Source organism: Durio zibethinus, chromosome 4, assembly GCF_047325235.1.
Source record: "Durio zibethinus cultivar Kanyao isolate XHJ-2024 chromosome 4, ASM4732523v1, whole genome shotgun sequence".
Classification (NCBI taxonomy): Eukaryota; Viridiplantae; Streptophyta; class Magnoliopsida; order Malvales; family Malvaceae; genus Durio; species Durio zibethinus.
The window spans coordinates 9,476,031-9,548,119 of record NC_143165.1 but is presented as its reverse complement, the minus strand read 5'-3'; the positions used below and the strand labels follow the sequence as shown (position 1 = coordinate 9,548,119).

Sequence of the window (72,089 nt, the reverse complement as noted above, 5' to 3'; positions counted from 1 at the left end):
GCATGTCCAATCAAATTATGTGCATGTATTATTCAAGCAATGATGCCTCCATGATGCACGTAATGCAGACGTTTATGTCACAAAATTCTAAATAATTGTGGTAATATGGCTCTCAAAACTCCACCATTTCGCATGTCTTTCTTGTTCAGTTTCTCAATACTTCGGAACAAGTTTCATCAATCGATCATCACTTGACCACCATTCATGGACTTCTCAGCACTAAAAAATTTCAGAACAAGTTTCATCCACCATCACTAGGTCTTTACTCATATGCGTCTCAGCATTAACCATTCTGAACTAGGTCACACTCATAGGTTTCTCAACCCTAACCATTCCAAAACAAACTTTGTCCACTGATTATTTTCATCATTCAATCATAACTTGCAAATCATGTCGACCAATTCATCCTTGTACTCATCACTTGATCATCATTCATAAGCTTTTCAGCATCAGTTTCGTCTATTGCTCCATATCATTTTCATCACTTAACCATAACTCATAGGTTATATCAACCAATACATCCACATATTCATCACTTGATTATACCACTTTTCAAGATTTACCCCATCTTCATTTTATTGTCCACTCCATCATCATATTCTTCCATTGGTCACATCAATGTCCTTTCAAATAATCTTTTTTAGGTTTCTACCATTTCTTCATTTTGTTACCAGCATTATCTTAGATTTCTTTTCAAATGAATGCAAGACTCTTTTAAGCACATATTCATTCATTCATTATCATTTTAATTCTTGACAAATACAATGCAATCAAGCATTTTCTCAATTCATTCTAGGGGTGTAACAATAAGAGAACACAAGGTGAATTATGGTAAAGATAATCAATGAAGATCTATTTTGATAGAAAAAAATGGGAAAGGAAATAAATTGGATACATGTCATTAGGATGAATGGTATGTCCAAATGATGAATATTCAGACAATTCTCAACATTAATCTAGGATTCTTTTTCAAAAACTCATTCCATTTACTGTTGAAGTCATTTTGAGCTTGGCGAACTTTGCCCCGTCTTTGAGGGATCTTTAGATATCTTTGATCTTTCATCTATGTGAACCATTTGACCTGGATCTGTTTCTACCAAAATCACCCTTTCAGGTTTTCAATTTGAATCTTTTTTTTTATTTTCTCATTCTTTCTTCTTTTTTTTTTTTTTCTCTATTTTTTCTTTCATCATCTTTTTTCTTTTTTCTCATTTTTCATCCATTGTTGATATCTTTCACACATCCAACTTTAGAGTAATGTAGCATGATTCCATTGTTTCATCATATGCATGTCTTTGTCCAATATATGATCATTCAATTTGAGCATTCACACTTGATCCAAATGGACTTTTCAAGGTTGTAATGTAGGTCAAGGTGAGGGATCATAAAAGAAATGGATAAAATAGGCTCAAAACATGTATTAAAAAGGTTTAAAACCAAAAGATCATTTGATGCAACTTGGCATTTTGCCCCTCATATCATTTCACTATTTTTTCTTTTATTGCACAAAAGATTCTCATTACTTTACCCCAAATCATGTGTGGCATTTATTTTTTTCTTTTTCTTTTCTTTCTCTTTCCATCTTTGAGACCTTTTGTGATATATTTTTTTTCAAAAATTACCCTTTGGTGTAGAGGATGATCCTTGGTTGGGATTTTTTAGAAAAAGAAATCATAATAGGCTCAAAGGGGTAACAATAAATGGTTTTTTGAATGGTAAAAGAAAGATGGCCACTTTTCATCTCAATTGAGAATACCTTTCTTGAACATCATCTATTGAACAAAGCTCATGAACCTATATAAAAGATTGCACATCTTTAAGACATATCTATTTCACCTCTGGTAATAGTTTACTTTTTTGCTCAAATCATCTCTTCATATTAATGTGGATGAGTTCTCAAAATTAAATCTCAAAATTATTGTTATCATTGTCTAAATATTCATCATATGAAATTTGAGAATGGGAATGTAAAGTTATGAAAGGTAACAGAGCTTGGAATAATGTCGAGTGAAAGAGAAAATGTAATGAAATACATTAACTTGCCTTTATTAAAATGATAACAAGTGAAATCATATTGCAAAAAGAAATCTAACATTATGCGAAAATAAATCTTAAAATGACAAAAAAACCTTCAACCAGCCTTATCTCCATTCTTCAAAATTGTCCCCCTATGCGATCAGGTGAAGAATCTCTATTGACATCTTGCCCCTCAATTCATTATGACTCTCTGGACCCTTTCTGACCAATGTGTTCTTGATTGTCACTCAGAGCACTAACATTAGGTGTTGTTGCTTTTCCTTGATCAAAACTTACCATTCCATCGTTGATCAACTGTTGCACCTTATGCTTTAAAGCATTGCAATTTTTAGTAGAATGACTAGTAATTCCATAGTGGTAGTCGCAGTGGGCTATAGGATCATACCACTTAGGATAGGGTGGCTTAAGTGGATCCACATGGCTAGGGGCAATCAAATGGCTATTATAGAGTTCTCAATATAACTCCGTATAAGTCATGGGGATTGGATCAAATACAAGTTTTTCTCGAGTAATCCGTTGTTCTCGTGAACCACTTGCTGGGTTAGTAGGGTGAATTTGGGTTCTTGCAGGAGCTTGAATGTTAAGGCTATATGTAAGATCTTGAGGGCTAAAAATTGATCGATGTGTGGATAAATAAGGTGGTTGTGGAACTAGCTGGTATGGGTAGGATGATGCATTATTCACAGCAAGATAGTATGTAAAGTAACCTTAGGGTGGATAGGGTTGATAACCCCTGAATTGTTATCTACCAAAGCTCATAACTTGAGTTTCAGTTTCTTTCTTTTCTGATGCCTTCTTGGTTTCTCCTCCTTTCAACTTGTCATTTTTTATGGCACTTTCAATAATTTCTCCAGATATCACCATGTCAGTAAAATTCTTTGTTGCATTCCCTATCATCTTTTCATAATAAGGAGATCTCAAAGTGTTGACAAATAACACCGTAGTTTTTTTCTCAGTTAGAGGAGGCTGTACTTGAGAAGCAATATCCCTCCACCTCTGGGCATACTCTTTAAAAGACTCATTTGCCTTTTTCTTCAGGTTCTGTAAAGACAAATGATCAGGGGCCAAATCGATAATATGTCGATAATGACTGATGAAGTCATGAGCCATATCGCTTCAAGAGCGAATGCGAGTTTTGTCTAGTTGAACATACCACCTGGCCGCTGAGCCTGTAAGGCTATCATGAAAGACATGCATCAAGAGTTTTTCATCATGATCATGAGCTGCCATTTTTCGACAATACATGGTGATGTGGGTTTCGGGACACTTCGTACCATCATATTTTTTAAATTTTGGTACTTTAAACTTATGAGGAATGACCACATCAAGGACTAAGCAAAGCTCAGCAGCACTAATTGAACCATAAAAACTAAATCCTTCCACAGCCCGCAGCCTTTGTTCTAACATACTAATCTTGGAGCTTTTCTGAGTTTTCACTCTTATCTTTTCTTTCTCCTTCTCTTTCAAATCATCTAGATCAGAAATTGGTTCTACTGCCTTTTCAATAAAGACAGGATTTATATAGCTATTATAATGCCCTGGGTTAGAAGCTGACGGTATTCCAGGATATGTTGGATATGTGAAGTGTTGCGGTGGAACCTCTTGAGCAAACTGGGCTTGAGGTGGGCCAAAACCTGGAGGATATAGGGGGTCAGTCACTTCGTACGATACAGGACCTTGTTGGCTTGTGTTCTCTTCTACTCCTTTCCCTTTATTTAATTTGTTGAGAGCATCCAAAATTTTATTAACTCATTCTCAAATTTTTCCTGTGCTTTTTCTAGCTTTTCAAATCTGTGAGAGTTTTTCTGCTCCATTTGTCTGGCTCTGACTCTTGTGTTGTATTGATGGACAGGGTTCTCACTAGATAAAGCTATCTTTGAACCTTTAGCACCACAATTATGATTAGAAATGTTATGCTATGCTTTATGTATGATGCTTTGATGCACGAATGAAATGTACATTTTTCTGAATGAAATTTAATATGAAATGGATGCAAATGATTGTGTTAAAACATGATCATGAAAATAATGTAGATGCATAAAATCAGACAAACAACATAGTTAGTTTCATGGATGAAATGAAAGTGATGCTGATGCATAATGTTACATATGATAATGAAAATGATGCACAAAGTTAGACAATCAAAATGATTTGATAAACACCCTTTTTGTGCCCTAGTTTCAGGGTATATCTATCGTTGGGTAGAAATGGCTCTATCTTAGGTTTAGGCACTTCTAAGGTTCACTATATGTAGTTCAAGGTTAAAGTCTAAAGGTTTCCAAATTGCTCCTTATATCATCATCCATCACAGACTAGTAAGGCACCCTAATCCTCACCTATTACAGACTACAAGTGAAAAAGGTTCAATTTGAATAGGAGTATTTCGCTAGCCACTGCGGAGATTAAACCTCACGAAAGTAATATGTACTTTACTCCCTCCTAGAAGGACGGAGCTCGGGTATAGAGTTCATGTTATGTATATGCATATGAATGACATAATTAATAAAGTAAATAAACATGAATGAATAAAAAATCTATACAAAAAGGCTCAATTTTATTAGGCTTTTAGATAACACAAATTTATTTGCTGGCCTGACTCTCAGAGATCCCTAGTGGAGTCGCTAAGCTATCATAACGTCTAGATCCAGGGATCTATCGTTAGACATTGACTTAAGGGAGTCGTCACCAATCTTTTTTTATCTAGGTGCGATTGGCCACCCAAAAAATCTATCCTGTCAGGGAACACCTAAGTTGAAGGGCCCCTAAAAGAATAGGTTTAGGTTTACTAACCAGAACAGGGTTCGGGAGTTTGGTTACGTGTGAGAAAGGTTATAGCACCCTCACAATGCCCATCGAAAGATGGTACCAGCCTAATTTTGTGTTATCTAATAAGCCTTAAAAATTTATCAAGTAATTAATTATTAGAAATTATTCTCAATTGACTCTAATACTTTTAGCAAAAAATTGAGAAAATTCCCTCACCTCAAGAGTATGCAAGAAAACTACTGTTTCACTTGCAGAGACTCCGTCGTCGGATTTTTAACATTAAAAAAATTCAAGAAAATAAAAAGGAAGAAAAAAATGATTGCTTTTGTACAGGAAAAATTGATACTTTCAACTTTTTCCCAAAATATTTTTTAGAAACTTTAATTTCAAGGAAAATTGATACTTTCAACTTTTCCTCAAAAACCCATTTTTGAAAATTTATTTTTAAGGAAAATTGCTACTTTCAATTTTTCCCTAAAAATATGTTTTGGAAACTTTAATTTTCCCCAAAAATATTTTTTGAAAACTTTAATTTCGAGAAAAATTGATACTTTCAACTTTTCCTCAAAAAAAAACCTTTTTTGAAAATTTATTTTTAAGGAAAATTGATACTTTTAACTTTTTCCCAAAAATATTTTTTTTTGGAAACTTTAATTTCAAGGAAAATTGATACTTTCAATTTTTTCCCAAAAATATTTTTTGGAAACTTTAATTTCGAGGAAAATTGATACTTTCAACTTTTCCTCAAAAATATTTCTTTTTTAGAAAGCTTATCTAAAAAAAATAAAATAATAAAATAAAATACAATAAAAATGAAAATAAAAATAAAAAATAAATAAAAATAAAAATATTAAACAATTCTAATATAATAATAATAATAATAATAATAATGATAAAAAATAAATAACGAAAAAAAAATTTGAGAACAGCTCGGCTTGAGGGCTCGGCTCGAAAACACGGGTCGGTTTCTGGAAATCCTTGCAAGAAACTGGGCAGCTGGCTGGAAAGTTCAAACTTGGTTGGAAAAGTCGCCAGAAAATTCAACCTTCGTCGAAAAATTCAACCGGAATCTGAAAATTTTTCAAAAAAAAAATTGTAAAAAATTCTTCAAAAATTCCCCACCGATTCCTAGAGCTATTCTAACCCACAAAAACCCTTTTTTTAGCTTCCCTTTCTTCTCTTTGTCTACCTTTTTTCTGTGTGTTTTCTTCTGTTTTTTCAGCACCTATTTATAGGGATTGATTAGAAGAGTTTCTAATCAATCCCAACTCTTTTTGGGATTTGGATTTAATCTTTGAATCCAATCCCAACTCTGCCAATTCTCAAATCACTGCCAAATTCATTCCAAATTTTTTATCCTAATCTTAACCAAAAATTAATCAAAATAAAAAGATAAATATATTAATAGATAACCAAAAAAAATAATTAGATAAATAAAACTATTAATAGATCAATAATAATAATAATAGATAAATAATAATATGTATATCAACAGATAAATAATAAAAATGAAAATAAAATATATATTAATAGATAGTAATAATAAATAATAAGTAACTAAGATACAAAAAATAAAAATACCAGAATAAAAAAATAAAATAGGCTTACCCATTTGGATCGGGCCCAATTGATCCGAGCCTGGACCAAATTGGGTGTGTACAATGGTACAAAGTGTCCAAATGCCCACATTACCATAAACTATTGGAAGATGGCAACCCATGCCCATAATGAAAAGCTGCTAATGCATACATTTCAAGATAGCCTTATTGGTTTTGTTGCTAGGTGGTATGTCCAGTTGGACAGGACCTGCATTCAGTCTTAGAGTAATATGGCCCGTGACTTTATTAGTCAGTATCGACATATCATAAATTTAGCTTTCGACCATTTTTCTTTGTAGAATATGAAAAATAAGGTGATTGAATCATTCAAGGAGTATGCCTAGAGGTGGAGAAACATAGCTATTCAGGTGTAGCCTAGTCTGACTAAGAAAGAGACTACAGTGTTGTTTGTCAGCACTTTAAAATCTCTCTATTATGAAAAGATGATAAAGAATGCAACAAAGAATTTTGTCGACATGGTGATCTCAGATGAAACCATTGAAAATGCCATTAAAAATGGCAAGTTGAAAGGAGAAAAAACCAAGAAGGTGCCAAAGAATAAAGAGACTGAAGCTCAAGTCGTGAGTTTTGACAGACAGTTTAGGGTATATCAACCCTATCCACCACAAGGTTATTCCTCATACTATCCTACTATGAACAATACCTCACCCTACCTATATCAGCCTTCTTTACAACCATCTTAGCATATTCCCATATATAGCTTGCTCCCATATATAGCCTAAATACTCAACTTCTTGTAAGACCCCAGATTTATTCTACTAACCTAACAAGTGGTTCATGAGAGCTACGAAGTACCCGAGAAAAATTCATATTTGACCCAATCTCTATGACTTATACAAAGTTATAGCAAGAGCTCTATAACAACCATTTGATTGCCTCTAGCCATCTAAAATTGCTCAAGCTACCCTATCTTAAGTGGTATGATCCTATAGCTCACTATGACTACCATTTTGGAATTGCTAGTTATTCCACTGAAAATTACATTGCTCTAAAGCATAAGGTGCAATATTTGATCAAGGATGAAATGATAAACTTTGATATAGGAGGGATAATAATACCTAATGTTAGTGGCAATCCATTATCCAATCACAATGTCAATACCTTGAGTGAGGATCAAGAACGAGTTTGATCCAAAAAGGCTTGGTGAGCTTTAACAAATCAAAAGGGCTAGATATTAATAAAAATCCTTCACTTGAATACATGGGGCATAATTTTAAAAAGGAAAAGGATGTTAAGGCTGGTTAGATGTTACTTATCATTCTGGGTTTTCTTTCAAAGTAATGTTAGAAATTTTTTTATGCAATAAGATTTCATTTTTTATCATTTCAATAAAAAGGTAAGGATGATGCATTTCATTACATTTTCTCCTTCATCCCAACTATTATTCCATGCTTAATTTTTTTTGCATGTCTTTTTATTTTCATTCTCAATAATGAATGTTTAGATAATGATAACAATAATTCTAGGATTTAATTTTGAGAACTCATACACATTAATCTGAGGAGACTATTAAGAAAAAGAAATAAGCTGCTAGCATATATGAAATAGATATGTCTTGAAGACATGCAGTCCTTTATAAAGATCCATGAGCTTGTTTTTGTTCAATAAATGATCTTCAAAGAAAGTTTTTATGTTTGAGATGAAAAATGGCTGTCTTTCTTTTACCATTCATGAAATCATCCATTGCTATCCCTTTTAAGCCTATTGTGATTTTTTTTTTAAAGAACCCCAACCAAGGATCACTTTCCATACTGGGGGTAATTTTTGAAAAAAAAGAGGTAAAATATTGCAAAAGATCTCAAAGATAGAAAGCAACAAAAAAAAAATAAAAGAAAGAGAAACAAAACATAGCAAAAAAAAGAGAAAAGAAAAGTGAATGCCATAAATGAGTTGGGGTAAAGTAATGAGAATCATTTTATGAGGAATGAGGTAAATGGAAAAAGGAAAAAGTAGTGAAATGATGTGGAATGGGGAAAAATGCCAAAATGTATCATATGATGAGAAATGGTTTTTTGGTTTGAGCCCTTTAAATATATATTTTTAGCCTATTTTATCCATTTCTTTCATGATCCCTCACCATAGCCTACCTTACAACCTTTAAAAATCTATTTTGATCAAATGTGAATGCTCAAATTAAATGATCACATGTTGTGCTAAGGCATGCTTATGGTGGAACTATGGAATCATGCTATGTGTTTTAGAGATAGATGTGTGGGAGAAAAAATGGGAAAAGGAAAAATGAAAAATGAAGAAAAAATGAAAAATGAGAAATGAAAAAGGAAAAATGAAAAATGAAAAATGAAAAAAATACAAAATGAGAGAAAAGGAAAACTCAAATTGAAAACCCAAAAGGTTAATTTGAGTAGAAAAACCTTTAAGCTGAAAGTTGGATAGATAGTTCGAATTTATGAAAGACCAAAGATATCAGAAGATCTCTCAAAGCTAGGGTAAAGTTCAATGAGCTCAAAACAATTTTAGAAGTCAATGGAATGAGTTTTTGAAAAAGAATTCTGGATTAATGTTAAGAATTGTTTAAATATTCATTATTTGGACATTGGTACCATTCAATACCATTCATCTTAATGATATGCTTTGAACTTGTTCCTTTGCCCATTTATTTTTATACTAGACTTATTGATTACCTTTTTTTTAGTTCACCTTGTACCTTTTAATTTTTTTGCATCCCCAAAATAAATCCAGAAAATATCTGATTGCATTATTTATCAAGAATTGAAATGATGATGAATGAATGGTAATATTCATAAAAGATTCTTACATTCCTTTGAAAAGAAATCTAGGATGATGGGGGTGAAAAAAATGGAAAAAGCCTAAGAAGATGATTTAAAAAGGCATCTAGGATGACCAAGTGATGGATTCGTTGACATAACCTAGGAGTTGTGATTAAGTAATGAAAATAATGTGGATCAATGGATGAAATTTATTTTGAAATTGCTAGTGCTGAGAAGTCAATGAGTTGTAATCAAGTGATGAAAATAACATGGATCATTATATAGAATATGTTCTAAAATTGTTAATGCTGAGAAGCTAAAAAGGAAAAAATGAGAGATGGTGGAGCCTTGAGAACCATATTACCACAATTAATTAGAATTTCATCTGCATTACATGTATGTAATTTGGTTTGGCCATGCATTTTTAGCATGTAATAAACACTTAAATCAGGATCTAGACTGTTGCATTTGCATCATGATCATGACATTATTTACAAAATTTTGACTTTGATGAAAGATTGGGAATTTTCATAAGGTTGAGAATCCTCGAATAAAAAAATGTTTTATGAGGAAAGCATTTAAAATTCTAAAGTTGTAGAGAGCATTTTAAAAATAGTAAAAATCTTTGAATTTTGAATGAGAATCTTTAAGAAGTTTTAAATAATAATCTTTTAATGAGAATCTTTGAATGAGAATCTTTGTCTTTGAGTTTTAAATGGGAGTCTTGGGAATTTGTGTGAATCTCCAAAGTTTTTGAATTTGAATCTTTAAAGAATTGGATATGAATCACCAAAAGTTTTCGAATGACAAGCTTTGAAATTGTGGATGTGAACCTTTAAAATTTTCAAATCAGAACTTTTGAATTTAGATTTTATCATATGTGAATGTGAATCTTTTGAAAATCGAGTCAATTTGTTTGAAGATTAAAGAGCTCAAAATTCAAGGAAAAGGCTTAAGAAATTTGAGTGTCACAATTGAAATTAATTGACATTTGCATTGCATGCATTGCATTTTTGAATGTTTAGTGCATAATAGGCATTGCATTTAAGAATGTCTAATGCATGAGTTTTGGAAGCAGGATTATTTTAGGATCCCACATGAAAAAAATAGATACGAAGACTTTCCAATAAAGGAATTTCAAATTCTTGTTTGGAAAGAAACCTATAAGGTAAGATTCTAATCCTTGAAAAAGAATGTTAGGAACGATTTGTAGGACCTTTAAGCATAATCTCCTAAAATTTCTCCAAACATGATTTATGACTCCTCTGGACAAGATTGTCAAAGAACATTATTTATTTTTTAAAGTTGTTGAGCCTCTGATTAGAGGAGCTTTATTTATTTTTTAAAGTTATTGAGCCTTTGATTAGAAGAGCTTTATTTATTTTTTAAAGTTGTTGAACCTCTTATTAGAGAAGCTTTATTTATTTTCTAAAGTTGTTGAGCTTCTAATTAGAGGAGCCTTATTTATGTTCCAAAAGTGGGGAGCCTCTGCTTAGACAAGTTCTTATATTATTCAATAAGTCTGAGTGTCTGATTTGTAAAAAAAAAAGTGTCGAGCTGATTATCTGGATATGAGAGGTGTTTACGTTTTTGTATAATTCCTATTGTATAGGAAATGCACAAAGAAGGACAACTATAGGTGCCCCAATTAGTTCAAGCATAAGCCCATTGGGCTTGGTTCAATAGGGTCCAGATTTTCAAGCCTAATCATTCATTATTTTATTTATTTATTTATTATTTATCTATTTACTTCTTTATTTATTTTTGGGTTTTTTTTTTTATTATTATTTGCTTTTTTGTTTATCTCTGAGTTTTCATTGGTTTTTTATGTGATTTATCTTCAATTTTTCTGGTGTTAAGATAATAGGATAATAGTAAAAAATAAAAATAAAAAAAATAATTCTACTGTGAATTAGGGTTGGCATAGTTATAGATGGATTTAATCTAGGATAAATCTGATTATTTGTGATAATACAAAAACTTTATCAAAGGTGAAGGCACGGTTGATAAGAAACTCTTTTGATTTCTCTCTATAAATACACACATTGATCAAGTAGAAGAGGATATAGGGGAAAAATAGAGAGATCATAGAAACACAAATACAAAAAAGTAGAAAGGAAAACACCCACAAAAAGTAGTCAGAAGTATGTATGGATTTTTTGGTTTGAAAAACAAAGAAAATTTTGGCAATTTTTTTCTAAAAATTTTTTGAAAAATTTTTAGAATCCAACAAAATTTTTGACAATGGTTGAATATTCCAACGAGTTTCCGGCCTGATTCCTAAGTTCTAGTGAAGTTCCCAATTTTCGACTTCACATTTCCAAAAAATCAGCCACCATTCGATGAACTTGTAATGGACAAACCCAAATTCCAACAAGATTTTTCAAAATCCGATGAATGTTCAATAAGTGTTATTGAAGAATCTAGAAAGAGAGGGAAAAGAAAAGGGAAAAAAGAGAGAGGGGGAAAGAGAAATTTAAAAAAGAAAGATTGGATTCAGTCTTTTATACTAGCCTTAAAACTACACCATTTTCACCTTAATAAACCCCTAGGATCCACGCGTTTTGCTAGTGGGTGACCCGACCCAAGTGCCAATCCGCTTTTGTCGACCTGCGTTCCAGTTGACTACTTTAGCTGAGCCGAGCTGCGTCGAGTCCCCGAGCTACTGTCTATGTCTCCAGTCAAGCTATTTTAGCCGCCAAGCCTAGCCTAGCCATTTTTTTGTATTTATTTATTTAGTTATTATATTTTATTTTATAAATGTTTTTTTTTTGCACGATTAAACTTTAAGAAAAATAAAAAAAAAGTATATAAAATATAAAATAAAATTTTTGAGAATAAATATTAATTATTCAATAATGAAATTTTTAAAAATTTAAAATGGTAAATTTTTATAAAATTCCTAGGTGAAAAAAATTCTAAATTTGCCCCAAATAGTGGAATAATTTAGATAAAGTTTCAGTATCAATAATTAATATTTATTTTCAATTCAAAAAAAAAAGAAAAATTTTTAATAAAAATTTTGGAATTAAATATTAATAATCCAAGGTTGAGATTTTTAGAAATTTCAAATGGTAAATTCTATAAGAAATCTCTATGTGAGAAATTTCTCTAAATTTATCCCAAATGGTGGAATAATTGAGATGAAATTTCAATAAAAGTAATTACATTCCTCAACAAAAAAAAAGAAGAAAAATTTCTAAATTGTCCTAAAGGGTGGAAAATTTAGGAATTTAAAAAATTCTAAATTGACCCAAATGGTGGAAATTTTAGAAAAAAAATAAAAATAAAAATAAGAAATAAAAATAAACTCTAATGATAAAATTCTTAGTAATAGCAAATGGTTGATTATTTAAGAAATTTTTAGGTGAGAGAATATCTCTAATTTTGGCCCAATGATGGGTGGATTAGATATATTTTCAACAAGAACAAAACTAAATAAAATAAAAAATCTTTTGGATGACAAAGCCTCTTCAAGAAAACAAATGAAATTCTTGAATATTCTTGAGGTAAGAAAATATTTTTAAGAATTCTGTTAGATTGATGGAGAATCTTGAAAGTTATTTCCAATATTTAATATATAAAAATTTAAGACCATTAGAATCAAAATCTTATGATAATTTAAAATAAAATGATACTGCCCTTTGGATGGGCATATGGGGGTGCTATAACCTTCCTTATATGTAACTAAACTTTCAAACTCTATTTTGATTAGTAAACTAGAACTTATTCTTTTAGGGACTCGTAGTCAAACTTAAAAGCTCTTTAAAAGGGTAAATTCCTTAGGTGGCCAATCACATCTAATTAAAAAAGATTGGTGGTGACTCCTTAAGTTAAGTCTAGCTATAGATTTATGGATCTATAAGTTATGACATCAGCAAAAAATTCAATCGAAAACTAAGAATTTTTCAAAAAATTTCTAAAAAAAAGTTTTCAAAATTTTTAACTGCTTTCTAGCATCTCTTGTGTGATTTCTTTTTTGCTTTTTTCTGTCTATGTTTCTTTGATCTCTATGTTTCTGTGTGTTTCTTCTACTTGATTCAAGGCTGTATTTATAGGAAATAATCTAAAGAGTTTTTGATGAACTATGAATCTACATTTGACAGGATCTCTATATTATCACAAAGCATATACTTTATCCTATACTAATTAAAACCCTTTATAATTCTGCCAACCCTATTCACGGCCAAATGTTTATTATTTTGATTTTTTTACTATTTTTTATTATCACTATTATCTTGTTGTTATCCTAACATCTTAGTTTGATAATATAGAAAAGATAAATCAAATAAGAAATAAAAAATCAAACTGCCATAACATATAGATCTGAAAATCTATAGCTAAACTTAACAAATGAAATCGTCACTAATCGTTTTTTAACTAGGTGTGATTGGCCACCTAATGAATCTACTTTTCTAAAGAGCTCCTAAGCTTGACTAAGGGTTCCTAAAAGAATAGGTTTTGGTCTACTAATCAAACAGGGTTCGAGAGTTCAGTTAATTATAGGGAAGATTATAGCACTCTCACATGCCTATCCAAAGGATGGTACCATTTTATTTTAAATTATCCTAAAGTTTTGATTCTAATGGTTTCAATTTTAATATTGAATATTGAAAATAACTTCTAAGATTTCTCTATCAATTTGGTAGAACTCTTAAAAATACTTTATCACCTCAAGAGTATTCAAAAATCTCATTTGTTTTCTTTAAGAGGCTCCGTCATCAGGAAAAAAATTAATTATTTTTTATTTTTTATTAAAAATATACTAACTATTTCACCGTTTGAGCCAAATTAGAAATATCTTTTAATTTCTAAATTTTTCACTATTTGGGCTTATTTAGAATTTTTCTTTTTGATTACTAAATTTTTCACCATTTGGGCTAATTTAGAAACATTTTTTTGTTTTTTTTATCTTTGGAAAGAAAATAATATGAAATTAGTATTTTTTAAAGTTTCATTTAAATTCTTCCACAATTTGGGACAAATTTAAAGAAATTTCTCAGCTAGAGATTTTTTAGAAAATTTATCATTTGAAATTTCTAAGATTCTCATCTTTGGATAATTGTCAAATATTTTTAACCAAAATTTTTTATTTGGAAAAGAGTACAATTATTTTTATTGAAATTTTATCTAAATTATTCCACCATTTAAGATATATTTAGAGAAATTTCTTACCTAGAGATTTCTTAGGAAATTTACCATTTGAAATTTCTAAGAATCTCATCATTGGGTATTAGTATTTAATTTCAAAATTTTTATTAAAATTTCTTATTATTTATTTATTTTTTAAGTTGAAAATTAAAATTGATTATTGTTATTAAAACTTTATCTAAATTTTTTCACCATTTGGGACAAATTTAGAAAAAATTTCTCACCTAGGAATTTCTTAAAATTTTACCATTTGACATTTCTAAAAATTTCATCATTGGATAATTATTATTTATTCTCAAAAAATATTTTATTTTGTTTTATATTTTTATTTTTTTCTAAAATTTAATCATGCAAAAAAAGAACTTATAAAATAATGAAATAAAATAAAATAAAAAATACCAAACAAGATCGGCTTCGCTCAACGACTGTCGGTGGCTCATCTTCAAGGAGGAATAGTGGCTATAATGACGCGTCTCGGCTCAGCTCGGCTAGAGCCAAGGATGGGTTCACTGATCGAAAGCAGGTTCAGCACTCAGGTCAGGTCGGCTTGAACAAAAAACATGCAGATCCTGAGGCCATTTAACTTAAAAATAACATCATTTTGGGGATAGTATAAAAGATCACATTCTATTTTTTCCCTCAAATTTTCCTTCCCTTCTCTCTCTCTCTCCTCTTTTTTTTCCTCTTCCTCTCTCACTAGAATTGATGAACTCTGATTAAATTTTTCACCGAATTCTAAAAATCTCGCTAAAATTTGGGTTGAGTCGCCTGATGTTCACCAAGTTCACTAGTTTCTGGAAAACTGATGTCGAAAAACTAGGAAATTCACCAAAATCTGGAAACTTGCCAAAAAGTTACCAAAAAATTCAAATATCGCTAGAAAATTCAACTGAAAACTAAAAAATTTCTAGAAAATTTTCAACAAAAATCTACCTTTTAACCCAAAAATTTTCTAAAATTTTCTGACTGTTTTCTGACTTCCCTTGCATGATTTCCTTTTTGCTTTTCTGTGTCTGTGTTTCTCTGATTTTTGTGTTTTTATTTGTTTCTCCTACTTGATTCAGGGTTGTATTTATAGGAAATAATCAGAAGAATTTTTTATTAACTATGAATCCATGTTTGACAAGATCTCTATATTATAAGAAAGCATAAACTTTATCCTATACTAATTAAAGCCCTCTACAATTTTGCCAACACCATTCACAGCCAAATGTTTATTATTTTGATTTTTTTTTATTTTTTTTATTATCACTATTATCTTGTTATTATCCTAACATCTTAATTTGATAATACAGAAAAGATATATCAAACAAAAAACAAAAAATCAAAGATAAACAAAAAAAAAGTGAATGATCAATCAAAGATAAAACCAAAAAAATAAAATAATAAATAAAATATAAAATATAAAACAAAATAATGAATAATTGGGCTTAATAGTTGGATTCTATTGAGTCAAGCCCAATTGATTCGGGCTTAGACCAGACAGGGTGTCTACAAGCAACACATGTTTATCTGGTTTAGCAATACGATAAAGTTGATGGATTGAAAATTATAACCCTAGCTATCCGCATACTAATTAAATAGAACAAAATAATAAAAAAATAATGTCAGTGATGCATAAAGGAATTAAAAAAATCAAAACATGCCAATCCATCTCTTTCATCTAATATTTGCATGATGTTTTGAATCACACTCAGGCTATTTTTTATGTCAGATACATCCAAAAACTCAAACGTTTCACTGGTCAAAACACAGCAATTATTTAGCTTACAGGTTTTTATTTTCTTTTGATTACTTGAGCAGTTCTTGGCACACCTTTAGTGTACATTGTTGTACTATTGAGGCAAGGAATGGAAAAAATAAATAAATAAATAAATAAATAAAGAGAGAAGAAAGTAGAGAAGAAAATTGCAGAAAACTACTTGCTGCTATATTTATTATCTGCTGAAATTATACAAAAAGCATTAGGTGTTGTAGTTAAGACATATATAGACCTAACAATTCATGTATTTGTGTTTGTCTAAATCTTTAATGATACAACCAAGAGGCACAATTCAAAATGATATTTTCTTATTACCTTGAGTACTGTTCACCGTCTGTACTCAATCCTGATACAATTTTTTCTTTTTGTCTCAATGCAACTCAGTTGTTAAGAGAAGAATAAGGGGTTACAACCAAGAAGAGATCATTTTTCCTTCTAACTACAGCTCCAGAAACCTCATCCATGTCAAAACCTGCAAGCTGTTTTCCACCTTGAAGTTTCCAGTTAAAATGATACAGCAGCTGTGCGAGAAGTAACTCAACATTGGCAATACCATACACCATGCCAGGACACATCCTTCTTCCAGCACCAAATGGGATGAATTCAAAATCAGCCCCCTTGTAGTCAATTGAACTATTAACAAATCTCTATGGATAGAATCTCTCAGCTTCGCTCCAATAGTCAGAATGCCTGCTAATTGCCTATGCATTGATGATGACTCTAGACTTGGCTGGTATATCATATCCGTTGATTTTGCATCTCTGTGAGCATTGTCTTGGAAGTAGCAGAGGAAGAGGAGGGTGCAATCTCAAATTTTCTTTGATGACAAGTTTCAAGTACTTTAATTCATGTAACCCTTCACCATCAACATTCCCTTTTCTATTGAAAACCTGCCTCAACTCTGCCTGTGCCTTCAGCATAACTCTTGGGTTTTTCACCATTTCGGACATTGCCTATTCTAATGTTGTGAATGATGTATCACTCCCAGCAATAAAAGCATCCTGTAGTGGTATTAATTATTAAAAAATAGGAGGATTAAAGTCTGTGAATTTTGCTTCATGACTATTGAAAGACAAATAGTAACTTTTTTTTCTTTCTTTTTTATTTTTTTTGCAACAAGGTTTAGGGTGAGGAGAGTCACTCCTGTTCCAGGGTCAGACAGATCCCTCACTTCATAGAGTATTTACATTAGATTTACAAATTGTCCAGGGGATCTGATGGCAACAAAATTCAAATCTAAGCATTACAAGGGAAATATTCGAACCTTATCAACTAAATCAATCCGTTAGATTAGATAATGATAACAAGTAAATTCATAATATCACTAATCAATCAAGAAAATTTTACAATGCAAAATGTGAAAGTATATTAGAAATAAACTTACAAACCAAGATTACTGCTTTGATGTTGTCAGTTGTCAAAAGAACATCCAGAAGATCATCCAATTCCCTCTCACTACTCTTTGGCCTTTCGTTGTAGCTTTATGTTCATTGATGACAATATCAAGAATCTTATCTACTTTTTGGTGCAGCCTCTCAAGTTTAGGCCTCAATCCACTGAGGAACAGAAGCAATTTGACTGAAGGGAACAAGTCTACAACAGTGAAACCTGAACTCAACCGTATCATTTCCCTGAAAAGTAATGTGAATTCATCTTTCAGATCTTTGCATTTCCCACCAAAAGAGTCCCTGAAACAATTTCATATGTGAGAGAATATAGCATCTTACTAATGTTGACTGGTGATCCTGCTTTTGAAGACATTGCCCTAACCATCTTTGATACCTCTTTTTCCCTAATTGGACTGAAAGATTGCACACGTTTTGAACTTAGCATCTCCAACACGCAAATTTTTCTCAGCTGCCTCCAATAGTCTCCATATGGTGAAAATGCAATGTCTGTTGAATTATAAGATAAAATATTTACAGAAACTAGATGAGGCCTATTCGCGAAATTGATGTCATGTGTTCTCATCCCTTCTGCAGCAGTTTGTGGAGAAGAAACAACGATGTTTGAAATTTCTCCAACCTGAAGGTGCATCAAGGGGCCAAATCTCTTGGGCCAAATCTCTTAATGAATGATGGGGTAGAGAGCCAGCAAGGAGGTGCATATTCCGGTAACTTCCATGGCCCTGGTGGTAGATTTTGAATCAAGTTGTTGGTCTTGAATCTCTTCACTAGTTTCAGCTATATGAACAAGAAGATAACAAAATTGAACAGCATTGGAAAGGAGAAGAACAGGTGCCCCATGGATGTAGAATATTAGACAGTCTTATGGCTTGCATTCCATCCATTCTATGTCGGTGATTTATGCTGCATGGACTTCAGTTTGTCTTCTAGTTCAGTGGAATCTTAACATTAACAAAGTTTTATGCCTCTCTTAAACTAATATTTATATCTTCCAAGACAGTGTTTCTGAAACATGTTTGGTCTGTCAGTTTAAACCATGCCAAGGTAGTGGTGAAAAAAGCCCTGGAATAAAAAAATTCAATGATCAGGCTGTTTTCTAAGACTTTTACGATCTCTTTTCTTTACGGCCAATAGTTATATTACTTAATGTGATCTTCTCAGCTGCATGTCCATTTTTTTTTACTATAGATGCTGCAGTCTAGTTATAAAAAAATTTGCAAGTGGTGAAATTCGAATTTTATTTATGTTGAATGTCATTTTAGAAAAACAATTGTATTAATCAATTGAGTTGTACTGTAAATCTATATTGTACTTCTTGCTCAAGAGAATCCATAAAAAAATGTTTACAGCCAACAGATGATTGGTTAAAGTGGCAAAAAGATTGTACTCATTTCTTTATTGTTTGGTTTTGAATTTACTAAAAGATTGAAAAAAGGTAATTTTTCTTTAGATAAATGTCAATTTATTGGATTTCAATACTTAATTCAGTTTTTGCAGCCATTATTTTCAATTCTCTTGACATTTTAAAAACTTGTTAGAAAAGAAAAAAGAGTTTTCCTTTAAAAATATAAGCAAATATTCGTTTTCATCTGATCTGTCAAATGTTGGATGTTGATTATTTTGGAAGATATGGCTTCATTATCAATTTTATACTAGTTTCAAATGTTCTGTCCAACTTCTAAGTAAATATTTGATTATTATGTTCAATGTACTAATTGGTCAATTAGAATTTTTAATCTAAAAGTTGTACTTTTGGATGGAATTACTAATTCATAGAATTAGTATAATTTGAATATAGATAATTTTTTTACTTTTTGGTTCTCATGAAATTTATTTATTTTTGTTTTCTTTTTTCTATTGTTAAAAAAGTAAAAAAAATTTGAAAAATCAATTTGAAATATAGAAAAAATAAGAGTATTAAGTATTTAAAAATGAAAAAAAAATTATTTTAGGATATTAAAAAATTGGACACAAAAAACGACAAGATGGGAGCAAGGATAGAGTTAGGATTTAGGGTTAGTGGGGCAAATATTTTAAGTTAATTTAAAATTTTATTGAAATACAAATTAATTTTAAAAATTACAAATAAAATTAGCATGTATAATATTTTTTGTATATGAGAAAAATATTTTTTACAATAGAAATAATATTTGCATAATTAATTATATGATTTTTTTTTTTATAAATATAGCCTAAATACTATTTAGATAAATCATGTTTCATAATAGACATGCAAATATATATATATATTAATTTAATTTAATAAAATTTTACTTACAAAATTCTTAAAGAACAGATATAATATGTGATAGAATGAAATAAAAATTAACATATCTAATTTTATTATTTACTTGTAATATATTAGTTTTATCATTTTCTTTTAATAAACAAATATATTTGATTTTTTATTCAATACAATTTGGAGAATAAAAATGATACGTTTCTTACATATAATAAAAAAATGAAGATATAAATTTATATTAGTTAAAGATGATTATTTATTTTTATTTTGATTATTTTATATTTTATATGTTATTTTTGGTGTTAGAAAGTAATTAAACCATTTAAGTAGTGCAAGCTCCTAGTCTCATTACCATTATAATATCATCTTGTATCAATATAATCAAATTATTAGAAAAAAATTAAAAGTTTAACAATTTCAAACTCTCTAAAAGTAATTTACATCATTTTTTACAAACTTGAAAATATATAAATATATATTATAATAAATTTGCTTAGCACTTAAAATGTCAATGTTCAACTACTAGATAAAGAACAAAAATTTTCTCATATTAACCTTAATTTAGTTGGGACAAATATGATCACAAAAATTTATAATGAGAGCAAAATTTTAAATTTTTTATAATAAATCCAAAAGAAATTTAAGAACTTAGTGAAGGCAATTACCCTACATGCTTTTACATAAATCCGTCCCTAGATAGGAATAGAATTTAGTGACAACATTGATATGATATGTTAATATCCGTCCCTAGATAGGAGTAGCATTTAATGACGATATTGATTTGATATGTTAATAAATATTGAATTTTTAATCCTACCGGTTTGATTCAATTCATGACAGTCTAAAAGTGGTGGAGACATTATTTTGAAAAAATGTTCAATTTATTAGATTTTTAATTCTAATAATCAGATTCAATTCACAATAATCTAAAAGTGATGAGTACTTAATTTAAAAAAAAGTTCAACCTCAAGATTTTTTTAAAGTTAAATATTTCAATGTTCAAACTCAATAATTAAGATTAAATAAAGTTTTTTTTTCAAATTTAACATTGAAGATGTTACTATCCACTTCCATTCAATTATGCAAATATATTATAAACAAATGACCTTATACGGTTCACATTATTTCTCCCCTTTGCTATTTTCTATATATTGACTAATAGTTTTTCACAATAAAATTTTGAATACAGCCAAACAAAGTATCTGTCAAAAAGATGGGTTAAGATTTTACAAAAATTCCCATGTCAGATTTTTTTTTTTAATTGGTTTTATCTTTTTTACAAAAAAGATCAAGACGTGAAGATAAGATAAGATATTACAAATATTAGAATTTGAAATTCAAATTTACTGCATGTCATCTCTTAAAATAAAAAAAATTATATGAATTAACTATTTTGAATTCATTCATTATTCTTATTTTTAAAATAAAGATAACTATATGAATTAACTGTTGTGAGATCATTCATTATTCTTATTTTTTTACACATTTGTCGATCCTTATTTACATCACTAACTTAAAGTCAAAGCAAAGAGTAACACATGTTTATTTGGATTGAAAATTAAAAGCCTACCTATCCACATGCTAACTAAATTGAACAAAAAAATAGAAAAAAATGTCAATGATGTATAAAGGAATAAAAAAAATCAAAAGATGCCAGATCATCTTTTTCTTCAAATATTTGCATGATATTTTGAATCACATTCAAGCTATTTTTTGTGATATCTCTTTGCTAAAATACATCCAAAAACTAACATGTTTCATAGGGCAAAGCTTAGCAATTATTTAGCATATAGGTTCAGGTTTTTATTTTCTTTTAATTACTTGAGCAGTTCCAAATGTTTTAGAATCATATATTATATTATATTATATTATAATACACATAAAAATATGATAGAATTTACTTACGTAGATGCTTAGATGGATAGTTTCTTTAGATATTTCTTTTTACAATGATTTATAGGATCAATAAGAATTAAGAATGGATCTTTTCAAAAAAAAAAAAGAAGTATTTTTTTGTTTCCTAAGGTATGTGATTTTATTTTTTAAAAAGGTTTGTATTTCTTTATTTTCATGTAATTTTTGGTTAATACATATCAGTTCTATTGCTCATACTCTAAACTCTATTCTATTATGATGGTAAAAATTTTAAATTAGAGTTTTCTAATCATTCTATTTTTTTTTTTTTTTTTGCTAATGAATAAAACTTTTTGATCATAGGTATATGTATGCATAGACAAGACCAATTTTTAGGAGATCAAGGAATAGTTTAGGATTTGATGAACTTTTCTTGATTCGATTCCTAAATTATATTTTTTTCATCAATTTCAAATTCATCTATTCTTTTGATTAGTTTTATTATTAAATTTCAATTGCACTTTATCCTAAGTTTTTCTTATAATTTCCTAAAATCTATACATACTTATTACATTTGGATTTTATGTAAATATTTTTTTATATAACAAATTTCCCTTTTTTACCAATTAAGCAATCAAATTTATGAAATGAATTTAATTAAAATTTTCAATGTGTTAAATGTTTACTAATATACTTTACTATATTAAGATAGAGGTCAAAAAGTTATTTGAAAATTTTGTTGATAAATTATATTTTGAAATTTTGAAATTTTTATACTTTCAACTTATGAAATTAAAAATTAAATCAAAGATTGTAATATTCAATAAATACATTTAATAAAAATAAAATTTAAAAAGATACAAATATATAACGATAAAAACAATATTTTGAATCTATAAAAATTTTACATAGATTTTTAATGAATTAAATTAAATATTATTATAAATATAAAAAATTCCGTGCATTTGCAAGGGTAAAAAGCTAGTTTTTATATATTTCGCACATATCAAAGTCAAGGCACACCTTTAGTATACATTGTTGTAGTGTTGAGGCAAGGAATGAAAAAAAAAAAAAAAAAAAAAAAAAAAAAAAAAAAAAAAACTAAACTAAACTAAACTAAACTAAACTAAAGAGAAAAGAAAGTAGAGAAGAAAATTGCATAATAAAACTACTTATGCTATATTTATTATCTGCTAAACTTATACAAAAAGCATTAGGTGTAGCAGTTAACATGCATATAGACCTAATAATTGATATATCGGTGTTTGTTCAACATCTTTAATAATACAACCAAGAGGCACAATTCAAATGATACTTTCTTATTACCTTGAGTACTGTTCACTGTCACTACTCAATTCTGATACAATTTTATCTTTTTGTCTCAAACCAACTCAGTTGTTAGGAGAAGAATAAGGGGTTGCAACCAAGCACAGATCATTTTTTCTTCTAACTACAGCTCCAAAAACCTCATCCATGTCAAGATCTTCAAGCTTTTTTCCACCTTGAAGTTTCCAGTCAAAATGATACAGCAGCTGTGCAAGAGGTAACTCAACATTGGCAATACCATACACCATGCCAGGACACATCCTTCTTCCAGCACCAAATGGGATGAATTCAAAATCAGCTCCCTTGTAGTCAATTGAACTATCAACAAATCTCTCTGGATAGAATCTGTCAGCTTCGCTCCAATAGTCAGAATTCCTGCCAATTGCCCATGCATTGATGATAACTCTGGACTTGACTGGTATATCATATCCATTGATTTTGCATCTCTTTGAGCATTCTCTTGGAACTAGCAGAGGAACAGGAGGGTGCAATCTTAAAGCTTCTTTGATGACAAGTTTCAAGTACTTTAATTCACGTAACCCTTCAACATCAACATTCCCTTTTCCATTGAAAACCTGCCTCAACTCTGCCTGTGCCCTCTGCATAACTCTTGGGTTTTTCAGCAATTCTGACATTGCCCATTCTAATGTTGTGAATGATGTATCACTCCCAGCAACAAAAACATCCTGAAGTGGTATTAATTATTAAAAAAGTAGGATTAAATTTTGTGAATTTTGCTTCATGAGTACAGAAAGACAAATAGTAACTTTCTTTTTTTTTTTTTTGTGCAAGAAAGTTTAGGGTGAGGAGGAGAGGCGTTAGCACTCTAGGGTCAGGACAGATCGCAGACTTCAGAGAGTTTTTACATTAGATTTACAGATTGTCTAGAGGATCTGATGGCAATAGGATTTGAATCTAAACATTACAAGTGAAATATTCGAATCTTATCAACTCAACCAATCCCGTTAGATTAGATAATGATAACAAGTAAATTCAGAAGATCATTAATCAATCAAGCAAATTTTACAACGCAAAATAAAAGGTATACTAGAAATAGACTTACTAACCAAGATTACTGCTTTGATGTTGTTAGTTGTTAAAGGAAATTCAAGGTCACCATTCTCCTGAAGGGTCAAAAGAACATCCAGAAGATCATCCAATTCCCTTTCACTACTCTTTGGCGTTTCCTTGCTAGCTTTATGTTCATTGATGACATTATCAAGAATCTTATCTACTTTTCGATGCAGCTTCTCAAGTTTAGGTCTCAATCCACTGAGGAACTGAAGAAATTTGACTGAAGGGAACAAGTCTACAAGAGTGAAACCTGAAGCAAACCATAAAATTTCCCTGAAAAGTAATGCGAATTCGTCTTTCAGATCATTGCATTTCCCACCAAAAGCAGTCCTTGAAACAATTTCGTATGTGAGAGAATACAGCATGTTACTAAGGTTGACTGGTGAGCCTGCTTTTGAAGAAATTACTCTAACCATCTTTGATACCTCTTCTTTCCTAATTGGACTGAAAGATTGCACACGTTTTGAACTTAGCATCTCCAACACGCAAATTTTTCTCAGATGCCTCCAATAGTCTCCATAAGGTGAAAATACAATGTCTGTTGAATTATATAGTAAAATATTTGCAAAATCTGGATGAGGCCTATTCGCGAAAATGATGTCATGGGTTCTCATCACTTCTGCAGCAGTTTGTGGAGAAGAAACAACGATGTTTGAAATTTCTCCAAGCTGAAGGTGCATCAAGGGGCCAAATTTCTTGGCCAAATCTCTTAATGAATGATGGGGTAGAGAGCCAGCAAGGAGGTGCATATTCCCGATGACAGGCAACTTCCATGGCCCTGGTGGTAGATTTTGACTGAAGTTGATGGTCTTGAACCTCTTCCCTAGTTTCAGCAACATGAACAAGAAGATAACAAAAGTGAACAGTATTGGAAAGGAGAAGAACAGGTGCTCCATGGATGTAGAATGTTAGATAGTCTTATGGCTTGCATTCCATCCACTTCTATCTAGGTGATTTATGTAATGGTTCTGCATTGACTACAGTTTGTCCTCTAGTTCAGTGGAATCTTAACATCAACAAAGACTATAAAAAGATAATTTTTCTTTCAACTTGTTGGATTTCAATACTTTTACGTCAGTTTTTGTGGCCACTTATTTTGAATTCTCGACATTCTAAATACTTGTTAGAAAAGAAAAATGATTTTCCTTTAAAAATCAAAGCAAATATTTGTTTTCAATTGATTTGTCAAATGTTGGATGCGGATTATTTTGGAAGATATAGCTTTGAAACAATTCGGTTTAGCAAAAAATAAATAAAATACGAAGCCCACACCTCCTAATAAAAATTGTGCGGCTAAAATGACAACTTCATTTGGGAAGAACAAGGAGCTTCAAACGAGTAGTAGTTAGTGTTCTGAAAACAAAAACAAAAATAAAAAATAAAAAAATTTCGTCCCATTTTCCCCTGCGTCCCATCTTATCTTGAACATGATCATTTTCTACAACCTTTTCTTTTTATAACGTGCGCCAGAGTTGCTATAGTTGGCTCGAATGCAAACAAAAAAAAAAAAAAAGGTCGAATCAAGCTAATCTGATTTGATAATAAAACGGACAACCAAAATCTGAAATGACTGAACTCTAAGCAACTGAAAGATTATTTCAAAATGGTCTAATTCCAACGATTCAATCTCAAATAACAGAGTATCAAATCTAAATTACTTTAAATCGAAATAATTCAATTTTTTTGTCCAATTTCCACCTCTACCTTACACCATTACTCCAAAACCATACAAAGTGAAGTTCACACTCGGAACCGATGGCTTTTGTATTTAAGCACGGTTATGGTTCAACTAGAGAGCACCACATCTTCAGGCAAAAGAATTAATGAAATGAAAAACAAACGCCAACCATTAAATTTTTTTTTTCCTTGCGAGAACTAAAACAGATGGAATCATGGAAAACCTCTTCGAATTTTCATCGAAGAAAACTCCTCCATAAAGTAAATTATTCGCTGGATATTTGGACAAATTGCAAAATGCCTTCTTTTTCGAAAATTATAATGGCAAAATGATATTTTTACAAAATATAAAATTTAACTCAATTGATTTATATAATTATTTTTAAAAAATCTAATTCAGATTGTTATTATTTCAATTCTTGTAAACCCTTTCTCTGTTCTCAAATCGAGAGTCCTTGTAAAAATGAAAAAGTTTCTAAAACCGGCAACAATTATTTTCTCCTTAAAACAACATAAAACCGCGGAAGTAAAAAAGCCATCCACAACGAACATCAAACCAAACCAACTACAGCCTACAGTCATGAATCATGAAATGAAAACCTGTCCATCTGGGGATTCGAAGGTAACATGCATGAGAGGACAGCTACCCATTTCTGTCCCAATTAAGGACCTTCATCCATCCTTATATGCGGAAATCCACCACAGAAATCACCAACCCACTTTTTCCAATCCGTATAATTCCAAAAGATAAGGTATGCCCCGTATAACCAGACATTAAATTTGAAATATATATAAGGACACACATATATAAATATATAATTTAATAAAATATATTAAATTAATTTAATATATTTTACTTACATGTATAAATATATTAATTTAATAAAATTTTACTTACAAAATTCTTAAAAATAGATATAATATGTGAAAGAATGAAATAAAAATTAACATATCTAATTTTATTATTTACTTTTATTATTTTCTTTTAATACACAAATATATTTGAGTTTTTATTCATTTTAATTTGGAGAATAAAAAATGATACTTTTCTTACATACAATGAAAAGAAGAATGAAGCCATAAAATATATTAGTTAAAGATGATTGTTTATTTTTATTATGTTATATTTTATATGTTATTTTGTGGTGTTAGAAAGTGATAAAACCATTTGAGTAGTTTAACAAATTATTATCTTGCAATAAACTAAACAAATTATTAGAAAAAAATTAAAAGTTTAACAATTTCAAACTCCCTAAAAGTAATTTACTTCATATTTTACAAACTTGAAAATATATAAATATATATTATAATAAAATTGCTTAGCATTTAAAGTGTGGATGTTCAATTACTAGATAAACAATTAAAATATTCTTGTATTAACTTTAATTTAGTCGGGACAAAAATGATCACAAAAATTTTAAAATTTTCAAACCTTTAAAATTTTTTATAATAAATCCATAAGAAATTGAAGAATTCAATGAAGGCAATTGCCCCCATATACTTTTATGTAGACCTGTCTCTAGGGAGTAGAATTTAATAGTCAAATTCAATTCATAATAGTCTAAAAGTGACAGTGCATTATTTAGAAAAAAATATTCAACCTCTTAGACTTTTAATTCTAAGGACTAAATTCAATTCATGAGAAAGTGACATATCCTTTATTTAGAAAAAATGTTTAACCTCTAGATTTTGTTGAAGTTAAATATTTTAATGTTCAAACTCAATAGTATAAGATTAAATACAGTCTTTTCAAATTTAACATTGAAGATGATATATTTTTCTTTATATCTTATGTATTTATTATTTATTTATTATTACTATTTATTAATATTTTTTTATTTTTTATTTTTTTATGTTAATATATATTTTATTTATCTAGTTGTATATTTATTATTATTTATCTATTGTAATTTATCTAGTATTATTTTTATCTGTTAATATTTTGATTTATCTGATTTTGTTCTCTAATTATCTATTAATATATTTTTTTATTTGATTTTTTATTTTCTTTTTCTTTTGTTTTTCGATTGAAGATTGGAACAATTTTGAAGAATCCTACCGTGAATGGGAATTCAATCAGAGTCCATTTGGATTCAATGATTGAATCCCAATCCAAGGAAGAGTTGGGATTGATCAGAAACTCTTCTGATCAATCCTTATAAAAGGACATACGAATTAAAGGAAAAAACAAAAAAAAGAGTTACTGGTTGAGAGAAAAGGCAGACACAGAGAAGATTTAAAAGCTAAAAAGGTTTTGGTGCGATTAGAACAGCTCTAGGAATTGGTAGGAATTTTTGGAAAATTTTTGTGAATTTTTTTCTGAAAATTTTTGGAAAATTTCTAGATTTCGGTTGAATTTTCTGACGAACGTTGAATTTTTCGACAACTATTTCAGCCAAGTTTGAAGTTTTCGGCCAACTTCCCAGTTTCCGACGACCATTTCTAGAAACCGATCAGTTTTTTGATGAACTTCCGACGAAAAACCCAGAATCTGACGAAAATTTTTAGAATCTGACCGATATTCAACTGAAGTTTTTTGGGTTTTTAGAGAGAAGAGAGAGAAAAGGAAGGAAGAGAAAGAGAGAGAAAGAGGATTCTGCTGAAAAAACGAAGGAATCAGCCTTATATACCCTCCCAAAACGATTTCGTTTCTGCGTTTAGTAACCTAGAGAATCCGCGCATTTTGCCAAGATCCGACCCAACCTGAGCGTCAACCCGTGCCTCCGAGCCGTTAGTCGAGTCAAGCCGACACCCTTGAGCCGCGTCTCCGAGTCGTTTTTCTTCCTTAAGCCGAGCCGAGCCAAGCCGTTAGCCTAGCCGTTCCAGGTTTTTTTTTTCTTTTTTTATATATATTTATTTTATTATTATTATTATTATTATTATTATTAGTAGATTAGATTTGTTTAATATTCTTTTATTTTTATCTTTATTTTATTTTTATTCTTATTTTTATTTTACTTTTCTTTATTTTATTTTCACTTTTATTTTATTTTATTACTTTATTTTCTTTAAATAAAATCCAAAAAAAATCTTTTTGGAGAAAAGTTGAAAGTATCAGTTTTCCTTGAAAATAAGCTTTCCAAAAAATATTTTTAGGGAAAAGTTGAAAGTATCAATTTTTCTTAAAAATAAATTTTCAAAAAAAAGTTTTGAGGAAAAGTTAAAAGTATCAATTTTCCTCGAAATTAAAGTTTCCAAAAAAATATTTTTGAGGAAAAGTTGAAAGTATCAATTTTCCTCGAAATTAAAGTTTCCAAAAATATTTTGGAGAAAAGTTGAAAGTATCAATTTTTCCTGCACAAAAGCAATATTTTTTTTCTTTTTCCTTTTTATTTTTTTAAATAATCCGACGATGGAGCCTCTGCAAGTGAAACAGTAGTTTCCTTACATACTCTTGAGGTGAGGGGATTTTTTCAATTTTTTGCTAAAAATATTAGAGTCAATTGACAATAATTTCCAACAACTAATTACTTAGTAAATTTTAAAGGCTTATTAGATAACACAAAATTAAGCTGGTACCATCTTTCGATGGGCGTTGTGAGGGTGCTATAACCTTCCTCATACTAACCAAACTCCCGAACCCTGTTCTGATTAGTAGACTCGAACTTATTCTTGTAGGGACCCTTAAAATTAGGTGTTCTCTGAAAAGATAGATTCCTTAAATGGCCAATCGCATCTATATAAAAAAGATTGGTGGCGACTCCTTTAAGTTAATGCCTACCGATAGATCCCCAGATCTAGATGTTATGACATATAATATTAGATTTTTAATTTCAATGGTCAAATTCGATTAATGATAGTATAAAAGTGACAAGTATATTTGTTAAAAAAAATGTTCAATCTGTTGGATTTTTTTTTTTGAATTTTTAATTTTACTAGTCAAATTCAATTCATAATAGTCTAAAAGTGACAGTGCATTATTTAGAAAAAAATATTCAATCTCTTAGACTTTTAATTCTAATGACTAAATTCAATTCATGATAAAGTGACATATCCTTTATTTAGAAATAAATGTTCAACCTCTAGATTTTGTTGAAGTTACATATTTCGATGTTCAAACTCAATAGTATAAGATTAAATACAGTCTTTTCAAATTTAACACTGAAGATGATATTTTCCACTTCCATTCAGTTATGCAAATATATTATAAACAAATGACCTTATTTTGTTCATATTATTTCTCTCCTTTGCTATTTTCTATATATTAGGTTTTTTTTACCCATTCGCAAGACTTATTTTTTTCTTTAAAAATATTTAAATAATATATATGCATAAATATATATGTGTACACATGCACACACACAAATAAGTTTTCTAAATTCTAAAAGTTTCTCTTTATTAAGATAAAAAAAAAAAAACAAACTAAATTAAAAAAAAAACTGAAAAATTAAAATAACAATCATATTAAAGAAAAAAACATTATTACGAAGGACCAATGAAACCATGAAACCTATAAAAGAAACAAAAGTGAAAAATCAATAAATTTTATTTATATTCTTTATTTTTAAATGATTTAAATTTAAATCGTTAATTCATGGAATGTGTATAGATTAAAATTAATATAATAATGATTTGTGACATTTTGTCTCTCTATTATCAATTAAATTTAAATAATTAGTAACATATGAACAATTTTTTAAATAAGGTTGATTTATATATTTTTTTTCTTTTCAAAGATTTATTTTCAAATCATTAAATAATGAAATATGAAAACCCAAAATGAATAGGGATTTACTTAGACATGTGTAAAACTAAATTAGTTTTACACCATCTCATATCTTTTTATATGATTTATATTTGATATTCTAACCATTAAATTTATGCACTACTCAAATAAAAAATGCATGCTAAATTTTAAGTAAACGTAAAATATAAATCTATTTGTACTTGTGATAATAATAAAATGTTAATCATTGGTGTATATTGAAACGATGATATTCTCAATCAAAATGATAAAAGTATTGAATTGACTTGAAACATTATGTGAATAATAGGTACAAATAGATTGTTAAATTTAATGGTTGATTTATAAAAAAAATTATCATATATGAAGTTATAAAATGGCGTAAAACAAATTAATTTTTATACTTATGTAATTTGATCCCTTAGTATAATATTTTTTTATGACTTTTCATATCTTTGTCATTTTTCCTAAATTCAATTGTTAATAGAATATGGAAAGTTTTTAAAAATTAATTGATTATGAAAAGATTGAAATTAATATGATAATATTTTATAAATTTTCTTTTTTCTATCATTTTAATTTGTATTGGTGGTAGAAAATTATGAAACTTTGAAAAGTTGATTTATATATTTTTTTTCTTTTTTTAAATGTTTATTTTTAAATAATTAATTACTAAAATGTAAAAATATAAAAAATTAATATTATAACCTCTCATATTTTATTTTTTTCTACAAATAAATATTAAATTAACAACTTAATATAATATAATATAATATACACACACACACACGTCATTAATGAGCATATTTATTATTTGGAATCTAATTACATATATAGATAAATATGATAACTCTTTGTATTCTATTTTTTTATATTAACTTATTAAAAAAAAAAGTAATACTTGCAAATATTGAAATTAATATGATGACTTTTCATATTATGATTTTTTATTTAAACTAATTTATACTAAAAAAGATAAAAACATTTAATATTTGTATTTATTTGTGGTAACCTATCATTACATAAAAATAAATCGAGAATAAATTATATTTAATATTTTAAATCAAATAAACAAAAAAAAAAAAATTATCTCTTGTTTATATTTGGACTTTCTAAAAAGTATGCTATTACTAAAAACTCATGTTTTAAGGGATCCATGAAAAAAAAATTAAAGGAATCATTTTCATTAACTAAATGAAGGTGGTATCTGGCAAAAAATTATTTTGAAAAGAAAATCTAAATAAGTAAATACATTTAGATAGCCATGAGCTATATTAATTTGACATTAAATCCTTGATACTAATTCTTTGGGTTAATGTTACAAATAGTCTTTGAATTATAGTAAAATATTTAACGTGGTATCTAAATTTTAAAAATCTTTAATAAGATACCTAAACTATGAATTTGTTAACTAATATGGTTCTTACCCTTAATATAGTTAGTTTTAAATGATGAATGTGGCGCATAAACAATCTTTCAAGTACCATATTAATTAACAAATTTATATTTTACATAGCATATTAGAGATTTTTAAAGTTTTAGTGTCACATTGAATATTTCACTAATCATTATAACATTATCCATGATTTTTTTTGTGTATGTACTTAGAAATAAAAACTTATATGAAATTTCTATTAGAATGAATTAATTACCATGATTTCAATAGTAGAATAAGATTGATCAATTTTCATTAAATCCTTATAGAGTGTTTGGTTTATGAAATTTTAGATTCCGAGGGATAGTGTGATATCTAGAAAAGTGTGGATTCCTAACAAAGGGTGATTTTTAATGCCATGGGATTGTTAGATTCTTGTGTTTGGCTAGGGAGACAGTTAAATTACTTAATCATGTATTTTTATTATAAAATCCTTTACTACATAATAAACATAATGTATTTGTCAAAAAAATAATCCACAATCACTGCGTTTCACATATTCAAAACGTGGTATTCCAGTAGGAAAAAGGTTTAAAAAATTTACTCAAAAACTATATTTCTATTAATAGAAACATAGTAATTGCAAGATAGAACTTAATCTTCCTTCCATTCCATCAACAATCATCTCTTAAAAAATTTATGATTAAACTTATTAATTGATAAATATAGCTATGCGTCATGTCTTTATACTTATGTTTCAATTATTGGATTTTTTCAACATTCATGAAAGCTTATTATTTATTAGACTACGAAAAGAGCATAAAGTATCTCTCATCCTATAAAGTTAACTCTTTTTACGCACCTCAGACTTTCAAATTTTCTAAATATTAAGTTGAACATGTCCTTGAGACTTAAGTTAATTATTTTATGTTACATAACAATTATTGATTATTCACACTAAAAAACAATTGTTGATTATTATAATTCTTATAAAAAATATAATAAAGTGGCATCCATGTCGGCAAGTTTTTTCTTGTTTTAGATTATTACTAATTTAATTTTTAATTTTGAATTTAAAATATAAAGTTGTTGATAATATGAATATATGAATAGTTAGATATTTATAGTTACAAAAAATATAAGAAAATATTAGTTTTTCCATTTTAGATCCTAAAATTAACGAATACAAAACAATCAAATTAAATATAATAGTGATGTCATGAATTTTTTAAAAATATGATTTGAGAATGATTAGTTTTAAAATTTTAAAATATTATATTTTTAACAACATTATGTCCCATTATCTTTTAAAATATAACAAATAATGGCTTAATTTGATAAATAAATCAAACATGTGATTTTAGACTATGGAGTATATTATACGTAATAAGATGTAAAATTTATTGTGTATACAACTCATTGTATCTTTTTTTTTTCATTTGATGCATAAAAACTGGAAAAGCATAAAAAAGTTTCAACTAAATTTGATCAATTTTCAAATTCAAATAAACTAATTTTAGTTAAAAAAAACTTGAGTGGTTATTAATACACTCTAAATATCGAAAATATGTATTATTTTATTTGAAAAGATAAAAATTTTAAAAAATTATTAAATTCATTGTGCTTGAATTAAAAATGGAAAAAATAAAAAATAACTCATTATTTAAAATAACTTAATTATCACCAAATAATCATGTATATAGTATAAATATATAATGAAAGAGTCTCGAATAAAAACTTTTAGCCTATGTTTAGATTGCCGTAAGTGAATGGAAAGGAAAGTAAGGGAAAAGAAATGAAGAAACCTTTCTTTACCTTTCATTTGTTTGGATTTCATGTGAATAAAGGAAATGGATGGATGCTTAATCCTTTGCTTTTCTTTGCATTCTTTCATTTTTTAATTACCCCAAACTAGGAGAAAGGGAAGGGAAGGAAAAGAAAAAGAATAAAATTTTTACAACTTGAAATAACTATTATACCTTTAACTTTTTATATTCCAAATAAAGTTTTTATTTATTTTCAAATCTAGTTAATGCCAAATCTTCTAACAAATCTTCATGAACTCATAGTCTAAATATATATATATATATATATATATATTTAAAAAACAAGATATTACCATATTATAAAGCAAACTCCTAACAAAAAGCAAAAAACGAAAATGATTTAATTTCATGTTGTCATTTTAGTACGTAAATCAATATATATAATTGTAAAAAAAAGAAAAACAATGTACCAATTAAAAGAATCATATTAGTATCCTAAATCACATTATCAATATTGTTTACCTTGTGATTTGTCTAGTCAAGTAATAAATTCGTAAAATTAATTTAAACAAATATATCATGCATTGCGGCTAAAGACTTGAAATATTTGATTTCTACATTTTATAACAAGTTTTTAGAAGATATTTGATTTTTTACAATTAAAAATATTATATATTATTTTGCATTTTAGTTTAAAATTTCACCAAAAAAGTTTAGTTTGATATTTATATGTTATTTTATTAAAAGAATGTTATAATTAAAAAAAATGTTATAATTAATAGTTTTCTTTCTTTTTCACTTTTTAAACAAATAATTTGATATTCCTTTCCTTTCGTTTATTAATTTAGCTATCCAAACAAGAATATATTTATCATTTCCTTTCCTCTAAATACGTTTACTTCATTTCTTTTACTTCCTTTTCATTTCCTTCACTAATATTTATCCAAACATAATGTTAGGTTTAGTAAAATGTCCTTTCAGTTTCAGCATTTATTCATTTCCATTAATGTTTTAATGTTATTATAGAAAAAAATTAGAAGTTTAATAAAACTCATTGTAATATTAATGAGTCAAATATTAGAGAATTATAGCATATTATAATTATTATTTCCTTAACTTCTATAAAATATTTATCTTTAATAGTACACTACATGAATATATTAAAAGGAGAATGTATTTTAATTGTAGACACCCAATTGGGTCCTGACCCAGATCAATTGGGCCTGGCCCAAATAGGTAAGCCCAATGTAATTTTTACTTTGTATTATTATTTTTTTCTCTTTTCTTTTCTTTTCTTGTGTATTTTATGTATTTTATTATTTATTTTTTTTTCTGTTAATATTTATATGTATTTTATTTATATAGTTCTATATTTATTATATATTATAACTTATTTATTTTTTTTATTATTATTATTTTTTTCTTGTAATATTTTTTTTTATTTATCTTATTGTATTATCTGTTAATAATTTTTTTTCTTTGTTCCGTTTATATGATTTTTGGTATATCTGATATTATTGTTTTTTTTATTTATCCTATATTTTCTAATTATCTATTTTTTTTATTTGATTTTGGAGGGCTGGAATTGAAAGTGGAAGAATCTCACTGTGAAGGGGAATTCAATCAAGAGAGTCCAGATTGGATTCAAAGATTGAATTCCCGTCCAAGGAGGAATTGGGATTGATCAGGAACTCTTGATCAATCCCTATATAAAGGACCCCTGGAACAGATGCTAGACGGACAGAAAACAGTAAGCAAAAGCTACTGATTGAGAGAATATGGACGTATAGAGAGCTAAGAAAAGGTTTAGAAGTGTTCTGGGAGTGAGAAGAAATTTTTTAAGAATTTTTGGCACCTTTTTTTTTTGGGAATTTCTGGAAAATTTCAGATTCCGGTAAATTTTTCGACGAAGTTTGAACTTTTCGGTGGAAATTTCGGCCAACCTTGAAGTTTCGGGTGACCTGCCCAGTTTCCGGTGAAGAATCCCAGAAACCAGTGATCTTCCGACCAACTTCCGGCAAACCTCCGACGAAATTTCTAGATTCCGGTGACATTTTCCAGAATTCGACAAAAATTCCACCGGTGTTCTTCAGCTTTTAGAGAGACGGGAGAGAAAAAAAGAAAAAGAGAGAGAGAGGAGAGGAGAGGAGCGTTCTATTGAAAAACAAAGGGAAGTGCCTTTTATACCCTCTCAAAATGACGTCGTTTTGGCCTTAAGTAACCCAGAGGATCCGCGCGTTTTGTCGAGATCCGACCCGACCCGAACGTCGACCCGCTTCCTGACCCGCGCGTGCCTTACCCCCTCCGAGCCGAGCCGAGCCGTTATCCGAGCCGCTCCAGGTTTTTTTTTTTCTTTGAATTTTTTTTTCATTTCTTTGTTTATTTATTTTTTTATTTATTAGATTAGGTTTATTTAATATTCTTTTTATCTTTATTTTATTTTTATTTTTGTTTTACTTTTCTTTATTTTTTTTATTTTTTTTTATTTTTTTTATTATTCTATTTTCTTTAAATAAAAATAAAAATTTCCAAAAAAAATATTTTTAGGGAAAAGTTGAAAGTATCAATTTTCCTTAAAAGAAAAATAAATTTCCAAAAAATATTTTTGGGGAAAAGTTGAAAGTATCAATTTTTCTTAAAAGTAAATTTTCAAAAAAGAGATTTTTGAGGAAAAGTTGAAAGTACCAATTTTCCTTGAAAATCGAAATTTCCAAAAAATATTTTTAGGAAAAAGTTGAAAGTATCAATTTTCCTTAAAAATAAATTTTCAAAAAAACGATTTTTGAGGAAAAGTTGAAAGTATCAATTTTCCTTGAAAATCAAAATTTCCAAAAAAAATATTTTTAGGGAAAAGTTGAAAGTATCAATTTTCCCTACACAAGAACAATCATCATTTCCTTCCTTTCTATTTTGATTTTGATTTTTTCTTAATTAATCCGACGACGGAGCCTCTGCAAGTGAAACAGTAGTTTTTCTTGCATATTCATGAGGTGAGGAAATTTTCTCAATTTTTTGCTAAAAGTATTAGAGTCAATTGAGAAAATTTTCCAATAATTAATTACTTGGTAAAATTTTAAGACTTTTGGATAACACAAATTTAAGCTAGTACCATCCTTTGATGGGCGTTGTGAGGGTGCTATAACCTTTCTCACACGTAATCGAACTCCCGAACCCTGTTTTGGTTAGCAGACCTGAACCTATTCTTTTAGGGACCCTTAAACTTAGGTATTCCCTGAAAGGACAGATTCTTTAGGTGGCCAATCGCATCTAGATAAAAAAGATTGGTGGCGACTCCCTAAAGTCAATGTCTAGCGATAGATCCCCAGATCTAGACGTTATGACAGCTTGGCGACTCCGCTGGGGACGTTGAGAGTCAGGCCAACAAATAATTTGTGTTATCCAAAAGCCTAATAAAATTGAACGTTTTTGTATATATGTATTATTATTCATTCATGTTTATTTACTTTATTGATTATGTCATTCATGTGCATGTGCATAACATGAGCTCTATACCCGAGCTTCGTCCCTCTAGGAGGGAGTAAAGTACCTATTACTTTCGTGAGGTCTAATGCCTCCGCAGTGGCTAGCGAAATACTCCTACTCAAATTGAACATTTTCCGCTTGTAGCCTGTAATGGGTGAGGATTAGGGTGCCTTACTAGTCTGTGATGGACAAAGATGTAAGGAACAATTTGAGGACCTTTAGACTTTGACCTCAAAATCACATATAGTGAACCTTAAGAGTGCCTAACCCATAGATAGACCCATCACTCTTCCCTAATAGAATTAACCAAAAGCATAGGATTCATCCCTTTTACTTTGTGTGATGTTTAAATTTATTTAGTTATTTATTCTTTTTCTGGGTATACTAACCTTGTTTTTCCTTTTGCATTGGTTCATGCGCATATCATAAAGTTGCATAAAGAATATTTGCCTGAAAAATGATCTTCAACGAATTTTTTTCATGGACACCAATGAACGCTTAGTTTGCTCTTCATCAGTATTAGCACCCTGTGGAACATCTAATGAAGTAAGGGCCCTGTCAAAAAAGACTCAACTGAAGATGGGAGATTGCTTGCCAATTGGGTATGAGTCTACTTTGTCTCAAAAAACATCTATCCTCCTCAAACAGAACAATTTAGAAGATTTGGTGGATATCTAGAAGAAGATGAGTCCGTCAAAATAAGAGCCGTTTTGTCAGAAACATGGGCATATAGCACACCTTCTAGCAGTGGCTGTTGATGATCAACTAATTAGAGTTGCAACACAATTCTGGGATCCTGCATATAGGTGTTTCATCTTTAATGAAATTGATATGACCCCCACCATAGAAGAATATTCGATCTTAGTGGGTTTGCATCTAAAGACTCCTGACAAGATATATGTCAAAAAACATAAGTTAGGATTTCGTAAAAGTCCGGCTCAACTCATGGGGATAGACAAGGAAGTTGTGGATTCTCATACAAAGAAGAAACAAGAACAGGTTTGCCTACCTTGAAAGTTCTTTCATGAGTTTCTGATGCAACATGTCAATGAAGAACGGGGGTTAGACATATTTGCCTTGGCTATATACGGACTGGTAATCTTTCCAAAGGTTTTGGGACATATTGAGATAGCGGTGGTTAATTTCTTTGAAAGTGTGATTAATGACTGCAATCCTTCAACGGTAATATTAGCAGAGACTATCAGATCTTTGAGTTATTGTCATCAAAATGGAGGGCACTTTATAGGATGCATATAGTTATTGTACATGTGGATGAAAAGCCATTTTGAACAAGAAAATGGTGCTTTCTCGAAGATTTACATCCGTAATCATTTTTTGATCAAAAAATTCTGTGAAAGTGGGTGGTCAAAGCGGAAGTCTAAACAAGAATGGATAACTTTCTTACAAAAATTAGAAAGTGCCAGGGTGAGATGGTTGGCCCCATGGATGAATCGTGAGCCTATGTTATACCAATATGGGGATAGTACAGTGGTTCTGCTTCTGGGTTTATGAGGAGTGACGAATTATGCATCACTCCTAGTGAGAAGGTAATTGGGAGGAGAACAGTTCATTCCTATGACTTATGGGCTTCATCAGTTAGATTTCTCTTACAGTGAGCCTCAAGCATTTCAGAGGATGAATGAAATGATCAAAGCATGGAAAAATCCCCAAAGAGTGAGTCCTGGACCATTCATTGAAAAAGTCATCCCAGGTTACTTGGTTTGGAGAACAAAGAGAAGACAAGAAATGGTATTCACTTATGAAATCTTTCAACCACCAACGGAAGAAAAACTTGAAAAGACACCATCAGAGTTAGAGCTGGCAACAAAAAAATTTGAATTTGAAAAGATCAAGTTAAAGAAAGAGATTCAAGAACTTCAAGAAGAAAAAGCCCAGTGAAAAGGTAGAGCTGAAAATTATGAAGTTAAAGTTCATAAGATTGCTGGAGAACGAGATACAGCTAATGAAGATCTAGTAAGGTTACACCAGGAGCATAAGAGGCTATGTGTGAGAGAAAGGGCCAAAGAGATAACCATTGTCGAGCTGACTGAGGAAAACACAAGATTGAAGTAAGAGTATACCGAATTGGAAGAAGAAAGTACCGAAGCACAGGTAAAAATTAACATGCTAAACAGTTATTTGAGCGGGTTAAGTCAAAGGTTAGATGAACAAGGAGACCACATTGCTGCATTGGTTAGAGAACATAGAGAATTATCATACCAAGTCTGGTGTGGTAAAAGAGAGAACCTAGGGAGGCAGAAATACATTGAGCACTTAACAACCCAAATTCATAAAGGGGTGCGTAAGGCAAGAGAGATGGTGGAAGAGGCAGAGGCATTAAGACAAGTGGTGGCCCTAGTAGGAGAACATGGACAGCATCTCTTGAACTTCATAGAAGAAGCCAAGGCCCAGTATGAACAGATCAAACAATTTTATGGCTATAATTCTAGGATGATAAACTCAATGTAGATCAAAGTTTTTTAGAATAAATGAAATTTTTTTAGTTGAATACCGTTTTAAGGTAAATGTTATTTGCATACATGTATTTTTCATTCATTGCATTCTCACTCATTACATTTAACAAAGTAACCATATGATGATCATGTAAATTTACTAATTCTGAGATATGGTACTCAAGGTCCCAAAATAGCTCCATCTAGCGAAAACCCTGCCCATCGATTCCACATAAGATTCAGAGCAAGGCAAATGGAGCAGGAAAATTTCCAAAGATTTGAAAAGATAAAAAAAGCCCAGGAGAAGATTGAAAGTGAGCTAAGCAAGATTCTGGAAGCTCTTAATAACATGAATAAAGGAAAAAGAGTTGAAGAAAGTACAAGCCAGCAAGAAGTGGCTGACCCTTTGTACCCTCCAGGTTTTGGCCCACCTCAAGCCCAGTCTGTCCAAAAAGTCCCACCACAACACTTTGCATATCCAACATATCCTGGAATGCCATTAACTTTCAACCCAGGGTAGTATAACAGCTATATAAATCTTGTCTTCACTGAAAAGGCAGCAGAACTAATTCTTGATCTAGATGATTTAAAAGAGAAAGAGAAGGAAAAGATGAGAGTGGAAGCTGAGGAAAGTTCCAAAATTAGCATGCTAGAGCAAAGGCTAAGGGCTGTGAAAAGATTTAGCTTTTATGGGTCAGTTGATGCTGCTGGGCTCTGCCTAGTTCTCGATGTGGTTATCCCCCATAAGTTTAAAGTACCGAAATTTGAAAAATATGACGGTACAAAATGCCCCAAAACCCACATCACCATGTATTACAGGAAGATGGCAGCTCATGCTCATGATGAGAAACTCTTGATGCATGTTTTCCAAGACAGTCTTACCGGCTCTATGACCAGATGGTATGTTCAGCTGGATAGGACTCGCATTCGCTCTTGGAGCGATATGGCACATGACTTTATCAGTCAATATCGACATATCATCGATTTGGCTCCAGATCGTTTGTCTTTGCAGAATCTGGAAAAAAAGTCAAATGAATCTTTTAAAGAGTATGCCCAGAGGTGAAGGGATATTGCTTCTCAAGTACAACCTCTTTTGACCAAGAAAAAAACTATAGTGCTATTTGTTAGCACTTTAAAACCTTCATATTATGAAAAGATGATAGGAAATGCAACAAAGAATTTTACCGACATGGTGATCTCTGGAGAAATTATTGAAAGTGCCATAAAAAATGACAAGTTAAAAGGAGGAGAAACCAAGAAGACCTCAGAAAAGAAGGAAGCTGAAGCTCAAGCTGTGAGCTTTGGTAGACAACAATTCAAGGGTTATCAACCCTATCCATCCCAAGGTTACTCTCCATACTATCCTACTGTGAATAATGCCTCATCCTACCCATACCAGCTAGCTCCACAATCACCTTATTCATCTACACACTAATCAATTTTTAGCCCCTAAGATCTTACATACAGCCTAACATTCAAGCTCCTGTAAGAACCCAAATTCGCCATATTAATCCAGCAAGTGGTTCGCGAGAACAACGAACTACTCGAGAAAAACCTATATTTGATCCAATCCTTATGACTTATACAGAGTTATATCGAGAACTCTATAATAGCCATTTGATTGCCCCCAGCCATGTGGAGCCACTTAAACCACCCTACCCAAAGTGGTATGATCCTACAGCCCACTGCGACTATCACTATGGAATTACTGGCCATTCTACTGAAAATTACACTGCTTTAAAGTATAAGGTGCAACGGTTGATCAATGATGGAATGGTAAGTTTTGATCAAGGAAAGGCAACAACACCTAATGTTAGCGCTCTGAGTGAAAGTCAAGAACAGAAAGGGGCTGAAGAGTCACAATGAATTGAGGGGCAAGATGTTAATAGAGATTCTTCACCTGATCGCATAGGGGACAATTTTAAAAAATAGAGATAAGGCTAGTTGAAGGTTTCTTCTGTCATTTTAGGATTTCTTTTCAAACAATGTTAGATTTCTTTTTGCAATATGACTTCACTTGTTATCATTTTAATAAAAGCAAGTCAATGCATTTCATTACATTTTTCTCTTTCACTTGACCATTACTCCATGCTCCGTTACCTTTCATAACTTTACATTCCCATTCTTAAATTTCAGATGATGAATATTTAGACAATGATAACAATAATTCTGAGATTTAATTTTGAGAACTCATCCATATTAATATGAGAAGATGATTTGAGCAAAAATAGGCTGTTACCGGAGGTGAAATAGATATGTCTTGAAGATGTGTAATCTTTTATACAGATTCATGAGCTTTGTTCAATAGATGATGTTCAAGAAAAGTATTCACAATTGAGATGAAAAATGGCCATCTTTCTTTTACCATTTGAAAAACCATTTATTGCTACCCCTTTGAGCCTATTATGATTTCTTTTTCGGAGGAACCCCAACCAAGGATCACCCTCTACACTAGGGGGTAATTTTTGAAAAAAAAATCATAAAAGGTCTCAAAAAGGTCTAAAAAAAAATAAATAAATAAATACCACACATGACTTGGGGCAAAGTAATGAGAATCCTTTGTGTGAAGAAAGAAAAAATAGTGAAACGATGTGGGGCAAAATGCCAAGTTGTATCAAATGATCCTTTGGTTTTGAACCTTTTTAATACATGTTTTGAGCCTATTATATCCATTTTTTTATGACCCTTCACCTTGGCCTACATTACAACCTTGAAAAGTCCATTTGGATCAAGTGTGAATACTCAACTTGAATGATCATATGTTGAGCGAAGGCATGCTCATGATGAAGCAATGGAATCATGCTACATTACTCTAAAGTTTGATGTATGAAGGATATCAACAATAGATGAAAAATGAGAAAAAAAAAAAAGATAGAAAAAAAATGAAAAAAAAATGAAAATGAAAAAAAAAAAGATTCAAATTGAAAACCTGAAAGGTTGATTTTGATAGAAAAAGATCCAGGTCAAATGGCACATGAATGGAAGACCAAAGACATCTGAAGATCCCTCAAAGACTGAGGCAGAGCTCGCTAAGCTCAATATGACTTCAGCAGTAAATGGAATGAGTTTTTGAAAAAGAATCCTAAATTAATGTTGAGAATTATCTTAATATTCATCATTTAGACATACCATTCATCCCACTGACATGTATCCAATTTATTTCCTCTCCCATTTATTTTGTACCAAAATAGATCTTCATCACCTTGTGTTCTCTTATTGTTATACCCCTAGAATGAATTGAGAAAATGCTTGATTGCATTATATTTGTCAAGATTTAAAATGATACTGAGTGAATGAATATGTGCTTAAAAGAGTCTTGCATTCATTTGAAAAGAAATCTAAGATGATGGTGGTAACAAAATGGTAGAAACCTAAAAGAGATGGTTGTGAAGGATATATGATGTGATCAAATAAAAAATATATTGGGGCAAATCTTGAAAAGTGATATAACCAAGTGATGAGTACAATGATGAATTGGTCGATATGACTTGCAAGTTATGATTGAATGATGAGAACAATTAGTGGACAAAGTCTATTTTAGAACGGTAAATGCTGAGACACCTATGAATAATGACCCAGTGATGGTGGATGAAACTTGTTTTGAAATTTGTTAGTGCTGAGAAATTCATTGAGTGATGGTCAAGTGATGATTGATTGATGAAGCTTATTCCAAAGTATTGAGAAACTGAACAAAGAAGAATGTGAGTGGAAAAGACAATTGAGAGCTACACTGGTTCGATCTTAGAAGAGCAGTGTAATTGGATCTCTGAAGAATCAAAGGGCTTGACACCCAAGAAAGGAAAAAAGAGCTTGAGAAACTTGAGTACCATACATTGAACAGGAATTAATTGGCCAACATTTGCATAGCATGCATTGAAATTCATATACATTTGCATAGCATACACTACTTTCAAGAAAGTATAGTGTATAAATCCAAGAAGCAAGGGTGTTCCAACATCCCACATGGAAAGACAGATATAAAGATATTTTACAAGTTTGAGAAGAAACTTGTTAGGTAAGTTCCTAATCCTTGAAATAGGATGTCTTTTGGTATCAGGATCGATTTATAAGACCTTTGGGCATAACCTCCTGAAATTCCTTCAAACACAATTCTCAACTCCTTTGGACATGATTGTCAAGGAGCAATTTACTTTTTCAAAGTCGTGGTGCCTTTGTTTAGATGAGCAATTTACTTTTCCAAAGTCGTGGTGCCTCTGTTTAGAGGAGCAATTTACTTTCAAAAGTCATGGTGCCTCTGTTTAGAGGAGCAATTTACTTTTTCAAAGCCGTAGTGCCTCTGTTTAGAGGAGCAATTTACTTTCCAAAAGTCGTGGTGCCTCTGTTTAAAGGAGCAATTTACTTTTTCAAAATCATGGTGCCTCTGTTTAGAGGAGCAATTTTATTTTCAAAAGTCGTGGTGCCTCTGTTTAGAGGAGCAATTTACTTTCAAAGTCGTGGTGTCTCTATTTAGAGGAGCAATTTATGTTTCTCAAAGTCGTTGAGCCTCTGTTTAGAGGAGCTTTGGAAAAAAAATAAAATAAAAAAACACAAAAAACAAAAAATGACAATGTTGAGTTGAGTCTTGATTGGGTGTCTACGTCTTTGCGCAATTTCTGTTTCACAGAAAATGTGCAAAGATTAATTATTATACTTTATTGTTTAAATATAACTTATTTTGTAGAGTTTTTAAAGTAAATAAAAAATAATATTTTTCAATGTTCGATTACTTATTACTAATTCGAAACTACTCAATGCTTGACTTTTTTTTTTTTTTAAATTAAGACAATGCAAAAAATAAGCTATAAAAAATCATGATTTATTTGCATGAGTACCACTTATATTCTAAATTTTCATTTTTAATATATTTATTTGAATTAATATCAATTATTTATTTTATTTTTTAAAATATAAATAATGTTAACCATAAATTATTAAGATAATGAAGATTTTTTAATATTATAAAAAGTTAATTTTCAAGGTGAAATTAAAAAGTTTTTGCATCTTCTTTAAAATAAATCAAGTTTTTTTGTCAAATAAATAAAATGTTTTACTGAAGATTATAATAAGTGGATCCTTTTGCTCATTTTCAAATATTTTCAAATCTATATGAAATTTGATAGCTACAATTAAAAAATTATTATTTTATACAGTATACATTTAATATAAATAGCTCGATAAGTTACAAGTAACATGTTTTTATAATATGATTACGTAATAATTAAAAGTATATATATATATATAAAAATTAAACTAATATTTAATTTTCATATAAAGCTCAAATATCTATTAAATAAAAGTGGTTAAAAATTAAATTAAATGTATTTTTGGCATCGCTTTTCAAACTATCAATAACAAATGTAAATAACAAATTAATATATCTAACAAACAAATAGTTTTAAAAAGAGAAAACAATTACAATTGTAAAATAGTCTAACTAATGATAAATGAAAGATCACTAATATCGTTTAAAAAAAGAAAAAGAAAAATCATAAGTCATGAAGAAAATAAAAAGTTTACAAAACCATTAACAAAATTAGTTGAAAACATTATACATGCCAAGAAAATCAAAAGTCAAGAACTTGTATAAATTTAATGGAAAACAAAAGTCTAAAAAATAATAACTTAAACAATTAAATTTTGTGTAATAGAGTTAAGAGATTTAGGATTTATTTCATACTTTATGTAACCGAAGACTTATGATTTAACATGGCATTTATTGAAAAAATGAGTTTTATTATTTTATTTCACAAGATAAACAAAATAAGAAAAAGAGATTTTAGCAAATAGATCATATTTGAATTAAAAGTCACAAAAATGAAAAAAAACTCATTATTCAAATTCCCTAACTACCTAAGAAAAATCATGTCGGTGTAATATGAATGTGTAATAGAAGAGTTCCTAATAAAAAATTTTAGAAATATTTATTAAAATATCCTTTCAACTCCAATATTTATTTATTTCTATTAATATTTTAATGTTATTATATAAAAAAGAAATAGAAGTTTAGTGAAACTTAATAAAATGATGATTAACTAGCTACAATAAAATGATGATGATTATATTATTATTTCTTCCACTTTCACAAAATATTTATTATATTATTATTTATTCTACTTTCACAAAAAAAATTTTTCTAATAACTGACTACAATAAACATATAAAAAGGTTAAAGTATTTATCCTTACTTTATCATAAAAAAACACTTGAACTTTATAACTTAGATAAACCATTATACTCTTGTTATATTCAAATAAGCCATTAATTTTTAATTTGCATCAAAATAAATTCTTAACATTTAATTTGTATCCAAATAAGCCCTTAAACGTTTAATTTGTATCTAAATAAGCCTTTAATCTAAATCATTATTTCATTTGAAATAAAGACTTATTTAAATATAAATTAAAATACAAGAGCTTATTTGGATATAATCAAAGTATATGGACTTATTTAAGAAAAGTGAAATAGTTTATGAGCTTTTTTAAAAATGATGATAAAATCAATAAAAAATCATAAGTTATTTGCGTGAGTAACACTTATTATTTAAGCTTACATTTTTAATATTTTTATTTAAATCAATAATGATTATTTACTTTATTTTTTGTAAATATAAACAATGTTAATCATAAATTAATATGAGAATAAAATTTTTTGTTTTAGCCTTATGAAAGTTTGCAATATGAAATTGAAAGAACTTTGCATCCTTTTAAAAATAAATCGTTTTTTGTGTCAAATAAATGATTAAATGCAAAACTTTACTAAAAATTATAATAAGTGGATTTTTCCTATTTTCATATTTACATGAAATTCAATAAAATATAATTAAAAAACTCGATTTTTATAATATACGTTCTAATGTAATGTTATCCATAATATACTTCTTTTATTTCTTTTAGAAATGGTTTGGCCCGCTATGATTTTTTTTTCCAATAAAATTATAAAGTAATAATTAACAAACTATATTAAGCTAATATCTTTTGACTTACAGTACCACTCAATAACAAATTAATATATTTTACAAATAAATAAATTTAATAAGGCAAAAAATAATAATTACAATTTATAAATGGTATAACTAATAACAAAATGAAGGCACCTTAACTATCACCAATATTTAATTATAATTTGATAACAATAATGACAAAATTATTAAAGTAAACTTGAAATTTATATTTTATGATTACTACAATAAATGAAATTTATTACCAAAAAAGGTGAAAATGTTTTAATTTTGATAGAATTTTCTTTTCTTACATGAAATCTAACACAAAAATGTACTTGAAATTTAACAATTTTGCTTACAAAAAATTTATTAAAATTACTTGAAATCTAACAATTAACACAAAAAAGTAATCAAAAATAAAATAACAACTATATTGTGAAAAATAAGAAAGACTAACTAACATAATTTCAAACAATAGCTTCAACATAGAACTTGTAAAATAATATGTGAGCAAACTATACTTTTTCATTTCCAATTAAATTAATGTGTAAATTACCTTACCCAATATAATTTATACAAAAAAATTATTGAAAATAAAAACTTAAAACTTAATATAAAATAAAACAATGTAAATTTTATAAAAAACCAAGAAATAATATAAAAAATTTTATCCCTTTTACAAATTCATCCATTGAAAGGAATACGTCATCAATAAGTTTTTTTTAAAGCAATAAATAAGAGATTAGACAATAAAAAACTTTAAGAATAAAAAATTCTTAAAAGATGAAAATAAATAAAATTAAAAGTTAAAGAGATTACATACATTTATAAGAAACCTAAAACATAAATAAAAAAATGATTAAAATGATATTTACTTCCAATAGTAATAAGAAAGTTAATTTTTAAAACAAATAATTGCTCTTATAATATTACCAATATAAAAATATTAAAAACAAGAATGCCCTAAAACTTGAAAGCATAGCATCATACAATTTACGGACTCGTCACCAATAATTTGAAGATGAGACAAATTTATACCAACAACAATACAAATAATATATAATAAAAACTTTGAAAATTTTTTTAAAAAAACTCAAAATCTATAAAAAAAATTATCAGAAAATAAAAATATTAACACTTAGTTAAACATTTATCAAAATAATCATAAGCTACAAACAAAAAAACATACGGTGGCCTTTCACCTCTTGACCAAATAGCTAAGAGGCTTTCCAGGAAAGGTGTCATCTTTGAGAGAGACAAAACATAAGAGATCTAGAGAGAGAGAGATTCAATAACTGATGTTTTTTTTTCGATTCAACAGATTATAATTGGATCCGATTATCCCGGCCAAAAGTTATTAACTTTTTTTTTTATTAATTTAAGAAATAAAGGAAATTTCTCACATCTTTATAAGAAAACAAAATATCTTCGTATATTTTAATATTATTTTTCAAACATTGTAGAAAATTTACTTAAAACTCTAAAAAAGGTTAAAATAATAAAATAAAATAAAAAAATATTTATATTTATTTAATTATTTTTAAAAAATAATAATTTTCTTTTGTGATTTTCTCATTTCTTTTAGTAGAGATGTTCATAATTTGATTTTAACTTAATTAACCTACTGAATCAATTTAATATTGTTAATCGGTTGATTATTGAGTTAATTTTAATTGATTAACAAAAATAATTGATTTAATTCGATTAACCACTCAGTTAACGAATTAATTTAGATCAATTAATAAAAATAATTTTAAAAGAATTTTAGTTTTTAATTAATTCAGTTCAAAAATTAAATTAATCAAAATTTTACACGAAATATAACAAAATCCAAATATAAAATAAAAAAACACATAAAATAGATATTTTTATTTCATAAGTTGTTAGATTTTTTAACATAATATTTTGATATTTGAATATTTTATTAGATAATTCTATTTTGTTCATTTAAAATATAAGAAATTAAGAGTTTGAAATATAATTTAATTTTAATGAATTTATTAGTCGATTAATTAAAAAAATTAATTGAATTGTTCGAATTAAAATAATATAATTAATTTAATTTTAAATAATTTTATTTGAAATAATTCAAATTAAATGAATGAATAACCTATTTATATGTAGTATCTTTCTTCGCACGTTTTCTTGACATTTTAAAAAGAAAACCAAACAATAATTTTTTTGGTGACAATTACTTAATTCCATTCACATAGATAACACATTTTTCCAAGTTGTCCTGAAAAATACAGTTTGAAAATTATAAAAATTAATGCATGGTTAAGAATTGATTGAAAACTAAAAAGAAAAAGGCTTTTTGTGCCGTATGATATTTGTTCCCAAAGTATTCCACGCCCCTGCTTGACTAATAGGTAAGTGACAATTTGTTGGATTTCAATTCTTTCAAGCCAGCTTTTGTGGCCTCTTCTTTTGATAGTTGTTAGAAAAGAAAAAAAAAAATGTTTTCCTTTGAAAATTTAAGCAAATACTTGTTTTCAATTGATCTGTCAAATGTTGGATGTTGTTTATTTTGGAAGATATGGCTTTCATTATCATTTTTTTTTTTACTAATTTCAAATTATTTGATTATTATGTTCAATGAACTAATTGGTCGATTAGAATTTTTTGATGGAATTATTAAGTTATGGAATTTAATATAATTTAATATAATATATTAAAAAATGTAGAAAAAAATGAGATGATAGAAGTAGCATTAATTGACAACATCCATACAATATATATATATATATATTTAAGAAATGAACATGCAAATGATAGGTTAATATAGTATTAGGTTTTTAAATTTAATGATCAAATTCAATCACAATTAATGGTGTAATCAATTAAGTTCGAACCGAAAAAATATTAAACTCAAACTCGAGCTTGATTTGAAATTTGAGATTCGAAATTCGATTTGAACTCGATTGAATTTTTTTTTAGTTCGAATTCAATTCGAAACAGAAATCAAACTACTCGAGTTTGCTCAATTAAACTCGATTAATATGTAAAAATAAATTCAATTCTTATATTCGATAAAAACTTGATTATTTATGTTCGAGTTCGAGTTTGAAATATTTTATTTATTAAAATAATAAAAATATATTAAAAATAAAAACTCGATTAAACTCGTAAGCTACTAGAGTAAGGTATAAGAATACCTAAACTCGATTCGATCGATAAGTCGAACTACTTGAACTCAAGCTCGACTTAATAATAACTAAGTCGAATTGAAGTTTTATTCAAATCTAACTCAAGTAATTTACGAGTACTTATATATCATTAACACTTTTAATCACAATAAGATAAAATGACATGTACTTTGTTTAGAAAAATTTTCCAACTTTTAGATTTTCTAAGTTAAAATATTTTACTGTTTAAACTCAATAATTTAAGATTAAATAAAGGTCTATTCAAATTTAACATCTAAGGTGCTATTTTCAACTTTCATTCTTATAAAAAATAACTCTTCTACTTGATATAGTACCAAAATCAATGTTTGCTTCCATTATATATATAAAAAAATCTCTTGTAACTTTCCACTTTCCAGGCTAACAAACAAACCCATGATAGATTGTAAAATAGTAATTTATTTTTCCAGTGTTAAGATTTGCAATTTCCTGGGAAAAAGTGGGTATAGTAACAAAAGATGCTACTTTGACACGAAACTTGGAATATATTATTAGTTCTTTGACAAGAAAGTTGGAATATTTGAAAAACATATTTTCTTTGGCAGCAATGAAGAAAATTTATTAGTATTTTTTACCCATTTTCAGTTTCCATCAACAATTTGTTGGAAAAGGACTGGGAATGCTGCAAATGCAAAGGCTAGTTTTTATGTATTTCACACATATCAAAGTAAAGGCACACCTTTAGTATACATTGTTGTAGTGTTGAGGCAAGGAATGAAAAAAAAAAAAAAAAACTAGAGAAGAAAATTGCATAATAAAACTATTTGCTGCTATATTTATTATCTGCTGAACTTACACAAAAAGCATTAAGAGTAGTAGCTAAGATGTATGTAGACTTAATAATTCATATTTTGGTGTTTATTCAACGTCTTTAATAATACAGCCAAGAGGAACAATTCAAATGATATTTTCTGTTCACTGTCAGTACTCAATTCTGATAAAAATTTTTTCTTTGTCTCAATGCAACTCAGTTGTTGAGAGAAGAATAAGGGGTTGCAACCAAGCACAGATCATTTTTTCTTCTAACGACGGCTCCAAAAACCTCATCCATGTCAAGATCTTCAAGCTTTTTTCCACCTTGAAGTTTCCAGTCAAAATGGTATAACAGCTGTGCAAGAGGTAACTCAACATTGGCAATACCATACACCATGCCAGGACACATCCTTCTTCCAGCACCAAATGGGATGAATTCAAAATCGGCCCCCTTGTAGTCAGTTGAACTATCAACAAATCTCTCTGGATAGAATCTGTCAGCTTCACTCCAATAGTCAGAATTCCTGCCAATTGCCCATGTATTGATGATGACTCTGGACTTGACTGGTATATCATATCCATTGATTTTGCATCTCTGTGAGCATTCTCTTGGAACTAGCAGAGGAACAGGAGGGTGCAATCTTAAAGTTCCTTTGATGACAAGTTTCAAGTACTTTAATTCATGTAGCCCTTCAACATCAACATTCCCTTTTCTATTGAAAACCTGCCTCACCTCTGCCTGTGCCTTCTGCATAACTCTTGGGTTTTTCAGCATTTCTGACATTGCCCATTCTAATGTTGTGAATGATGTATCAGTCCCAGCAACAAAAACGTCCTGAAGCGGTATTAATTATTAAAAAAGTAGGATTAAATTTCGTGAATTTTGCTTCATGACTAGAAAGACAAATAGTAACTTTCTGTTTTTTTTTTTTTTTTTTTTTTTGTGAAAGAAAGTTTAGGCTGAGGAGGAGAGGCATTAGCATTCTAGGGTCAGGACAGATTGCAGATTTCAGAGAGTATTTATATTAGATTTACGGATTGTCTAGAGGATCTGATGGCAACAGGATTTGAATCTAAACATTAAAAGTGAAGTATTCGAATCTTATCAACTCAACCAATCCTGTTAGATTAGATAATGATAACAAGTAAATTCAGAAGATCATTAATCAATGAAGCAAATTTTACAATGCAAAATAAAAAGTATATTAGAAATAGACTTACTAACCAAGATTACTGCTTTGATATTGTCAGTTGTTAAAGGAAATTCAAGGTCACCATTCTCCTGAAGGGTCAAAAGAACATCAAGAAGATCATCCAATTCCCTCTCACCACTCTTTGTCATTTCGTTGCTAGCTTTATGTTCATTGATGACAATATCAAGGATCTTATCTACTTTTCGATGCAGCCTCTCAAGTTTAGGCCTCAAGCCACTGAGGAACTGAAGAAATTTTACTGAAGGGAACAAGTCTACAAGAGTGAAACCTGAAATGGACCGTAACATTTCCCTGAAAAGTAATGTGAATTCATCTTTCTGATCTTTGCATTTCCCACCAAAAGCAGTCCTTGAAACAATTTCATATGTGAGAGAAGACAGCATGTTACTAAGGTTGACTGGTGATCCTGCTTTTGAAGAAATTGCTCTGACCATCTTTGATACCTCTTCTTCCCTAATTGGACTGAAGGATTGCACACGTTTTGAACTTAGCATCTCCAACACGCAAATTTTTCTCAGCTGCCTCCAATAGTCTCCATATGGTGAAAATGCAATGTCTGTTGAATTATAAGTTAAAATATTTGCAGAAACTAGAAGAGGCCTATTCGCGAAAATGATGTCATGGGATCTCATCACTTCTGCAGCAGTTTGTGGAGAAGAAACAACGATGTTTGAAATTTCTCCAAGCTGAAGGTGCATCAAGGGGCCAAATTTCTTGGCCAAATCTCTTAATGAATGATGGGGTAGAGAGCCAGCAAGGAGGTGCATATTCCCGATGACAGGCAACCTCCATGGTCCTGGTGGTAGATTTTGAATCAAGTTGTTGGTCTTGAATCTCTTCCCTAGTTTCAGCAACATGAACAAGAAGATAACAAAAGTGAACAACATGGGAAAGGAGAAGAACAGGTGCTCCATGGATGTAGAATGTTTGACTGTCTTATGGCTTGCATTCCATCCGCTTCTATCTAGGTGATTTATGTAATGGTTCTGCATTGACTACAGTTTGTCCTCTAGTTCAGTGGAATCTTAACATCAACAAAGATTATAAAAAGATAATTTTTCTTTCAACTTGTTGGATTTCAATACTTTTACGTCAGTTTTTGTGGCCACTTATTTTGAATTCTCGACATTCTAAATACTTGTTAGAAAAGAAAAAATGATTTTCCTTTAAAAATCAAAGCCAATATTTGTTTTCAATTGATCTGTCAAATGTTGGATGCGGATTATTTTGGAAGATATAGCCTTGAAACAATTCGGTTTAGCAAAAAAAAAAAAAAATACGAAGCCCACACCTCCTAATAAAAATTGTGTGGCTAAAATGACAACTTCATTTGGGAAGAACAAGGAGCTTCAAACGAGTAGTAGTTAGTGTTCTGAAAACAAAAACAAAAATAAAAAATAAAAAAATTTCGTCCCATTTTCCCCTGCGTCCCATCTTATCTTGAACATGATCATTTTCTACAACCTTTTCTTTTTATAACGTGCGCCAGAATTGCTATAGTTGGCTCGAATGCAAACAAAAAAAAAAAAAAAGGTCGAATCAAGCTAATCTGATTTGATAATAAAACGGACAACCAAAATCTGAAATGACTGAACTCTAAGCAACTCAAAGATTATTTCAAAATGGTCTAATTCCAACGATTCAATCTCAAATAACAGAGTATCAAATCTAAATTACTTTAAATCGAAATAATTCAATTTCTTTGTCCAATTTCCACCTCTACCTTACACCATTACTCCAAAACCATACAAAGTGAAGTTCACACTCGGAACCGACGGCTTTTGTATTTAAGCACGGTTATGGTTCAACTAGAGAGCACCACATCTTCAGGCAAAAGAATTAATGAAATGAAAAACAAACGCCAACCATTAAATTTTTTTTTTCCTTGCGAGAACTAAAACAGAAGGAATCATGGAAAACCTCTTCGAATTTTCATCGAAGAAAACTCCTCCATAAAGTAAATTATTCGCTGGATATTTGGACAAATTGAAAAATGCCTTCTTTTTCGAAAATTATATTGGCAAACTGATATTTTTACAAAATATAAAATTTAACTCAATTGATTTATGTAATTATTTTTAAAAAATCTAATTCAGATTGTTATTATTTCAATTCTTGTAAACCCTTTCTCTGTTCTCAAATCGAGACTCTTTGTAAAAATGAAAAAGTTTCTAAAACCGGCAACAATTATTTTCTCCTTAAAACAACATAAAACCTCAGAAGTAAAAAAGCCATCCACAACGAACATCAAACCAAACCAACTACAGCCTACAGTCATGAATCATGAAATGAAAACCTGTCCATCTGGGGATTCGAAGGTAACATCCATGAGAGGACAGCTACCCATTTCTGTCCCAATTAAGGACCTTCATCCATCCTTATATGCGGAAATCCACCACAGAAATCACCAACCCACTTTTTCCAATCCATATAATTCCAAAAGATAAGGTATGCCCCATATAACCAGACATTAAATTTGAAATATATATAAGGACACACATATATAAATATATAATTTAATAAAATATATTAAATTAATTTAATATATTTTACTTACATGTATAAATATATTAATTTAATAAAATTTTACTTACAAAATTCTTAAAAATAGATATAATATGTGAAAGAATGAAATAAAAATTAACATATCTAATTTTATTATTTACTTTTATTATTTTCTTTTAATAAACAAATATATTTGAGTTTTTATTCATTTTAATTTGGAGAATAAAAAATGATACTTTTCTTACATACAATGAAAAGAAGAACGAAGACATAAAATATATTAGTTAAAGATGATTTATTTTTATTGTGTTATATTTTATATGTTATTTTGTGGTGTTAGAAAGTGATAAAACCATTTGAGTAGTGCAAACTACAAGTCTCATTACCCGTATAAGATTATCTTGCAATAAACTAAACAAATTATTAGAAAAAAATTAAAAGTTTAACAATTTCAAACTCCCTAAAAGTAATTTACTTCATTTTTTATAAACTTGAAAATATATAAATAAATATTATAATAAAATTGCTTAGCATTTAAAGTGTTGATGTTCAATTACTAGATAAACAATAAAAATATTATTGTATTAACTTTAATTTAGTCGGGACAAATATGATCACAAAAATTTTAAAATTTTCAAACCTTTAAGATTTTTTATAATAAATCCATAAGAAATTTAAGAATTCAATGAAGGCAACTGCCCCCATATACTTTTATGTAGACCCGTCTCTAGGGAGTAGAATTTAATAGTCAAATTCAATTCATAATAGTCTAAAAGTGACAGTGCATTATTTAGAAAAAAATATTCAACCTCTTAGACTTTTAATTCTAAGGACTAAATTCAATTCATGAGAAAGTGACGTATCCATTATTTAGAAAAAATGTTTAACCTCTAGATTTTGTTGAAGTTAAATATTTTAATGTTCAAACTCAATAGTATAAGATTAAATACAGTCTTATATTATAAACAAATTTAACACTGAAGATGATACTTTCCACTTCCATTCAGTTATGCAAATATATTATAAACAAATGACCTTATTATATTATTTCTCTCCTTTGCTATTTTCTATATATTAGGTTTTTTTTTACCCGTTTGCAAGATTTATTTTTTTCTTTAAAATATTTAAAAAGTATATATGCAAAAATATATATGTACACATGCACACACACATATAAGTTTTCTAAATTCTAAAAATTTCTCTTTATCAAAATAAAAATTATGATAAAAAAAAAACCAAAAAATTAAAATAACAATCATATTAAAGAAAAAAACATTATTATGAAGGACCAATGAAACCATGAAACCTATAAAAGAAATAAAAGTGAAAAATCAATAAATTTTATTTATATTCTTTATTTTTAAATGATTTAAATTTAAATCGTTAATTCATGAAATATGTATAGATTAAAATTAATATAATAATGATGTATGGCATTTTGTCTCCTATTATTAATTAAATTTAAATAATTAGTAACGTATGAAAAATATTTTAAATAAGGTTGATTTATATTACTTTTTCTTTTCAAAGATTTATTTTCATATCATTAAATAATGAAATATGAAAACCCATAATGAATAAGGACTTACTTAGACATATGTAAAACTAAATTAGTTTTACACCATCTCATATCTTTTTATATGATTTATATTTGATATTCCAACCATTAAATTTATGCACTACTCAAATTAAAAATGCATGCTAAATTTTAAGTAAACGTAAAATATAAACCTATTTGCACTTGTGATAATAATAAAATGTTAATCATTAGTGTATATTGAAATGATGATACTCTCAATCAAAATGATAAGAGTATTGAATTGACTTGAAACATTATGTGAATAATAGGTACAAATAGATTGTTAAAGTTGATGGTTGATTTATAAAAATTTTTTTATCATATATGGAGTTATAAAATGGCTTAAAACAAATTAATTTTATACTTGTGTAATTTGATCCCTTAGTATAATATTTTTTTATGACTTTTCATATCTTTGTCATTTTTCCTAAATTCAATTGTTAATAGAATATGGAAAGTTTTAAAAAATTAATTGCTTATGAAAAGATTGAAATTAGTATGATAATATTTTATAAATTTTCTTTTTTCTATCATTTTAATTTGAATTGGGGTAGAAAATTATCAAAGTTTGAAAAGTTGATTTATATATATTTTTTCTTTTTTTAAATGCTTATGTTTAAATAATTAATTACTAAAATGTAAAAATATAAAAAATTAATATTCTAACCTTTCGTATTTTATTTTTTACTACAAATAAATATTAAATTAACAACTTAATATAATATAATAAATATATAAACACACACACACACACACACGTCATTAATGAGCATATTTATTATTTGGATTCTAATTACATATATAGATAAATATGATAACTCTTTGTATTCTATTTTTTTATATTAACTTATTAAAAAAAAGTAATACTTGCAAATATTGAAATTAATATGATGACTTTTCATATTATGATTTTTTATTTAAACTAATTTATACTAAAAAAGATAAAAACATTTAATATTTGTATTTATTTGTGGTAACCTATCATTACATAAAAATAAATGGAGAATAAATTATTTTTAATATTTTAAATCAAATAAATAGAAAAAAATTTTATCTCTTGTTTATATTTGTACTTTCTAAAAAGTATGCTATTACTAAAAACTCATTTTTTAAGGGATCCATGAAAAAGAAAATTAAAGGAATCATTTTCATTAACTAAATGAAGGTGTTATCTGGCAAAAAATTATTTTGAAAAGAAAATCTAAATAAGTAAATACATTTAGATAGCCATGAGCTATCTTAATTTGACATTAAATCCCTGATACTAATTCTTTGGGTTAATGTTACAAATAGTCTTTGAATTATAGTAAAATATTTAACGTGGTATCTAAATTTTAAAAATCTTTAATAAGATACCTAAACTATGAATTTGTTAACTAATATGGTTCTTACCCTTAATGTAGTTAGTTCTAAATGATGAATGTGGCGCACAAACAATCTTTCAAGTATCATATTAATTAACAAATTCATATTTTACGTAATATATTAGAGATTTTTAAAGTTTTAGTGTCACATTGAATATTTCACTAATCATTATTAACATTATCCATGATTTTTTTGTGTATGCACTTAGAAATAAAAAATTATATGAAATTTCTATTATAATGAATTAATTACCATGATTTCAATAGTAGAATAAGATTGATCAATTTTCATTAAATCCTTATAGGGTGTTTGGTTTATGAAATTTTAGATTCCGAGGGATAGTGTGATATATAGAAATGTGTGGATTCCTGACAAAGGGTGATTGTTAATGGCATGGGATTGTTAGATTCTTGTGTTTTGGCTAGGGAGAAAGTTAAATTACTTAATCATGTATTTTTATTATAATATCCTTTACTACATAATAAACATAATGTATTTGTCAAAAAAATAATCTACAATTATTGTGTTTCACATATTCAAAATGTGGTATTCAAGTAGGAAAAAGGTTTAAAAAATATTACTCAAATACTATATTTCTATTAATAGAAACGTAGTAATTGCAAGATAGAACTTAGTATTCCTTCCTTTCCATCAACAATCATAATTGCCTTACAAGTATTAATTGCAAATTTATAACTAAATAACAAATGTTCACAAATATTTTAAATTTATGGTTTAAATACTGCATTTCTATTCATACAAATGCAAAAATTGCAAGACAAATATTAATTTAAAATTTATGACAAAAAAACAAATGCTCATAAATATTTCAAATTTATGACTCAAATACTACGTAGCAATGTAATAATTGCAAAATAGATATTAACTTCCATGTCCATCAACAATCATAATTGTCTTACAAGCATTAATTGTCTTAGAAGTATTAATTGTAAATTTATGACTAAATATTAGATGCCCACAAAATTTTCAAAATTTATAACTCAAATATTGCATTTCTATTCATAAAAATGTAGTAATTGCAAGACAGATATTAATTTCCTTTCCAGTAATATAAAAGAAATTTATTACTAGTCAAATACTACATTTTTATTCAATGAAACACAGTAAACAGTCATAATTATTGCATTTCAAAACCTTCAAATGCAGTATTCGACTGAGAAAATATAAAAAAAAATACAAGTAATCAAATACTATATTTTTATTCAAAGAAATGTAATAAATAATCGTAATTATTGCATTTCAAAGCTTCCAAACACAGTATTCGAGTTGGAAAATAAAAAAAAAGTTTCATTCCATACATTGATTTTCAAAAGAGTAAAGTTGAAATAAAACATTTTCTTAAAAAACCACAAGGAAAGGTAAGTTTTTTATTTCAAGATTTTTGGTTACTGTTGAAAATCTAAGATTACTCCAGAAATCATAAATTTGTGAATCAAATTTGAGAATCATACTCCCAAAACCAAGATTCTGAAGGAAAATCTCATATTCTCCTAAACTAAATGCCTTTTTAATTTTTTATCAAGTGCATACATATCTTTTCATAATTTTGGTAGCCTTTAAATTAAAGATCATAATGATGATGATATGTGAATGTAGCTATCAATACTAAGAGAAGGTATGTTTACATATCTTTAGCTTATATAGATTTTCATTTTCTTTTTTGTATATGTATTATTTTCAAAAGTAAGAATTTCAAATGAAAATGATAATTTCATTATTATATATAAATTATCATTTAAAACTAATATTCTAATTGATAGATATGAAATGAAAATGATAATTATGTTGTTATGAACAATTATATTAAATGAAGCAGATATTAAATTTATTTACTATGTTATTTAATCTTGGATATTCATCTCTTAAAAAAATTATGATTAAACTTATTAATTGATAAATATAGCTACACGTCATGTCTTTATACTTATGTTTCAATTATTGGATTTTTTCAACATTCATGAAAGCTTATTATTTATTAGACTACGAAAAGAGCATAAAGTATCTCTCATCCTATAAAGTTAACTCCTTTTACGCACCTCAGACTTTCAAAATTTCTAAATATTAAGTTGAACATGTCCTTGAGACTTAAGTTAATTATTTTATGTTACATAACAATTATTGATTATTCACACTAAAAAACAATTGTTGATTATTATAATTCTTATAAAAAATATAACAAAGTGGCATCCATGTCGGCAAGTTTTTTCTTATTTTAGATTATTACTAATTTAATTTTTAATTTTGAATTTAAAATATAAAGTTGTTGATAATATGAATATATGAATAGTTAGATATTTATAGTTATAAAAAATATAAGAAAATATTAGTTTTTCCATTTTAGATCCTAAAATTAACGAATACAAAACAATCAAATTAAATATAATAGTGATGTCATGAATTTTTTAAAAATATGATTTGAGAATGATTAGTTTTAAAATTTTAAAATATTATATTTTTAACAACATTATTTCCCATTATCAATGGCTTAATTTGATAAATAAATCAAACATGTGATTTTAGATTATGGAGTATATTATATGTAATAAGATGTAAAATTTATTGTCTATACAACTCATTGTATTTTGTTTTTCATTTGATGCATAAAAACTGGAAAAGCGTAAAAAAGTTTCAACTAAATTTTATCAATTTTCAAATTCAAATAAACTAATTTTAGTTAAAAAAACTTGAGTGGTTATTAATACACTCTAAATATCGAAAATATGTATTATTTTATTTGAAAAGATAAAAATTTTAAAAAATTATTAAATTCATTGTGCTTAAATTAAAAATGGAAAAAATAAAAAATAACTCATTATTTAAAATAACTTAATTATCACCAAATAATCATGTATATAGTATAAATATATAATGAAAGAGTCCCGAATAAAAACTTTTAGCCTATGTTTAGATTGCCGTAAGTGAATGGAAAGGAAAGTAAGGGAAAAGAAATGAAGAAACCTTTCTTTACCTTTCATTTGTTTGGATTTCATGTAAATAAAGGAAATGGATGGATGCTTAATCCTTTGCTTAATCCTTTGCTTTTCTTTGCATTCTTTCATTTTTTTAATTACCCCAAACTAGGAGAAAGGGAAGGGAAGGAAAAGAAAAAGAATAAAATTTTTGCAACTTGAAATAGCTATTATACCTTAATTTTTTTATATTCCAAATAAAGTTTTTATTTATTTTCAAATCTAGTTAATGCCAAATCTTCTAACAAATCTTCATGAACTCATAGTCTAAAAATGTATATATCTAAAAAACAAGATATTACCTTATTATAAAACAAACTCCTAACAAAAAGCAAAAAACGAAAATTATTTAATTTCATGTTGTCATTTTAGTACGTAAATCAATATATACAATTGTAAAAAAAAAAATGTACCAATTAAAAGAATCATATTAGTATCCTAAATCACATTATCAATATTGTTTACCTTGTGATTTGTCTAGTCAAGTAATAAATTCGTAAAATTAATTTAAACAAATGTATCATGCATTGCAGGTAAAGACTTGAAATATTTGATTTCTACATTTTATAACAAGTTTTTAGAAGATATTTGATTTTTTACAATTAAAATTATTATATATTACTTTGCATTTTAGTTTAATATTTCACCAAAAAAGTTTAGTTTGATATTTATATGTTATTTTATTAAAAGAAGGTTATAATTAAAAAATGGTTATATTTAATAGTTTTCTTTCTTTTTAACTTTTTAAACAAATAATGATTGTTATGATTCCTTTCCTTTTGTTTATTAATTTAGCTGTCCAAACAAGACTATATTTATCATTTCCTTTCCTCTAAAAACGTTTACTTCATTTCTTTTACTTCCTTTTCATTTCCTTCACTAATATTTATCCAAACATAATGTTAGGTTTAGTAAAATGTCCTTTCAGTTTCAGCATTTATTCATTTCCATTAATGTTTTAATGTTATTATAGAAAAAAATTAGAAGTTTAATAAAACTCATTGTAATATTAATGAGTCAAATATTAGAGAATTATAGCATATTATAATTATTATTTCCTTAACTTCTATAAAATATTTATCTTTAATAGTACACTACATGAATATATTAAAAGGAGAATGTATTTTAATTATTATACTTTCTTGTTTAAATATAACTTATTTTGTAGAGTTTTTAAAGTAAATAAAAAATAAAATTTTTCAATGTTCGATTACTTATTACTAATTCGAAAGTACTCAATGCTTGACTTTTTTTTTTTTTAAATTAAGACAATGCAAAAAATAAGCTATAAAAAATCATGATTTATTTGCATGAGTATCACTTATATTCTAAATTTTCATTTTTAATATATTTATTTGAATTAATATCAATTATTTATTTTATTTTTTAAAATATAAATAATGTTAACCATAAATTATTAAGATAATGAAGATTTTTTAATATTATAAAAAGTTAATTTTCAAGGTGAAATTAAAAAGTTTTTGCATCTTCTTTAAAATAAATCAAGTTTTTTTGTCAAATAAATAAAATGTTTTACTGAAGATTATAATAAGTGGATCCTTTTGCTCATTTTCAAATATTTTCAAATCTATATGAAATTTGATAGCTACAATTAAAAAACTATTATTTTATACAGTATACATTTAATATAAATAGCTCGATAAGTTACAAGTAACATGTTTTTATAATATGATTACGTAATAATTAAAAGTATATATATAAAAATTAAACTAATATTTAATTTTCATACAAAGCTCAAATATCTATTAAATAAAAGTGGTTAAAAATCAAATTAAATGTATTTTTGGCATCGCTTTTCAAACTATCAACAACAAATGTAAATAACAAATTAATATATTTAACAAACAAATAGTTTTAAAAAGAGAAAACAATTACAATTGTAAAATAGTCTAACTAATGATAAATGAAAGATCACTAATATCGTTTAAAAAAAGAAAAAGAAAAATCATAAGTCATGAAGAAAATAAAAAGTTAACAAAAAACATTAACAAAATTAGTTGAAAACATTATACATGCCAAGAAAATCAAAAGTCAAGAACTTGTATAAATTTAATGGAAAACAAAAGTCTAAAAAAAAATAACTTAAACAATTAAATTTTGTGTAATAGAGTTAAGAGATATAGGCTTTATTTCATACTTTATGTAACCGAAGACTTATGATTTAACATGGCATTTATTGAAAAAATGAGTTTTATTATTTTATTTCACAAGATAAACAAAATAAGAAAAGGAGATTTTAGTAAATAGATCATATTTGAATTAAAAGTCATAAAAATGAAAAAAACTCATTATTCAAATTCCCTAACTACCTTACAAAAATCATGTAGGTGTAATATGAATGTGTAATAGAAGAGTTCCTAATAAAAAATTTTAGAAATATTTATTAAAATATCCTTTCAACTCCAATATTTATTTATTTCTATTAATATTTTAATGTTATTATATAAAAAAGAAATAGAAGGTTAGTGCAACTTAAAAAAATGATGATTAACTAGCTACAATAAAATGATGATGATTATATTATTATTTCTTCCACTTTCACAAAATATTTATTATATTATTATATTATTATTTATTCTACTTTCACAAAAAAAAATTTTCTAATAACTGACTACAATAAACATATAAAAAGGTTAAAGTATTTATCCTTACTTTATCATAAAAAAACACTTGAACTTTATAACTTAGATAAACCATTATACTCTTGTTATATTCAAATAAGCCATTAATTTTTAATTTGCATCAAAATAAATTCTTAACCTTTAATTTGTATCCAAATAAGCCCTTAAACGTTTAATTTGTATCTAAATAAGCCTTTAACCTAAATCATTATTTCATTTGAAATAAAGACTTATTTAAATATAAATTAAAATATAAGAGCTTATTTGGATATAATCAAAGTATATGGACTTATTTAAGAAAAGTGAAATAGTTTATGAGCTTTTTTAAAAATGATGATAAATCAATAAAAAATCATAAGTTATTTGCGTGAGTAACACTTATTATTTAAGCTTACATTTTTAATATTTTTATTTAAATCAATAATGATTATTTACTTTATTTTTTGTAAATATAAACAATGATAATCATAAATTAATATGAGAATAAAATTTTTTGTTTTAGCCTTATGAAAGTTTGCAATATGAAATTGAAAGAACTTTGAATCCTTTTAAAAATAAATTGTTTTTTGTGTCAAATAAATGATTAAATGCAAAACTTTACTAAAAATTATAATAAGTGGATTTTTCCTATTTTCATATTTACATGAAATTCAATAAAATACAATTAAAAAACACGATTTTTATAATATACGTTCTAATGTAATGTTATCCATAATATACTTCTTTTATTTCTTTTAGAAATGGTTTGGCCCGCTATGATTTTTTTCCAATAAAATTATAAAGTAATAATTAACAAACTATATTAAGCTAATATCTTTGACTTACAGTACCACTCAATAACAAATTAATATATTTTACAAATAAATAAATTTAATAAGGCAAAAAATAATAATTACAATTTATAAATGGTATAACTAATAACAAAATGAAGGCACCTTAAATATCACCAATATTTAATTATAATTTGATAACAATAATGACAAAATTATTAAAGTAAACTTGAAATTATATTTTATGATTACTACAATAAATGAAATTTATTACCAAAAAAGGTGAAAATGTTTTAATTTTGACAGAATTTTCTTTTCTTACATGAAATCTAACACAAAAATGTACTTGAAATTTAACAATTTTGCTTACAAAAAATTTATTAAAATTACTTGAAATCTAACAATTAACACAAAAAAGTAATCAAAAATAAAATAACAACTATATTGTGAAAAATAAGAAAGACTAACTAACATAATTTCAAACAATAGCTTCAACATAGAACTTGTAAAATAATATGTGAGCAAACTATACTTTTTCATTTCCAATTAAATTAATGTATAAATTTACTTACCCAATATAATTTATACAAAAAAATTATTGAAAATAAAAACTTAAAACTTAATATAAAATAAAACAATGTAAATTTTATAAAAAAACCAAGAAATAATATAAAAAATTTTATCCCTTTTACAAATTCATCCATTGAAAAGGAATATGTCATCAATAAGTTTCTTTTTTAAAGCAATAAATAAGAGATTAGACAATAAAAATTTATCTTTAACTTTAAGAATACAAATTTCTTAAAAGATGAAAATAAATAAAATTAAAAGTTAAAGAGATTACATACATTTATAAGAAACCTAAAACATAAATAAAAAAAAATGATTAAAATGATATTTACTTCCAATAGTAATAAGAAAGTTAATTTTTAAAACAAATAATTGCTCTTATAATATTACCAATATAAAAATATTAAAAACAAGAACGCATAGGATCATACAATTTACGGACTAGTCACCAATAATTTGAAGATGAGACAAATTTATAACAACAACAATACCAATAATATATAATAAAAACTTTGAAAATTTTTTAAAAAAAGCTCAACATCTATAAAAAAAAATTATTAGAAAATAAAAATATTAACACTTAGTTGAACATTTATCAAAATAATCATAAGCTACAAACAAAAAAACATATGGTGGCCTTTCACCTCTTGACCAAATAGCTAAGAGGCTTTCCAGGAAAGGTGTCATCTTTGAGAGAGACAAAACATAAGAGATCTAGAGAGAGAGAGAGAGAGAGAGAGAGAGAGAGAGATTCAATAACTGATGTTTTTCCTTCGATTCAACAGATTATAATTGGATCCGATTATCCCGGCCTAAAGTTACTAACTTTTTTTTATTAATTTAAGAAATAAATGAAATTTCTCACATCTTTATAAGAAAACAAAATATCTTCGTATATTTTAATATTATTTTTCAAACATTGTAGAAAATTTACTTAAAACTCTAAAAAAGGTTAAAATAATAAAATAAAATAAAATATATTTATATTTATTTAATTATTTTTAAAAAATAGTAATTTTCTTTTGTGATTTTCTCATTTCTTTTAGTAGAGATGTTCATAATTTGATTTTAACTTAATTAACTTACTGAATCAATTTAATATTGTTAATCGGTTGATTAACAAAAATAATTAATTTAATTTAATTAACCACTCAGTTAACGAATTAATTTAGATCAATTAATAAAAATAATTTAAAAAGAATTTTAATTTTTAATTAATTCAGTTCAAAAATTAAATTAATCGAAATTTTAAAGGAAATATAACAAAATCCAAATATAAAATAAAAAACACATAAAATAGATCTTTTTATTTCATAAGTTGTTATATTTTTTAACATAATATTTTGATATTTGAATATTTTATTAGATAATTCTATTTTGTTGATTTAAAATATAAGAAAATAAAAGTTTCAAATATAATTTAATTTTAATGTATTTATTATTCGATTAATTAAAAAAATTAATTGAATTGATCGAATTAAAATAATATAATATAATATAATTTAATTAATTTAAATTTAAATAATTTTATTTGAAATAATTCAAATTAAATGAATGAATAACCTATTTATATGTAGTATTTTTCTTGCACGTTTTCTTGACATTTTAAAAAGAAAACCAAACGATATTTTTTTTGGTGACAATTACTTAATTCCATTCACATAGATAACACATTTTTCCAAGTTGTCCTGAAAAATACAGTTTGAAAATTATAAAAATTAATGCATGGTTAAGAATTGATTGAAAACTAAAAAGAAAAAGGCTTTTTGTGCCATATGATATTTGTTCCCAAAGTATTCCAGCCCCTGCTTGACCAATAGGTAAGTGACAATTTGTTGGATTTCAATTCTTTTAAGTCAGCTTTTGTGGCCTCTTCTTTTGATAGTTGTTAGAAAAGACAAAAAAATGTTTTCCTTTGAAAGTTAAGCAAATATTTGTTTTCAATTGATCTGTCAAATGTTGGATGTTGTTTATTTTGGAAGATATGGTTTTCATTATCAAAAAATAAAAATCAATTCGAAATATAGAAAAAAAAAGTATTAAGTGTCAAAAAAATATATTAGAACATTAAAAAAAAATGTAAAAAAAAATGAGATGATAGAAGGAGCATTAATTGAACTCAAGTTCGACTCGATAATAATCAAGTCGAATTGAAGTTTCATTCAAATTTAACTCAAGTAATTTACTGAGTACTTATATATGATTAACACATTTAATCACACTAAGATAAAATGACATGTACTTTGTTTAGAAAAATTTTCCAACTTTTAGATTTTCTAAGTTAAAATATTTTACTGTTTAAACTCAATAATTTAAGATTAAATAAAGGTCTATTCAAATTTAACATCTAAGGTGCTATTTTCAACTTTCATTCTTATAAAAAATAATTCTTCTACTTGATATAGTACCAAAATCAATGTTTGCTTCCATTATATATATAAAAAATTCTCTTGTAACTTTCCACTTTCCAGGCTAACAAACAAACCCATGATAGATTGTAAAATAGTAATTTATTTTTCCAGTGTTAAGATTTGCAATTTCCTGGGAAAAAGTGGGTACAGTAACAAAAGATGCTACTTTGACACGAAACTTGGAATATATTATTAGTTCTTTGACAAGAAAGTTGGAATATTTGAAAAACATATTTTCTTTGGCAGCAATGAAGAAAATTTATTAGTATTTTTTACCCATTTTCAGTTTCCAACAACAATTTGTTGGAAAAGGACTGGGAATGCTGCAAATGAAAAGGCTAGTTTTTATGTATTTCACACATATCAAAGTAAAGGCACACCTTTAGTATACATTGTTGTAGTGTTGAGGCAAGGAATGAAAAAAAAAAAAAAACTAGAGAAGAAAATTGCATAATAAAACTATTTGCTGCTATATTTATTATCTGCTGAACTTACACAAAAAGCATTAAGAGTAGTAGCTAAGATGTATGTAGACTTAATAATTCATATTTTGGTGTTTATTCAACGTCTTTAATAATACAGCCAAGAGGAACAATTCAAATGATATTTTCTGTTCACTGTCAGTACTCAATTCTGATAAAATTTTTTTCTTTGTCTCAATGCAACTCAGTTGTTGAGAGAAGAATAAGGGGTTGCAACCAAGCACAGATCATTTTTTCTTCTAACGACAGCTCCAAAAACCTCATCCATGTCAAGATCTTCAAGCTTTTTTCCACCTTGAAGTTTCCAGTCAAAATGGTATAACAGCTGTGCAAGAGGTAACTCAACATTGGCAATACCATACACCATGCCAGGACACATCCTTCTTCCAGCACCAAATGGGATGAATTCAAAATCGGCCCCCTTGTAGTCAATTGAACTATCAACAAATCTCTCTGGATAGAATCTGTCAGCTTCACTCCAATAGTCAGAATTCCTGCCAATTGCCCATGCATTGATGATGACTCTGGACTTGACTGGTATATCATATCCATTGATTTTGCATCTCTGTGAGCATTCTCTTGGAACTAGCAGAGGAACAGGAGGGTGCAATCTTAAAGTTTCTTTGATGACAAGTTTCAAGTACTTTAATTCATGTAGCCCTTCAACATCAACATTCCCTTTTCTATTGAAAACCTGCCTCACCTCTGCCTGTGCCTTCTGCATAACTCTTGGGTTTTTCAGCATTTCTGACATTGCCCATTCTAATGTTGTGAATGATGTATCAGTCCCAGCAACAAAAACGTCCTGAAGCGGTATTAATTATTAAAAAAGTAGGATTAAATTTCGTGAATTTTGCTTCATGACTATAGAAAGACAAATAGTAACTTTCTGTTTTATTTTTTTTTTTTTTTTTTTGTGAAAGAAAGTTTAGGCTGAGGAGGAGAGGCATTAGCATTCTAGGGTCAGGACAGATTGCAGATTTCAGAGAGTATTTATATCAGATTTACGGATTGTCTAGAGGATCTGATGGCAACAGGATTTGAATCTAAACATTAAAAGTGAAGTATTCGAATCTTATCAACTCAACCAATCCTGTTAGATTAGATAATGATAACAAGTAAATTCGGAAGATCATTAATCAATGAAGCAAATTTTACAATGCAAAATAAAAAGTATTTTAGAAATAGACTTACTAACCAAGATTACTGCTTTGATATTGTCAGTTGTTAAAGGAAATTCAAGGTCACCATTCTCCTGAAGGGTCAAAAGAACATCAAGAAGATCATCCAATTCCCTCTCACCACTCTTTGTCATTTCGTTGCTAGCTTTATGTTCATTGATGACAATATCAAGGATCTTATCTACTTTTCGATGCAGCCTCTCAAGTTTAGGCCTCAAGCCACTGAGGAACTGAAGAAATTTTACTGAAGGGAACAAGTCTACAAGAGTGAAACCTGAAACGGACCGTAACATTTCCCTGAAAAGTAATGTGAATTCATCTTTCTGATCTTTGCATTTCCCACCAAAAGCAGTCCTTGAAACAATTTCATATGTGAGAGAAGACAGCATGTTACTAAGGTTGACTGGTGATCCTGCTTTTGAAGAAATTGCTCTGACCATCTTTGATACCTCTTCTTCCCTAATTGGACTGAAGGATTGCACACGTTTTGAACTTAGCATCTCCAACACGCAAATTTTTCTCAGCTGCCTCCAATAGTCTCCATATGGTGAAAATGCAATGTCTGTTGAATTATAAGTTAAAATATTTGCAGAAACTAGAAGAGGCCTATTCGCGAAAATGATGTCATGGGATCTCATCACTTCTGCAGCAGTTTGTGGAGAAGAAACAACGATGTTTGAAATTTCTCCAAGCTGAAGGTGCATCAAGGGCCCAAATTTCTTGGCCAAATCTCTTAATGAATGATGGGGTAGAGAGCCAGCAAGGAGGTGCATATTCCCGATGACAGGCAACCTCCATGGTCCTGGTGGTAGATTTTGAATCAAGTTGTTGGTCTTGAGTCTCTTCCCTAGTTTCAGCAACATGAACAAGAAGATAACAAAAGTGAACAACATGGGAAAGGAGAAGAACAGGTGCTCCATGGATGTAGAATGTTAGACAGTCTTATGGCTTGCATTCCATCCACTTCTATCTAGGTGATTTATGTAATGGTTCTGCATTGACTACAGTTTGTCCTCTAGTTCAGTGGAATCTTAACATCAACAAAGATTATAAAAAGATAATTTTTCTTTCAACTTGTTGGATTTCAATACTTTTACGTCAGTTTTTGTGGCCACTTATTTTGAATTCTCGACATTCTAAATACTTGTTAGAAAAGAAAAAATGATTTTCCTTTAAAAATCAAAGCCAATATTTGTTTTCAATTGATCTGTCAAATGTTGGATGCGGATTATTTTGGAATATATAGCTTTGAAACAATTCGGTTTAGCAAAAAAAAATAAAATACGAAGCCCACACCTCCTAATAAAAATTGTGTGGCTAAAATGACAACTTCATTTGGGAAGAACAAGGAGCTTCAAACGAGTAGTAGTTAGTGTTCTGAAAACAAAAACAAAAATAAAAAATAAACAATTTCGTCCCATCTTATCTTGAACATGATCATTTTCTACAACCTTTTCTTTTTATAACGTGCGCCAGAATTGCTATAGTTGGCTCGAATGCAAACAAAAAAAAAAAAAAAAGGTCGAATCAAGCTAATCTGATTTGATAATAAAACGGACAACCAAAATCTGGAATGACTGAACTCTAAGCAACTCAAAGATTATTTCAAAATGGTCTAATTCCAACGATTCAATCTCAAATAACAGAGTATCAAATCTAAATTACTTTAAATCGAAATAATTCTATTTCTTTGTCCAATTTCCACCTCTACCTTACACCATTACTCCAAAACCATACAAAGTGAAGTTCACACTCGGAACCGACGGCTTTTGTATTTAAGCACGGTTATGGTTCAACTAGAGAGCACCACATCTTCAGGCAAAAGAATTAATGAAATGAAAAACAAACGCCAACCATTAAATTTTTTTTTTTCCTTGCGAGAACTAAAACAGAAGGAATCATGGAAAACCTCTTCGAATTTTCATCGAAGAAAACTCCTCCATAAAGTAAATTATTCGCTGGATATTTGGACAAATTGCAAAATGCCTTCTTTTTCGAAAATTATATTGGCAAAATGATATTTTTACAAAATATAAAATTTAACTCAATTGATTTATATAATTATTTTTAAAAAATCTAATTCAGATTGTTATTATTTCAATTCTTGTAAACCCTTTCTCTGTTCTCAAATCGAGACTCCTTGTAAAAATGAAAAAGTTTCTAAAACCGGCAACAATTATTTTCTCCTTAAAACAACATAAAACCTCTGAAGTAAAAAGCCATCCACAACGAACATCAAACCAAATCAACTACAGCCTACAGTCATGAATCATGAAATGAAAACCTGTCCATCTGGGGATTCGAAGGTAACATGCATGAGAGGACAGCTACCCATTTCTGTCCCAATTAAGGACCTTCATCCATCCTTATATGCGGAAATCCACCACAGAAATCACCAACCCACTTTTTCCAATCCATATAATTCCAAAAGATAAGGTATGCCCCGTATAACCAGACATTAAATTTGAAATATATATAAGGACACACAAATATTTGAGTTTTTATTCATTTTAATTTGGAGAATAAAAAATGATACTTTTCTTACCTACAATGAAAAGAAGAATGAAGACATAAAATATATTAGTTAAAGATGATTGTTTATTTTTATTATGTTATATTTTATATGTTATTTTGTGGTGTTAGAAAGTGATAAAACCATTTAAGTAGTGCAAGCTACAAGTCTCATTACCCTTATAAGATTATCTTGCAATAAACTACACAAATTATTAGAAAAAAATTAAAAGTTTAACAATTTCAAACTCCCTAAAAGTAATTTACTTCATTTTTTACAAACTTGAAAATATATAAATATATATTATAATAAAATTGCTTAGCATTTAAAGTGTGGATGTTCAATTACTAGATAAACAATAAAAATATTCTTGTATTAACTTTAATTTAGTCGGGACAAAAATGATCACAAAAATTTTAAAATTTTTTATAATAAAATTTTAAAATTTTTTATAATAAGAATTCAATGAAGGCAACTGCCCCCATATACTTTTATGTAGACCCGTCTCTAGGGAGTAGAATTTAATAGTCAAATTCAATTCATAATAGTCTAAAAGTGACAGTGCATTATTTAGAAAAAAATATTTAGCCTCTTAGACTTTTAATTCTAAGGACTAAATTCAATACATGATAAAGTGACGTATCATTTATTTAGAAAAAATGTTTAACCTCTAGATTTTGTTGAAGTTAAATATTTTAATGTTCAAACTCAATAGTATAAGATTAAATACAGTCTTTTCAAATTTAACATTGAAGATGATACTTTCCACTTCCATTCAGTTATGCAAATATATTATAAACAAATGACCTTATTTTGTTCATATTATTTCTCTCCTTTGCTATTTTCTATATATTAGGTTTTTTTTTACCCGTTTGCAAGATTTATTTTTTTCTTTAAAATATTTAAATAGTGTATATGCAAAAATATATATGTACACATGCACACACACATATAAGTTTTCTAAATTCTAAAAATTTCTCTTTATTAAAATAAAAATTAAGATAAAAACACAAACTAAATTAAAAAAAACAAAAAATTAAAATAACGATCATATTAAAGAAAAAAACATTATTATGAAGGACCAATGAAACCATGAAACCTATAAAAGAAATAAAAGTGAAAAATCAATAAATTTTATTTATATTCTTTATTTTTAAATGATTTAAATTTAAATCATTAATTCATGGAATGTGTATAGATTAAAATTAATATAATAATGATTTGTGGCATTTTGTCTCTCTATTATTAATTAAATTTAAATAATTAGTAACGTATGAAAAATATTTTAAATAAGGTTGATTTATATTACTTTTTCTTTTCAAAGATTTATTTTCATATCATTAAATAATGAAATATGAAAACCCAAAATGAATAAGGACTTACTTAGACATGTGTAAAACTAAATTAGTTTTACACCATCACATATCTTTTTATATGATTTATTTTTGATATTCCAACCATTAAATTTATGCACTACTCAAATAAAAAATGCATGCTAAATTTTAAGTAAACGTAAAATATAAAACTATTTGTACTTGTGATAATAATAAAATGTTAATCATTAGTGTATATTGAAACGATGATAT

The 72,089-nt window shown here is 27.8% G+C and overlaps 3 protein-coding genes and 1 pseudogene across 3 annotated transcripts; all 4 read right to left on the bottom strand.

Moving 5' to 3' along the window:
* Positions 1 to 16,330: 16,330 nt before the first annotated feature.
* LOC111288806 (cytochrome P450 71D9-like) lies at positions 16,331 to 18,440 on the bottom strand (annotated as a pseudogene).
* Positions 18,441 to 22,633: 4,193 nt separating this feature from the next.
* Positions 22,634 to 25,002, bottom strand: LOC111288031 (desmethyl-deoxy-podophyllotoxin synthase-like). The gene is made up of 2 exons (XM_022878779.2): positions 23,960 to 25,002; positions 22,634 to 23,578 (listed from the first exon to the last, which is right to left on the bottom strand). Exons 1-2 carry the CDS (start codon positions 24,860 to 24,862, stop codon positions 22,958 to 22,960), a joined length of 1,524 nt encoding a protein of 507 aa, XP_022734514.1. The 5' UTR covers positions 24,863 to 25,002; the 3' UTR covers positions 22,634 to 22,957.
* A 25,236-nt stretch (positions 25,003 to 50,238) lies between these two features.
* Positions 50,239 to 52,410, bottom strand: LOC111287787 (premnaspirodiene oxygenase-like). Its single transcript, XM_022878461.2, has 2 exons — positions 51,508 to 52,410; positions 50,239 to 51,117 (listed from the first exon to the last, which is right to left on the bottom strand). Exons 1-2 carry the CDS (start codon positions 52,408 to 52,410, stop codon positions 50,497 to 50,499), a joined length of 1,524 nt encoding a protein of 507 aa, XP_022734196.2. The 3' UTR covers positions 50,239 to 50,496.
* Positions 52,411 to 66,800: 14,390 nt separating this feature from the next.
* LOC111287589 (desmethyl-deoxy-podophyllotoxin synthase-like) lies at positions 66,801 to 68,946 on the bottom strand. Its single transcript, XM_022878232.2, has 2 exons — positions 68,009 to 68,946; positions 66,801 to 67,615 (listed from the first exon to the last, which is right to left on the bottom strand). Exons 1-2 carry the CDS (start codon positions 68,909 to 68,911, stop codon positions 66,995 to 66,997), a joined length of 1,524 nt encoding a protein of 507 aa, XP_022733967.1. The 5' UTR covers positions 68,912 to 68,946; the 3' UTR covers positions 66,801 to 66,994.
* Positions 68,947 to 72,089: the final 3,143 nt, after the last annotated feature.

Coding starts and splice junctions, on each gene's coding strand:
- LOC111288031 (XM_022878779.2), bottom strand. CDS start 24,862: ATGGAGCACCTGTTCTTCTCCTTTCCAATACTGTTCACTTTTGTTATC. Junction 23,579..23,959: donor ACATCAAAGCAGTAATCTTG/GTTAGTAAGTCT, acceptor ATACCACTTCAG/GATGTTTTTGTTGCTGGGAG.
- LOC111287787 (XM_022878461.2), bottom strand. CDS start 52,410: ATGGAGCACCTGTTCTTCTCCTTTCCCATGTTGTTCACTTTTGTTATC. Junction 51,118..51,507: donor ATATCAAAGCAGTAATCTTG/GTTAGTAAGTCT, acceptor ATACCGCTTCAG/GACGTTTTTGTTGCTGGGAC.
- LOC111287589 (XM_022878232.2), bottom strand. CDS start 68,911: ATGGAGCACCTGTTCTTCTCCTTTCCCATGTTGTTCACTTTTGTTATC. Junction 67,616..68,008: donor ATATCAAAGCAGTAATCTTG/GTTAGTAAGTCT, acceptor ATACCGCTTCAG/GACGTTTTTGTTGCTGGGAC.